This window comes from Glycine max, chromosome 20 (assembly GCF_000004515.6).
Source record: "Glycine max cultivar Williams 82 chromosome 20, Glycine_max_v4.0, whole genome shotgun sequence".
In the NCBI taxonomy this organism is placed as follows: domain Eukaryota; kingdom Viridiplantae; phylum Streptophyta; class Magnoliopsida; order Fabales; family Fabaceae; genus Glycine; species Glycine max.
In genome coordinates, this window is record NC_038256.2 from 27,080,342 (window position 1) to 27,152,430 (window position 72,089).

Sequence of the window (72,089 nt, forward strand, 5' to 3'; positions counted from 1 at the left end):
GTGCTTTGTGGCATTAATTGAGAATTGAGCATACCACGACTTCAAAAACTTATCAAAGTAATTGTAATGCTTTGAAATTGAATTTTAACGTATATTTCCTTTCAAAATATTATTGTCAAAAATGCAAAATGAATTGGTAACTAATGAAGGGAAGAAGAAAATTATATTCAAGATAATATGGATAAATTTACAAGGACAATTGTACAATAAACTTAGCTGAAACAATGGAAACATAAGTAGAGGACTTTTGTTGCAAGAGCGATGCTTTCTAGATGATATCGCTAGTACCACAGGTCAACTACTTTGATTACTCGTCAATAAGCTTCAAAGGAGAATACACTTATATAGATCATTTGCCCCATTCTTCTTCTCAACAATTACACAGTTTGCCCTAACTCGAGATGACAAACACACCATTTACCCCAACAATTTTTTCTATGTCGAGTTTTTGACTTAGTGGATGAAAACAATTTCAATTTAACGAACCTTCTTTATTTTTCTGCTCTAATTTTTCTTAGATCGCCCTTTCGGGTTTTCAATCTAGCAAGCTTTTTTTTTTGCATTCTAATTTTTGCCTAGATTGCCTTTTTGGGTTTCTAATTTAGTGAGCTCTTCCTTATTCTCCTTTTTTTAATTATTTTTGTATGCATAATACTTCCTCATTACATCAAAATTCACCAGACATGAGAGATCTTTTTCATCCATGTTTATGAGAAACAAAGCTCCTCTCGAAAAAGCTTTCTTGACCACATAAGGTCCCTCATAATTTGGTGTCCATTTACCCAATCTATCTTTCTAATTTGACAGAATCTTCTTGAGCATTAAATCTCCATCTTGAAATTCCTCGGGATGTACATTCTTTTCAAATGCTTTCTTTAATCTCTTTTGGTATAACTAAGCATGGCAAATTGCATTTATCCTCTTCTCTTCAATGAAATTTAACTACTCAAAATAAGTTTGAAGCCACTTTGCTTCTTCTAGGTTAGTTTCCATTATCAATTTTAAGGAAGGGATTCCAACCTCAATTGGAAGGACTGCTTCTATCCCATATACCAAGGAGAATGGAGTTGCACCAATTGAAGTTCGAATTGAGGTACAATATCCATGTAATGCGAATAGAAGCATTTTGTGTCAATCTTTATAAGTCACCACCATATTTTGAATTATCCTCTTGATTTTCTTATTTTCTACTTCAACTGCTTCATTCATCTTTAGGCGATATGGAGAAGAATTATGATGCTGGATTTTGAAATCAGTGCATAATTTTGTCGTCATCTTGTTGTTTAAGTTGGTGGCCTTATCAGTGATTAACTTATTTGGCACGCCATAACAACAAATCAACTCCCTTTTGATGAACTTTACTATGACATTCCAAGTTACGCAAGCATGTGACGCTGCTTCAACCCATATAGTGAAATAATCAATTGCAACTAGAATGAAATGATGCCCATTTAATGTTTTTTGTTCAATGGGACCAATAACATCCATCCCTTGCATCGAGAATGGCCAGGGTCAAGCCAAGACATTTAGGGAAATAGGTAGAGCATTGATATTATCAACATATGTTGTACACTTGTGACATTTCCTTACATAACGAAAGCAATTTGTCTTCGTTGTTGACCAATAATAACCAGCCTTTAATATTTTTCTTGCCATGGCATGTCCATTTGTGTGAGTGCCAAATGAGCTCTGATGAACCTTTTTGATAATCTTTTGTGCTCCAGAAACATCTACACATCTAAGCAAAATCATATCGTAATTTTTCTTATACAACACTTCCCCACTCAAAAAGAAACTCAATGTTCTCTTATCATTCTTGGAAACACTTAGTGGATACTCTTGACTCTTAAAATACTTCTTGATATCATAGTACCATGGCTTTCCACCTAAATCTTCCTCTACTATCTGGTAATTTGCAAGTTGATCATGACATTGAATATTTATAGGAGGCATATCTTCATTCTCACTTAATACAAACATGAATGACAAGGTAGCTAATGCATCTAGCAACTGATTGTTTTCTCCAGGGATACAATCAAAAGTGATTTCGTCAAATTATATTGCTTCAATAATCCCTTAATGTATGCCTTGTAAGGAACTTTGCATCTCGAGTTTCACATTCACCCTTTAGTTGGTAAATGACCAAGGTTTATTCCCCATAGACCTCAAGATTTTGTCTTTAGATTCTACAATTGCTTGTAACCTGTCGCAACCTACCCTTCGGCGGGAGGGCGACACTACACTCACGGGTGCATCTTCCAAGGAAGGAAAACGCGCGGAGTCGTCACCAACGTTTATTCGAGGAAAACACCGGAAAAGGTGTGGTCTACGAACTTTAAGTGTGAAAGGTTCGGGAGTTGTATTTATGCACGGGGAAGGTATTAGCACCTCACGCGTCCGTCACAAGGGACGACAGCCTTTAATTAAGTGTGCCAACATGACTTCAATTTATCTTCCCCCTTTTTTACGCTTTTTATGTCTTTCTATATTTATTTTTTTATCTTTTTGTGGTCGACAAGGGTGTTTCCCTTTCTCCTACGTATTCCTCAATTGTGATAAGGAAATCAGACCTACGTAGTTCTTTAAGAACTAAACGTTGGTTAAGTTGTTTTTATCTTTTTTGTAAGATATATTTTGACTGAATGAAAGGTCATTTTAAGGCGTTGGACCATTAAACGATCTTTGGATTCTTTTGAAAGGAGAGAAAACATTAAGGCATTGGACCATTAATGATCTCTTGATTTTTTTTTTTTTGAAAGAGGTGACAAAGCTTATGTGTTGATTTTAGGTCTTTAAAATTCACGTTTAACCAATAAAAGCGGAAAGGACCATTTCAAGGAGTTGGACCTTAAAAATGATTTTTAGGTGATGACAAAAGCTTGGTTTATGAATTGATTTTAGCCTTAATTTCACTTTGGTTATTAGTCAATTCGATTAAGAAAGAAAATCTCAAAGAAAAACGTCCGAATGATTTTTTTGATTATTTTATTCAAAGATATGTTTTTTATTATTATATTATTATTTTGCCTCTTTTTGGTTTTAAACGTGGTTACGGCATGACAGATCGGTCGGATTTTATTCTAACAGAAATTAAAAGATGTTACAACTCAAATGATCGGTGGAAATTTATTTTATTTTTGATTAGGCGAGAAAATGACTTAAATAAATTATTAAAGCACGTCAAAAAAGGGTACGGAAAGCAAATGAAATAAAAATAAAAGCACGCGAAACAAGTGGGGACCACTAAGGGCACATAGAATGAATTGAAAGGTTCGATTTTGGGAACTTACCGGTTGAAGACCAAAGAACGACGAAGAACGAACGAAGAACGATGAAGAACGGTGGAAAACCTTCGCGAAATCGCCCACGGAAATGTCTCGGAAGCGTTACGGAAGCGCCTCGGCTTGGATATTTTTCACGGAAACAATTTTTCTCACTAATTTTAAGTGATTCTCAGATACCAGGAGGGTTGAAGAAATTTTTCTGCCCTCCTCCCCCTATTTATAGGGGAAAAGAGGGAGGTGGTTGCCGCCCAGCTCGCCTAGGCGAGCTCAGCTCACCCAGGCGAGCTGGGTTGCTTCCACCAGAAGGCACCGCCTTCTGTTGGAACATCCTGGAGGGCCCTAGTGGGCCTGATTGCTATTTGCACACCCCTGTTTACTAAATACACCCCCTCTGCCCCTTTTTTTGCTGATTCTTTTTCTGTAACGTTACGGAACTTTACAAATTACATAACGATACTTGTTTTCTTTTTGTAATGTCATGAAACCTTACGGATTACGCAATTGTCCCCCCTTTGGCTTCTGGAATGTTACGGAACTTTACGGATTGCGCATTAACACTTCCTTTCAACTCCCGACATGTCGCCGAACTTCACAGATTGCCTAACGATGGGTGTCAAGTACCTCGAAGTGGTCAAACGAAGGTCGCATCCCACCAAACAGATGGTCCCCGGACGAAATTAGGGTATGACATAACCCTAAGGTGCATGCTTCATACTCTACCACATTACTTGTAGAGTCAAAGCATAACCATTCCATGAACGAAGTATATTGTGTCTATTGGGGAAGGAGAGTATGCTGATGAAATTTTCTCATAACCATAAATGAGATTTCGGATGTTAGCATTTCGTTTCTAAATGACCATTTAGAGGAAACACTGGGTTCAACAAAAATAGAAGAAAATCACTCAAAGTGTATCAATCTCACACGGGTAAGTGTTTCATCCTAATTCCGAACCATAGATATGTCATGACTTGACTTTGCAAATCATTTCCTTCAAATCAAAGATTACATGCGTGATCATGGATCAATAGGACTTTTCCTTGGGAATGGTTTGTTTTTTTTTGGTGGGAAATTTGGCTTTGAGTGTTTTTGACCTTTTCCTTTTTCTGTTTTTGTTTAGCGTGAGGCGAACAAGTCACCGACGCACAGGATTTTGGTTGGCAATCAAAGGGAGAGGAACACTTTAGGTCGTGGTTTCCTTTCCTTTTTTGTTTACTTGGTGACAAATTCTGTATTGTTCAGATACTGTCTGGTCCAAAGACCTTTATGCATATTTCTTCTGTTTTCTTTCGATCCTTGATCGGGAATTTTCTTTATTCTTTTTTTGCTTTCTCCCACTCTTTGATTGGGAATTTTCTCCTTTTCTCCTTTTTTCTTTTTTGTTTTCTTCCCAGAGCAAGGATGGACATTCTCACCCTGGGTCAAGGTTTATGGAAAGTTGGGATTTTGGCTCAAGGCTTGTAGAACGGCTGGACATGATATCTGTCAGGGTGTTGGTTTGGCCAGCGATTTAGGGATAAAGGGGATGTCCCACATTATTTCCATGATACACACGCAACAATGATGATTTGGATATTTTATGCAAAACTGGTCATGCATGCACCCATGTGGACACTCAAGTGTCAAGTTTTTATGGTCATGTGATGCTAGGGCTCATGATTCATTTTCTCTATTTAAGTGAACCCAATGTTTCCAAAACATGTTCTTTTATCAATTTGTGCATTCATCCGAGTCTATTTTGGGTGTTCGGGAAAACTTTCACAACATTCACCCTTCAGGTGTATACACATTTTTTTCAAAAACTGGTTATGATCAGTGAATCTTTTCAAAGAAAAGCTGGAAGTTATCTCTTTTCAAAAGCATGTTGGTTTTTTAGCTAGACAACTTATTATTATTTTTTTTCTTTTTTCTCTCTTTTTCCCTTTTTAAGTTATTATCATTTGTTCAGTTCCTCTCTTTTTTTCTTTTTCTCTCTGAAAAGGTCGTGCGGACGAGGGCGCACACTACCTACTTACGTCTAACCACAAGGTAAACGAACAAACTGCGCGAAATGATAAGTCGCAAAAAAACGGTGACAAAATAATTGGGAGCCATAACGCAAAATTTCTAACATAAACAACAAAAAATAATAACAGCAACGTTAGTAACCATATAGACAATAACAGAAAACAGTAATGTCAATAGCAATATAGACAATAACAGAAAACAGTAATGTCAATAGCAATATAGACAATAACAGAAAACAGTAATGTCAATAACAAAAGTGTGGTGACCTCGGTCACGTGGCTCTACTTCCTCCCAAGAAATTGAGCAAGTCAGTCATTTCTTCATCCATACGAGCCTCCTCTGCCTCACTGGGGGATCCTGCGGGCTCCTCCCCTGCCTGGGCCTCGGGCCAGTCTCCGGGACATGCGACCTCAGCCCCAAACTACTCTGGAGTAGGGCATGCAAAAGGAGCCAAATCCTGCCCCTGCTGACTGAGGCTGAACCGGTAGAGACACTCATGTATCTGCACCTGCCCTCGGTGGTTGGCCTCCTGCTGGCGAACCAAGTGTTATAGATAACGCTCCATGCCTAGTGATCCAGCGGGATCGGCCTGATGAGGTGGTGGCGGTGCGTCTGCGGCCTGATGTGCATCACCCTGCGCCTGCCTAGGCGTGCAGTACTTCTCGATGAAGGCTCGGGTGATCGGTAGTCGGATCACCTTACTGGGGGTGACGAGAACCCCGAATGACTGGCAGAGGCCCGTGATCAACACTGGAAACCCCAGGGCCCTATTAGACTTATCCGGGTCCAGAGGGTGCCTGGTGGGTGGCTTACCTGCAAACAAATATATGGCATCAGCAATCACCTGGGTACATGGATGCTCATTCGTGTCAGGATGGCATACACCAACTGGCACTTAGGTAGAGGGAGATTGGAGTTATGATCGCTAGGCAAGACATTGCTGAGCAGCAGTATCATCCACGTCTGGGTCAAAGTGGTCATGCTGGTGCGCATGATCCGCACTCGCCTCCTCGCAGCGGTCCGGGCGAAATCCTGCCCCGGTGTGCATAACAGCTGGGCAATGGCCTCCTCGTCGAACCCATCTGCCCTGTTCCTCCTCTGGCTGAACTCACACTGCTGGCCTTCTTCCAAAACTAGCGGGTCACCTAGGAACTGGCTGAGGGCATCTGCGTCAAAGGGAATCCACTGACCCCTCACCCATGAACGCATGTCTCGCACTCCCTCCTCTGTGGGCCAAGCATTAGCATAAAACTCCGGGACTATCTCAGGGTCAAACTTAGCCATGGGAGTCACCAGCGACGTCCAATGTCTGCGAGCTATCTCTTCCTGAAAGTCTGTATACTCATCCTCCCTGAGTTGGACGCGCCTCTCTCTGTGGAACGACCATCCTTTGATGGCCTCGAAGCGCTGTTGGTGCGCGGCGCTCCGGAAATGGTGACTATCAAACTCGGGGGTGGTACTGGACCCTTCCGCTGCGGCGTCCTTTCTAGACCTCTACGTGGAAAGCTTTTTCGGAGTCATTTCCTGCGAAGACAAACGTTTGGAATGTCAATTTACATGGAAGTGTCATTTTAAAGGCTGACCAAGTAAAAATGGCATACAACTGCTTCCAACACAAACATCAATTTAAATTTAGGGCAAACTCACATACATACTTTTATGATCATACATGCACGCAAGATGCTCCGTTACCTAAAAACTATACTCATGCACATTCAAAGCATTTTGCTACCCAAATTACATACATGCATTTCTTTGCTAAACTTATACACATGCATACTTGAAGTATTTTTGCTACCCAAAGATCATATACCCGCATGTCTTTGCTAAACTTGTACACATGCATATTCAAAGAATCTTTGCTACCAAAAAACTTACATTTCATGCGTATTCAAGTATCTTGCTACTCAAATTACATTTCAATTCAACAAGGTTTTTGGTGAGGTATCTTTTTGCTATCTATATGCAACATACATATATCTTGTGAGGTATTTTGCCACCTACTCTACATCTATATGTGCATGATGAACAACATTCTCAAACATCTAGGTGTAAGGCAAACATCATGGTGCAGCCCAAAAATCGATTGTTGGCCTAAAGGGAAATCCCTATCACAATGCTTTCATTTTCATGCTTTCTCACACTCAAAACCAAAGGCTTGGATTCCTAGGTCTAAGTCCTTAATTTTGGCACTTATTCTAACCTTTACAAGCTGTCCATATACACACAAGTCAGCCCCACAATCCAAAGTTCACAAAACCATGCCCAAATTCCATTGAGGCATTTCATCGAGCACTTGGTGGGCACACTTTTGGGTACCAACAACAAGGGAATGGGGGCAATGTGGCTTGCCCCATCATCTCAAAACACAACCTAGGCCTAAGGCCATCCCCTACAACCCCTCAATTCAAAGAAACAAAGCATAAATTTGCCCCAAATTGTCTCACGGAATTGGTCAAATTATGTACCATTCAAAGCATTAAAGGCATCAATAGAAAGCTAGAAACCAAAGGGTAGTGCACTTACTTGTATGGAGTGACCAAAAACACTAAGAATGGAAGCAAAAGAACAAAAATGGTGGCCTAGGGGCGAAAATCTGAAAATCCCATGGGTGTTTGCATTTTTTGAATGAGGGAGGGGAGTTTTGGGTGGAGAGAAACTCCCCCTCCCTCGTTTTTATATTTCCAGGTGCAGGGGTCCTCGCCTAGGCGAGCTAACCCTGTATTTTTTTTTTGGGAAGACACAGGTATGCGCTCTCTATGGGTCGATGTTCGCTTACTCGAACCCCCTTAGGGTAGATTAGGCATCTGACATTTACTTTAAAGACACAACAGTAACAATTACTGGGAATTTAAAGGATACTAGGCTGCCTCCCAGCTGCGCTTTTGGCTTGTCCAGAGCTGGGCATGGGACGAAGATCTATCGATCGTGATCCTAGCCTCTACTTGCGTCCGTCCCTAAGTACCTGAAAGCAGGAAACGACATTGCGTAGAAAACTGTGGCCGCGTTACCGTTTACCTTGATTGGTCTCTGCCTTTGGATCCAGCCTGGCATTTGACCATTGCCTAAGAAGATTTTGCTCCTGTCATAAGAAAACAAAATATGCATGTGTATGCGTATGCATGAGTGTTTTCAAATGCAACAATATTTTTAGTGAAAGTTGGTTAGGTTCAGTTTTTATTAAGCGCTTGGGGCATCCCATGGATTGAGCAAAAAGGCTCAGGTTATCAAATTCTGGACATAGTTTGAAACACAAAGTGAGGACCGGAACCTCAATCCCATGTTCTTTTCTTTTAAAAGACTGCGATGAGAAATTACAGAGGACAGGAATCCCTAGGGGAAACCAAGAAGGACAAAAAAAAAGAACATGCAGCAACTTCCTTAATTGCCCCAGATCCTAAGCGTAGTACCGCTTGACAACATCAGAGTTCGCGGGTGAAGGTAGCTCCTCGCCATCCATGTTGGTGAGCACCAGGGCCCCTCCGGAGAAAGCCCTTTTTACAACAAAAGGCCTTTCGTAGTTCGGGGCCCACTTCCCTCTGTTGTCTTTTAGAGCTTGGGAGACTTTCTTCAACACCAAGTCCCCTTCGCTAAACCAGCGCGTACGTACCTTTTTGTCGTAAGCATTCTTCACCCATTTCTGGTACAAACGCCCGTGGCTCATGGCGGCCAAACGCTTGCCTTCTATGAGATTAAGCTGATCGAAATGTGCTTGGGCCCATTCCAATTCCTTTAATCCAGATTCTGCCTAGATTCTTAATGACGGGACTTCCACCTCAAACAATAGCACAACCTCCATTCCATATACCAATGAGAACGGAGTTGCCTCGGTTGACGTGCACACTGAGGTTTGGTAACCGTGTAACATGAATGGGAGCATCTCGTGCCAATCTTTGTATGACACGGTCATCTTCTGGATAATCTTCTTGATATTCTTATTGGCTGCCTCCACGACTCCGTTCATCTTTGGTCGGTAGGGCGTGGAATTGTGATGTTGGATCTTAAACTCCTCGCACATTTCCCCCATCATCTTGTTATTCAAGTTGGTGTCGTTGTCCGTGATAATCTTCCTTGGCAAACCGTATCGGCAGATGATTTCCCTCTCAATGAACCTGACCACCACACTCCTGATGACGCTAGCGTACGACGCGGCTTCGACCCACTTAGTGAAGTAATCAATCGCCACTAGGATGAAACGATGTCCATTTGTAGCTTTGGGCTCTATGGCCCCAATCACATCTATTCCCCACATGGAAAACGGCCACGGCGCGGCCAAGACATTCAGAGGTAGGGGCGGAGCGTTGACATTGTCTACGAATGTCTGGCATTTGTGACATTTCCTCACATGGAGACAACAATCGCTTTCCATGGTGAGCCAATAGTAACCTGCCCTTAAGATCTTTCTAGCCATGGCGTGCCCATTAGCGTGCATACCAAAAGAGCCCTCATGGACCTCCCCCAGCATGTTTTCTGTTTCTTTAGCGTTCACGCAGTGTAGCAGAACCATGTCATGGTTTCTCTTGTATAGTATGCTTCCGCTCACGAAGAAGCCGACCGCCAATCTCCTCAATGTCCTTTTGTCATTGTCGGAAGCCTCCGGTGGGTACTCTTTGCTTTCAACGTATCGCTTGATATCGAAATACCAAGGCTTACCGTCCCGTTCCTCTTCCACCCAACAACAATGTGCGGGTCTGCCACGACACCAGAATTCAATGTACGGTAGGTCCCCGTGCGGTGTTAGCTGGAACATGGACGCTAAAGTGGCAAGCGCATCTGCCATTTGATTTTCCTCTCGGGGAATGTGATGGAAGGAGATCTCATCAAAGAAACCAGCCAATTTCTTAATATAGGCTTGGTAGGGTATCAGCTTGTGGTCTCTAGTTTCCCATTCACCTCTTAGCTGGTGAATTACCAGTGCTAAGTCCCCGTACACCTTGAGTAGCTTGACATTGGAGTCAATTGCTGCCTGGACAGCCAGGGCGCATGCTTCATACTCAGCCATATAGTTGGTGTAGTCGAACCCCAGCCTGGCTGTGAAAGGTATACATTGATTGTCCAGAGAGACCAATGCTGCCCCAACACCATGGCCTAGAACGTTTGACGCTCCATCAAACCACACGATCCACTTGTCCCGGTCCTCGTCTAGCTTTTCCTCAAATAAGGCCATGATGTCCTCATCTGGGAACTCGGGATGCATGGGTTGATAGTCGTTGAGAGGCTGCTGAGCCAAATAATCTGACACGGCGCTTCCTTTTATCGCCTTTTGGGTGATGTAGACTACATCAAACTCGGATAGCAAAACCTGCCACCGGGCGATCCGCCCTGTGAGAGCAGGCTTCTCAAAGATGTACTTAACCAGGTCCATCTTGGATGTCAACTAGGTGGTATGGCTCAGCATGTATTGTCTTAGACGGTGGGACGCCCAGACTAAAACACAACATGTTCTTTCGAGCAAGGAGTAGTTCATTTCACAGGCCGTGAACTTCTTACTCAAGTAGTAGACAGTGCGCTCTCTCTTCCCGAACTCGTCATGCTGCCCCAGCATACACCCCATCGACTCGTCCAAAATCGTCATATACAAGATGAGAGGCCTTCCGGGTACCGGTGGCATAAGCACGGGAGGGTTCATGAGACACTGTTTGATCCTTCCAAACGCCTCTTGACAATCCTCGTTCCAACGGACGGATTGGTTTTTGCATAAGAGTTTGAACAACAACTCACAGATAGCGGTGAGCTGTGATATGAATCTGGCAATGTAGTTCAAACGCCCCAGGAAACCTCAGACCTGCCTCTCGGTACGCGGTTCTGGCATCTCAAGGATGGCTTTCACCTTTTCGGGGTCCACCTCTATCCCTTTCTGGCTTACGATGAAACCTAGCATTTTCCCTGACTTGACCCCGAAGGTGCACTTAGCGGGGTTTAACCTCAATTGATATTTCCTAAGCCTTTCAAAAAACTTCCGCAAGTTGACAAGGTGTTCCTCCTCGGTCTTAGACTTGGCAATTATGTCGTCCACATAGACCTCGATTTCTCGGTGCATCATATCGTGGAACAAAGCCACCATAGTCCGTTGATAAGTTGCCCCGGCATTCTTAAGTCCAAAGGACATCACCTTATAACTGAACGTCCCCCACAAGGTGACGAAGGTAGTCTTTTCCATATCCTCTGGCGCCATTTTTATCTGATTGTAACCGGAGAACCCATCCATGAAGGAAAACAAAGCAAAATTGGTCGTATTATCCATGAGGATATCGATGTGTGGCAGAGAAAAATTGTCCTTAGGACTGGCCCAATTCTGGTCCCGATAATCTATGCACGTTCGTACCTTCCCATCCTTCTTAGGGACCGGTAAAATGTTGGCAACCCATTCTGGGTATCGAGCGACAGCCAAAAAACCAGCGTCAAATTGTTTCTTTACCTCTTTTTTTATTTTCAATGATGTCTCGGGCTTCATCCTCCTCAGCTTTTGTTTTACCGGCGAACACTCAGGATTTAGAGGTAATCTGTGTTGTACGATGTCAGAACTCAAACCGGGCATATCTTGGTATGACCATGCAAAGATGTCTTGGTAGTTTTTTAGCAGGGCCATCAATTCTTCACGGATGGGTATGTAGCCCACTAACTTCTCATAGTAAAACACCAGCAAGGTGTCTACCATCATGGTAATCATTTCCCTTTTGACCATGGGATGGGCCACTTGTGCTGCCAGGTCCCTCCACCGCTGAGCATAATTTTTAAAGGTCTCACTTTCCTTTTTAACCATGTTCTGCAGCTGAGTGCGATCGGGAGCCATATCGGAATTGTACTGATATTGCCTAAGGAAGGCAGTAATCAGATCCTTCCAAGTGCGGATGCGGGAAGCTTCCAGATTAGTGTACCAAATGACCGTGGCTCCAACCAATCTATCTTGGAAAAAGTGCATTAACAACTTTTCATCCCTAGAATGCACCCCCATCTTGCGACAATACATCTTGAGATGGTTCTTCGGACAAGTCGTCCCTTTGTACTTGTCACCCACGGAAACGTTAGGGAAGCGCCTCAGCTTGGATTTTCTTCACGGAACCAATTTTTTTCACTAATTTCAAGTGATTCTCGAATTACCAGGAGGGCTGAACATTTTTCCTCTTCACTTCTCCCCCTATTTATAGGAAAATGGGGGAGAAGCTTGCCACCCAGCTCGCCCAGGCGAGCTAGGTTGCTTCCTCCAGAAGCAACCGCCTTCTGGAGGAAATTTCTGGAAGGCCCAAGTGGGCCTGGTTGCTATTTGCACCCCCATTTTTACTAAATACATCCCTCTTGCTCTTTTTTGGTGATTCTTTTTCCGTAAGGTTATGAAACTTTACGAATTTCGTAACGATGCTTGTTTTCTTTCCATAATGTTACGAAACCTTACGGATTACGTAATCATCCCCTTTTTGCCTTCCGGAATGTTACGGAACTTTACGGATTGCGCACTAACACTTCCTTTTAATTTTCGGCATGTCGCGAAACTTCACGGATGGTGCTACAATGCTTTCTTTTGACTTCTGGCACGTCATGGAACTTCACGAATTGCCTAACGATGGGTGCCAAGTACCTCGAAGTGGTCAAACGAGGGTCATATCCCAACAATGGATGGTCCCCGGACGAAATTAGGGTATGACAGTTGCCCCTCTTTACTTGTCTTTTATTGGAGATAAAAGGGAAGTAAAGATAAGACACTAATTTTGTTCGAGCGAAACACCATTCGGCCAGTGAACCTCCCTACCAGCGGAACCTGCAAAAATTTGAAATTGATCAGTACCGACACATCATCCTGATACTGCCCAATTTTCTCCTCATGGTTGATACAAGACACAGAATGACCATAATTTGTCTCTGCGTTTTGTTGGACACGATCGAGCCTGGGCAGCGAGACACAGAATGACCATAATTTGTCCTTGTGTTCCACCGGACACGACCGCCTCTAGACGGCGAAAAGGTGTGCAGAATGACCATAATTTGTCTCCGCCCACCTCTCAACTTGCTATTTTTGAATGATAAAGGGCACAAAATTTGTCTCTGCGCGTTTATCACCCAACTTGCGAAATCTGAATGACAAAGGGCGCAGAATTTGTCTCTGCGCATTTATCACCCGCCTCGCTGCTCCTGAATGATAAAGGGCGCAGAATCTGTCTCTGCGCATTTACCCACTCAGCTTGTTGTTCCTGAATGATAAAGGGCACAGAATTTGTCTCTACACGTCTACCCACTCAGCTTGTCGTTCCTGAATGATAAAGGGCGCAGAATCCGTATCTACGCGTTTACCCACTCAGCTTGTCATTCCTGAATGATAAAGGGCGCAGAATCCGTATCTATGCATTTACCCACTCAGCTTGTTGTTTCTGAATGATAAAGGGCGCAGAATCTATATCTACGCGTTTACCCACTCAGTTTGTCGTTCCTGGATGATAAAGGGCGTAGAATCTATATCTACGCGTTTACCCACTCAGCTTGTCGTTCCTGAATGATAAAGGGCGCAGAATCTGTATCTACGCGTTTACCCACTCTGCTTGTCGTTCCTGAATGATAAAGGGCGCATAATGCGTATCTACGCGTTTACCCACTCAGCTTGTCGTTCCTGAAGGATAAAGGGCGCAGAATCTGTATCTACGCGTTTACCCACTCAGCTTGTCGTTCCTGAATGATAAAGGGCGCAGAATCTGTATCTACGCGTTTACCCACTCAGCTTGCTATCATGCTTTGAGTCTTAGTGATAGCAAAAGAAAGTTTTTACGGATAACCACTTGGGTATCTCCGCATGTCACGTGAATCCAGTGTCAGTATGATAGAATTTGTCTGCACGGAAGATGACGTAAATCTCCGCGTGTCAAAGGGCTTGTTGGCCGCGATTGACAAAGGATGCAGATGACAATGTTAGTCTCTGCGTGCTATCATGCTTTGAGTCTTAGAGATAGCAAAAGAAAGTTTTTATGGATAACCACTCGGGTATCTCCGCATGTCACGTGACTCTAGTGTCAGTATGACAGAATTTGTCTGCGCGGAAGATGATGTAAATCTCCGCGTGTCAACGGGCTTGTTGGCCGCAATTGACAAAGGGTGCAGAAGACGATGTTAGTCTCTGTGTGCTATCATGCTTTGAGTCTTAGAGATAGTAAAAGAAAGTTTTTACGGATAACCACTTGGGTATCTCCGCATGTCACGTGACTCAAGTGTCAGTATGACAGAATTTGTCTGCGCGGAAGATGACATAAATCTCCGCGTGTCAACGGGCATGTTGGCCGCGATTGACAAAGGGTGCAGAAGACAACGTTAGTCTTGGCGTGCTATCATGCTTTGAGTCTTAGAGATAGCAAAAGAAAGTTTTTACGGATAACCACTCGGGTATCTCCGCATGTCACCTGACTCCAGTGTCTGTATGACAGAATTTGTCTGCACAGAAGATGACGTAAATCTCCGCGTGTAACGGGCTTGTTGGTCGCGATTGACAAAGGGTGTAGAAGATGACGTTAGTCGCTGCGTGCTATCATGCTTTGAGTCTTAGAGATAGTAAAAGAAAGATTTTATAGATAACCACTCGGGTATCTCCGCATGTCACGTGACTCCAGTGTCAGTATGACAGAAATTGTGGGGGCGGCCGACAAAAGCGAGGCTCTTGCTCCTATGTATCCTCAAGGAGGAACTCAGACCTACGTAGTTCTGGCTAACTTGTGAGACTAAAAATAGTCTCGGTGTTTTCTTCACTAAAAGTGCGAACATTCTTTAGTAAAGAGAGAAGACTTCCAACTAATCAGAGCAACATATGCTTTTCGGATGAAAAACAATGTGTCTACCGAGGAAGGGGAGTACGCTGATGAAATCTTTTCATAACCACAGATGAGATTTTGGATGTTAGCATTTCATTTCTAAATGACTATTTAGAGAAACACTGGGTTCAACAAAAATAGAAGAAGATCACTCAAAGTGTATCAATCTCACACAGGTAAGTGTTTCATCCTAAATCCGAACCAGAGGTATGTCATGACTTGATTTTGCAAATCATCTCCTATCAAATCAAAGATTAATTGTGTGATCATGGATCAGTAGGACTTTTTCTTGGGAATGGGGTTTTTCTTGGTGGACAATTTGGCTTTGAGTGTTTTTTGGCCTTTTTCTTTTCTGTTTCTGTTTAGCGCGAGGCGAACAAGTCACTGACGCACGGGATTTTGGTTGGTAATCAAAGGGAGAGGACCACTTTAGGTCGTGGTTTCCTTTCTTTCCATATTTACTTTGGTGATAACTCTGTATTTGTTCAGATGTCGTCTGGTCCAAAGACTTTTCTGTATATTTCTTCTGTTTTGTTTCGATCCTTGATTGGGAATTTTCTTTCCTTTTTTCCTTTTCTCTTCTTTTCTTTTTCTCCTCCCCCTTTTTGTTTTCTTTTGAGGGCAAGGCTTATGGTGAGTTGGGACTTTGGCTCAAGGCTTGTAGAACGGATGGACATGATATATGTCAGGGTGTTGGTCTGGTTTAGGGATAAAAGGGGATGTCCCACATTATTTCCATGACACAATTGCAACGATGATGATTTGGAAATTTTGTGCAAAACTAGTCATGCATGCACCTATGTGGACACTCAAATGTCGAAAAACTTTTTGGTCATGTGATGCTTGGGCTCATAATTCATTTTTCTATTTTAGCCAACCTAGTGTTTCCAAAATATGTTCTTTTATCAATTTGTGCATCCATCCAAATCTCTTTTGGGTTTTCAAAAAACTTTCACAGCATTTACCCTCCAGGCGTACACATTTTTTCAAAAACTGGTTATGATCAGTGAATTCTTTCAAAGAAAAGTTGGAAGTTATCTCTTTTCACAAGCATGTTGTTTTTTAGCTAGACAACTTTTTATTTTATTATCTTCTTTTTTCTTTTTTTTACTTGCTCTCTTTTCCTTTTACTCTTTTTCCTTTTTTAAGTTATTTATCATTTGTTCATTTCCTCTCTCTTCTTCTTTTTTTTCTCTTTTTCTCTCTGAAAAGGTCTTGCGGACGAGGGCGCAGACCACCTACTTACGTCTAACCACAAGGTGAACGAAAAACGCACGCAAATGGTAAGTCGCAAAAATGGTGACGAAATAACTGAGAGCCATAACGCCAAAAATTTCTAACAGAAATGGACAATAACGATAGTAATGTTAGTAACCATATGAACAAAACAGAAAATAGTAATGTCAACAGCAATATGGGCAATAACTGAAAACATTAATAGCAAACTAAACAAAACAAAAACAGATATGTCAAAAAATGCAGTGACCTCGGTCACGTGGCTCCGCTGCCTCCCAAGAAATCGAGCAAATCTGTCATCTCCTCATCCATGCGGGCCTCCTCTCCATCGTCGGGAGCCTCTGCAGGCGCCTCCCCTGCCTGGGCCTCAGGCCATGCGACCTCTGCCCTGAACTGGTCTAGAGTAGGGCATGGAAAAGGAGCGAAACCCTGGCTCTGCAGACTGAGGCTGAGTTGGTAGAGACAGTCATGGGTCTGCACGTGCGCCCTGTGGTTGGCCGCCTGCTGGCGAACCAAATGTCGTAAATATCGCTCCGTGTCAAATAACCCAGCTGGATCAGCCTGATGAGGTGGCGGCGGTGCGTCTGAGGCCTGCGGTGCGCCACCTTGCACCTGTCTAGGCGTGCAATACTTCTCTATGAAGGCCCGGGTGATCGGCGGTCGAATCACCTTACTAGGTGCGATGGGAACCCCAAATGACTGGCAGAGGCCCGTGATCTACGCTGGAAATCCCAGGGCCCTATTAGACTTATCCGGGTCTAAAGGGTGCCTGGTAGGTGGCATACCTGCAAATAAATAAATGGCGTCAACGATCAACTGAGCCACATGGTCGCTCATCCGTGTCAGGATGGCATACACCACCTGACACTTCGGCAGCGGGAGGTCGGAGTTATGATCGCTGGGCAGGATGTTGCTGAGCAGCAACGTCATCCATGTCTGGGTCAAGGTATTCATGTTGGTGCGCATGATCCGCACCCGTCTCCCGACAACGGTCCGGGAAAAATCCTGACCTGGTATGCATAGTAGCTGGGCAATGGCCTCCTCGTCAAATCCATCAGCCCGGTTCCTTCTCTGACTGTACTCGCGCTCCTGGCCCTCCTCCAACACTAGCGGGTATCCCAGGAACTGGCTAAGGGCGTCTGCATCAAAAGGAATCCACTGGCCCCTTACCCATGACCGCATGTCCCGCACGCCCTCCTCCGTAGGCCAAGCATGTGCATAAAACTCGAGAACTATATACGGATCAAACTTGGCCATGGGAGTGACCAGCGACGTCCAACGCCGGCGAGCTATCTCCTCCTGGAAATATGTGTACTCATCATCCCTGAGCTGGACACGTCTCTCTCGGTGGAAGGACCATCCTTTGATGGCCTCGAAACGCTGCTGGTGCTCAACGCTCCTGAAACAATGGCTGTCAAACTCGGGAGCGGCACTAGTCCCTTCGGCTGCGGCGTCCTTCCTAGATCTTTTTGTGGAAAGGTTTCTCGGAGCCATTTCCTGTGAAGACAAACATTCGGAAAGTTAGTTTACAAGAAAATGCTTATTTTAACGCAAAAACGACATGCTAATCTTTCCGATTTAGAACAAACTTGTGCACACATTTCCTTAATGTAAAACATTTATGAACATGCGTATGCGTAAAATATCCTACTATTTACATCAACATACAAGGATATTCAAAATATTCTAGTTACCACACATATATATTTTTTTTGGAAAGAATACATATACACATGCTCAAAATATTGTGTCAAACTTACACATGTTCATATCCTAAGCATTTCGCTACCACAAACTACACATTTGAATTATTTTATTTAACATACAAATTTTTGTTGTTTTATTCACATTATTTATACACATGCACATCGGAGAGCCAATCTCGCGTCACGCACACACTTGCATTCGAAAAGAAACTTTCATGCTATCTATCTATACTTGAGGGGCAATTCCACATCATATATTCATTTGGGAAGCATTCTCATGCCATTTTTGACATGGGTACATTTTTTTGAAAGGATCCTTATGCTACCTATCCACAAATATACATATTTTGAAAGGCATTTTTTGCTATTCATTCACACTTTGCAAGGTATTTTTATGCCATATATTCACATCTTTACATACCGTTGAAAGGTATTTTCGCGCTACCTATATTCACATCTATACATACTGTTGGAAGGTATTTTCCATGCTACCTAGGTGTAAGGTATTCCTCATGGGGCAGCCAAATTTAAATTCTAATAAAAACCTCTCACACATGTCTTAATATTCATGCCCTTTTACATTCAAAAACCAAAATTTAGATTCCTAGGCATAAGTCATGCTTCCTTGCATTGAAATTAAAAGCTTGGGTTCCTAGGCCTAGAGTTGCATTCGGGTACTCATTTTAAATCCTTCCTACTGTCCCTATATATACAAAACAGTCTCACAGTCCCAAGCTTACAAAACCATGCTCATATTTCATTGAGGCATTTCACTGAGCACTTGGTGGGCGCATGTTTAGGTATGAATAGCAAGAGAGTGGGGGCAATGTGGCATACCCCCCTGCTTCAGGATGCACTCTAGGCCTAAGGTCATCCCCTACAACCCCTCAATTCAAACCAATCAAGCATGAAAACAAACCAAAATTGCCCCACAAATTGGAGCACATTCCAACAATTTAGAGCACCAAAAGAGGACCAAAATACACCAATGGAAAGCTAGAAAACTCAAGGATGAGATACTAACTTGTTGGAGTGAGTAGGAGTACCAAAAATAAAAGCAAAATGCAACCAAAGGTGGCTTGGGGGGAAGTTTTTGAGTGCAAAAAATGTTCCGATAACCTGCCATTTGTGGGGCTCTCTCATTTTTTATAGAGTACAAAACCGTGAGTCCCGTAAGCTCTCTCTTTTTGAATGAGGGGGGAAGTTTTTGAGTGCAAAAAATGTTCCCCTCCCTCATTTTTTATATTTTGGTGAAGGGGTTGCTCGCCCAAGCGAGCTAACCTGCCATTTTTTTTAGGGGGACATAAGCATGGCCCTCGGCGTTCGCCTACTCGAATCCACTCAAGGTAGATTAGGCATCCATTATTTATTTTAAACAAACAACAGTAATAATTACTGTGAGTTTAAAAGGATACTAGGCTACCTTGCAGCGGCGTTTTCCACTGGTCCCGAGCTGGGAAGGGATGACGATTTGTCGGTCGTGACCCTAGCCTCTATTTGCGTCCGTTCCTAAGTACCTGAAAGTAGGAAACAACAATGCGTGGCAAATCGTGATCGCGTCGTCGTCTTACCTTGATTGGTTTTTGCTTTTAGCTTTGTCTCAACCTCCGACTGTGGCCTAAGATGATTCTGCCCCTGTTATCACAAAAATATGCATGCGTATGCGTATGCATGAATGTCTTCAAATGCAATAATCTTATTAGTGAAAGCTGGTTTAGGTTCAGTTTTACTTAAGCGCTTGGGGCATCCCATGAACTGAGCGAAAGGGCTCAGGTTATTATGAACTAACACATGGTTTAAAATCAAAGTGAGGACTGAAGCCTCAAACCTTGTTCTCTTCTTTTAAAAGACTCTGACAAGAGATATACAGTAGACGGGAATCCCTGGGGGAAACCAAGAAGACACACAAAAATAAAAGAACATGCGGCAACATCCTTAATTGCCCTAGATTCTAAGCATAGTATCGCTTGACAACATCAGAGTTCACATGTAAAGGTAGCTCCTCGCCATCCATCTTGGTAAGCACCAGGGCTCCTCCGGAAAAAGCCCTTTTCACAACGAAAGGCCCTTCATAGTTCGGGGCCCATTTCCCTCGATTATCTTTAACAACGTGGGACATCTTTTTCAGCACAAGGTCTCCCTCATGGAACTTGCGCAAGCGTACCTTCTTGTCGAACGCATTCTTCATTCTTTGTTGATACAGGCGCCCATGACTCATGGTCGTCAAGCGCTTACCTTCAATAAGGTTGAGTTGGTCATAGCGTGTTTGAGCCCACTCTGATTCTTCTAAACCCGATTCTGCTAGTATTCTTTGGGAAGGGATCTCTACTTCAAATGGGAGTACCGCTTCCATTCCATAAACCAAGGAATACGGCGTTGCCCCAGTAGAAGATCGTACTGAAGTTTGGTACCCATGTAAGGCAAAAGGCAACATCTCGTGCCAATATTTATATGACACTGTCATCTTCTGAATAATTTTCTTAATATTCTTGTTGGCTGCTTCCACGGCTCCGTTCATCTTTGGCCGGTAGGGCGTGGAGTTGTGATGCTGGATTTTGAAATTCGTGCACATTTCCTGCATCATCTTGTTATTCAGATTGGTACCATTGTCGGTAATGATCTTCCTAGGGAGTCCGTACTGACAAATCAGCTCCCTCTTGATGAATCTGACCACTACACTCCTCGTAACATTGGTGTAGGAAGCCGCTTCGACCCACTTGGTGAAATAATCTATCATCACGAGAATGAAGCGATGACCGTTTGAAGCCTTTGGCTCGATGGCCCCGATGACATCTATTCCCCACATGGAAAAAGGCCAAGGGGCGGACATGACATTCAAAGGATGTGGCGGAGCATTGACATTGTCTGCGAACGCTTGACACTTGTGGCATTTCCTTACATGGACGCAACAATCACCTTCCATGGTAAGCCAGTAATAACCTGCTCTCAGGATCTTCCTGGCCATAGCATGCCCATTGGCGTGTGTTCCAAACGAACCCTCGTGGACTTCCTCGATCATATGGTTTGCCTCTTTGGCATCCACGCATCGCAGGAGAGTCATGTCGTGGTTTCTTTTATATAGTATGCTCCCGCTCATGAAGAAACCGGCCGCCAATCTCCTCAATGTCCTTTTATCATTGTCAGAAACCTCCGGTGGGTACTCTTTGCTTTCAACATATCGCTTGATATCCAAATACCAAGGCTTACTGTCCCGTTCCTCTTCCACCTGGCAGCAATGCGCGGGTTTTCCCCGACACCAGAACTCAATGTATGGTAGATCCCCGTGCGGCGTCAGCTGGAACATGGACGCCAAAGTGGCAAGCGCATCAGCCATTTGATTTTCCTCCCGGGGAACATGATGGAAGGAGATTTCATCAAAGGAATTAGCCAGCTCCTTAATATAGGCTTTGTAGGGTATCCGCTTGGGGTCTCTAATTTCCCATTCCCCTCTCAGCTGATGGATCACCAACGCTGAGTCCCCGTACACCTTGAGTAGCTTGACATTGGAGTCAATCGCTGCCTGGACGGCCAGGGCACATGCTTCATACTCAGCCATATTGTTGGTGCAGTCGAACCCCAGCCTGGCTGTGAAAGGTATACATTGATTGTCTGGAGAGACTAATACTGCTCCAATGCCATGGCCTAGAACGTTTGACGCTCCATCAAACCACACGGTCCATTTGTCCCGGTCCTCGTCTAGTTTTTCCTCAAACAAGGCCATGATGTCCTCATCCGGTAATTCGGGATGCATGGGCTGATAGTCGTTGAGAGGCTGCTGAGCCAAATAATCTGCTAAGGCACTTCCTTTTATCGCCTTTTGGGTGACGTAAGCTATACCAAAATCGGATAGTAAGACTTGCCACTGTGCGATCCGTCCCGTAAGAGTTGGCTTTTCAAAGATGTACTTAATCGGGTCAATCTTGGATATCAACCAGGTGGTATGGCTCAGCATGTATTGTCTTAGGTGATGGGACGCCCAGACTAAAGCACAACACGTTCTTTCGAGCAGGGAGTAATTCATTTCACAGGCCGTGAACTTCTTACTTAAGTAGTAGACAGCGCGTTCTTTCTTTTCGGACTCGTCATGTTGCCCCAACATACATCCCATCGACTCGTCCAAAATCGTCAGATACAAGATGAGAGGCCTTCTGGGTACCGGTGGCATAAGCACAGGAGGGTTCATGAGACACTGTTTGATCCTTCCAAACGCCTCTTGACAATCCTCGTTCCAATGGACGGATTGGTTTTTGCCTAAGAGCTAGAACAACAACTCACAGATAGCGGTGAGCTGTGATATGAATCTGGCAATGTAGTTCAAACGCCCCAGGAAACCTCGGACTTGCCTCTCGGTACGGGGTTCCGGCTTCTCAAGGATGGCCTTTACCTTTTCGGGATCTACCTCTATCCCTTTCTGGCTTACAATGAAACCTAGCAATTTCCCTAATTTGACCCCAAAGGTGCACTTAGCGGGGTTCAACCTCAATTGATACTTCCTAAGCCTTTCAAACAACTTTCGCAGGTTGACGAGGTGTTCCTCCTCGGATTTAGATTTGGCAATTATGTCGTCCACATAGACCTCGATCTCTTGGTGCATCATATCATGGAACAAAGCTACCATGGCCCGTTGATAAGTTGCCCCGGTATTCTTGAGTCCAAAGGACATCACCTTATAACAGAACATTCCCCACAGGGTGACGAAGGTAGTCTTTTCCATATCCTCTGGCGCCATCTTTATCTGATTGTTACCGGAGAACCCATCCATGAAGGAAAATAAAGCGAAATTGGTCGTATTATCCACAAGGATATCGATGTGTGGCAAAGGAAAGTTGTCTTTGGGACTGGCCCGATTCAGGTCCCGATAATCCACACACATTCGCACTTTCCCATCCTTCTTAGGGACTGGTACAATGTTGGCAACCCATTCTGGGTACCGAGCGACAGCCAAAACCCCAGTGTCAAATTGTTTCTTTACCTCTTCTTTTATCTTCAAGGATGTCTCGGGCTTCATTCTTCTTAGTTTCTGTTTTACCGGGGGACACTCGGGATTTAGGGGTAATCTGTGTTGTACAATGTCAGAACACAAACCGGGCATATCTTGGTACGACCAAGCAAAGATGTCTTGGTAATCTCTTAGCAGGGCTGTTAATTCTTCGCGGATGGGCGTGGTCATACCCGTGCCTATCTTTACTTCCCTTTTTCCACTGCCAGTTCCCAAGTCTATTAGTTCTGTCTCTTCTTGATGAGGCCCCATTTCTTGGTCCTCTTGGGCGACTATCCTTTCCAACTCTGGGGTAAGTCCCACATCCTCGTTCTCTTCATCTTTTATCTGATTCGTTTCTTGCTCGAAGTCGATGGGCGGGTCCCAGGTATTAGTACCTTCGAGGGACTCGTCGTCGGATCTAGCGTTTTAAACATAAAGAAGTAAACATGCAAATGGATGAGAATGGGTAGAGACGCAGGAATAGATAAAGAAAGATCTTTGTATTATAGATTCAGGAACAAAAGACACAAAGCCTTAACAAAAGGAAACTCTAAAGCCTAGGCCCAACTATAGAGCTTTTAAAGCCATAAAAGGTTTACATTATGCTTGTCGCGTAAATGTCTGGGCGCTCCTCCACTTGCCCATTTCCTAGTCGGAAATCAGGAGGGCATGGTCGTACCAAATCCGACCCACTCGGAGCATCATCTTCACATATTGCAACGACTTGGCCTTCGTCTCCTAGACCCGCACTTATAAAGCTTCTACTTATGTGGCAGGGCGGGCTTCCTTCGTCTTCTTGTCTTAATCGTGAGCCTTGACTTCCGCCTTTCCTTTCCGTGATGCTTTTCCTTATATCTGCTTGTGAGGGTTTGAAGCCTAACCCAAACTTCCCACGATTTCCTTTGGCGCTTATCAGGCTAGTTATGCCGCCATTGTCCTTGCCTAAACCCATTCCGGGTTCGTAACCATTTCCCAACATTACCCGTGCCACCATCACTGCCGTATCTGACAGACAAGGTTGCCCAGAGAAGGAATCCATGGAGGAAATACTTACCACCTCGAAAGACTGGAAAGCGGTTTCTAATCGCTCCTCCGCGGCCTCCACATATGGCATAGAGGATGGGCAACTCACCAAGATGTCTTCCTCGCCCGATATGATAACCAAATGCCCTTCCACTATGAACTTCAATTTCTGATGGAGTGTAGAGGGAACGACTCCCACTGAATGGATCCACGGGCGTTCTAACAGGCAGCTGTAAGGGGGGTTAATATCCATGATTTGAAAGGTAACCTGACATGTGTGATGGCCTATTTGTACCGGGAGGTCGATCTCTCCCCTAACCTCTCGGTGGGTGCCGCCAAAGGAACGAACTACCATGGAACTTGGCTTTAGATGGGAAACATTAAACGGTAATTTCTCCAAAGTGCTTTTGGGCATCACGTTTAAGCTGGAACCATTATCGATGAGCACCTTGGCTACAACGTGGTCCATACACTTGACTGATACGTGCAAAGCCTTGTTATGCCCTCTTCCCTCGGCAGGGATTTCTTCTTCGGCGAAGGCAAGATAGTTGTTGGCAGTGATATTATTGACGAGTCCTCCGAAGCCTTCCACAGAAATATTTTGGGCCACGTGGGCCTCATTCAAAACCTTTACTAGCAGAGCCCGATGAGGCTCCGAGCTCATGAGTAATTCCAACAGCGAGACCCTGGCCAGGGTTTTGTTGAACTGCACAATAACCTTGAACTCGCTCTGCTGAATTATGCAGAGAAACTCGCTGGCTTCCTCTAGCGACACCTCCTTCTTTCCATAACCATCCCTTTTCTCCGGAAGACCTTTCACCAGAATTTCCTCATTCGGAGTGAGGGGCGCTTTATCATCTTGTTCTTCCACTACCTTCGCCTTCCCTTTGACGTTCATGGGCTGAATTGGTAGGTCGGGGGGCACAAATACACGACCGCTGCGAGTCACACCGCTCATCCTCGTGATATTGGTTACCTTGGCCAACAACGAACTGATGTCGGGGCTTTTGCGAAGCTGTGCCCTTGGTGAAATATATCACCAAAGGTTTAGGCCTTCCAAAACTTCTCTCATCCACGGACTGCATACATATATGCTGCTCTTCTCTTCCTTCATCACCGACTTCCAGTTGGCCTTGATCTATCATTCGCTGCAACAATTCCTCCACTGCAAAACATGTTTCCATGCTATGTAGCTCGCTGGGATGCAACAAACAAGAGTCCTCTTTATGCCCACCGTGGGGAATCACACTTCCCTTTTGTAGGGCCTCAAAGATAAACCTCCTAGGGGTTGCCATGTCCTTTAAAGGTTTAGACCTGCGCGGCCTATCTGACTCAATGGCATTAACCCCTCACCCTCCATGATTGGCGAGCGGGTTGGTTTCACATTGGGCCGATCCTCTTGGAACGTCAGCCATCCAACATCTATCAAATGTTGGACCTTGTATTTAAGGGCCAAGCATTTTTCGATGGAATGCCCTGGGGTATTCCCATGGTACTTGCAAGTTGCGTTAGGATCATACCACTTTGGGAACGGGGGTTGGAAGATCTTCCCAGGAGTTATCACGGCCAGTTGGTTGGCGATGAGGGACGGCAAGAGGTCTTCATACGTCATTGGGAGTGGGGTGAATTCTTGAATTGGCCTCGGGGGAAAGTTCCTCATTGCATTGGAATTGCCGGTCGGGTGAGTCATGGTTGGAGTTGGAACTTGGGGGGCCTCCCTCTGGACGGGTGCCTTAGGATGCACGGGTGCTGAGTTAGAGGAGTTCCCGACGTGAGCTGAGAAGCTCGGATGATGTTGTGCGTACTGATGTGTACCATGAGATGTCTGCGGAGGTTTGACCCATATGGGCACCGAAGTGACAGCATAGGCATCTCCCTCCTTCCTTTTTGTCCCAGTTGCTCCGATTCTTTTAGCATTGGCACTTGTGGAGGAAACGTAATCGAACTTCCCTCTTTTCAACCCTACTTCGATTCTTTCTCTGGCAAAAACTAGGTCCGCGAAGCTAGACGACATGTATCCTACCAACTTCTCATAGTAAAACACTAGCAAGGTGTCTACCATCATGGTGATCATCTCCTTTTCGACCATAGGAGGGGCCACTTGTGCTGCCAGGTCTCTCCACCGCTGTGCGTATTCTTTAAAGGTCTCACCTTCCTTCTTGAACATATTCTGTAGCTGAGTGCGATCGGGAGCCATATCGGAATTATACTGATATTGCCTTAGGAAAGCAGTAATCAGGTCCTTCCAAGTACGGATGCGGGAAGCTTCCAGATTAGTGTACCAAACGACCGCGGCCCCGGCCAAGCTATCTTGGAAAAAGTGTATTAATAGCTTCTCATCCCTAGAGTGCGCGCTCATCATACGACAATACATCTTGAGATGGTTCTTGGGACAAGTCGTCTCTTTATACTTGTTGAAGTCCGGCACTTTGAATTTTGGGGGAATAACAACATCTGGTACCAAGCAAAGATCTGTCATGTCCGCGAACGGATAGTCACCAAAGCCTTCAACAGCCCTCAATCTCTCCTTGAGGAGATCGAGTTTCCTTCTTTCTCCGGTCGCCGGGGGTGGTCCTTCTGTGGACAAGATTATTGGTTGTGCTGTGAGGTTGGGTTGAGGCAAAGTGTGGGGTGCCGGTCCCTCGACGGGGATCGGGGGGTAGAACTCGACATCCCCTTGGGCGTACTCTTGATGATCTCCGTGGACCTCGTCGGGCTGTCGAGGAGGCTCCCTTTCAAGGATGGGAGAAGAGATATGACCCACATCGTCTTGCATGACTGGCGGCGTGTAATTAGGCGTCAATCCATAAGGGTAAGCCTCTCGGTTGTATCCCAAATGGGGGTTGCTGTTGTGCCCCAGTGTGTTCCTTCCTCGTCCTACCGTATTTGGGGGAGGATGGTGCACGGTGGCTAGGAGAGTCGGGTCTGCTTTGACAGCCGAACTGACAGCGGCAGCGGTGGCCACGTTCTTCTCCATGAGTTGCCTCATTCCTAGCATGGCCTCCATCATAGAAGCCATTTGTTCTTTCAAAGCCGTAATGTCGGCTTTCATCTGTTCCTGTGTCTCCTCTTGATCACCCATCGTTCTAGATTTGGATCTGGTGCAATAGGGATGCCTTGGGGCGCGTTAGTTATGGTGTTTTTCCTAGAAAAACCAAACGTGAGGAGTAGGTAAAAATTATGAATGCATGTTTAGAGATAAAATGCAGGAGTGATTTGATTCGCACTGACATTTTTGGAGTAGAAACATGGGATAAACTCATTTTATTCAAAAAGGTTATAACTAGTCAAGATCTGAGTTACAATACAAGTTCCCTAGCGGTTCCAAATTATATGGGCCATTAAATCTATCATATGCTGACAATAGTCGAGAAGTCCGTGGATCTCCTCGGGGGCGGAGTAGGTGTCTGCCATTGCTTTGGCCTTGGCTAGCAATCGGGGCAGTTCTTGACTCCCGTTCAAGGTAAGAGCAAATCGATCCATCCACATGGTTGCCTCTTGGTGTAACAAGTCGATCACCCTTCCTCGAGCCTCCTTTTCCACGTACACTTGGGCATACTCATCCGCCACCCTATGCTCGTGGGCCGTGGCTAGACTTAGTTCTTTTAGGTACTTGGTGATGATAGCTAACATGTTGGTCTCTGTCTCGCATAAATGCTGAGTCAAGTTCCTTTTGGACCTTGAGCAAGCTGCTAACTCTTCTTTTAAGACCATGCTATGTGCTCGTGATCAGTCTCTCTCTTCCCTTCGAAGCTTGAGCTCACGGTTGCTGCCCCACAATGCTCCACGGAATTTGTCACGATCGTGCTCTTCTTTGCGAGCCCTCTTGGTTTCTTGTTCAAGGGCTTTTGTGGTAGCTGCATTTTCTTCTCGTAACCCGACACACTCTTTCCGGACCTCTGTAGCGACCAACTTGAATTTTTCTTTGGCAAGGCTCTCTTTTCCTAGTTTGGTTTTCAGAGCTCGGACTTCTTCATCTTCTTCCGGAGCTTCGAAATTCTCTTCGTTGATAATCTTTAACTTGGCGAGCCAATCTAAACCCCGTGTACGAACTTTCAGCCATTCATGATAACCACCAATAATGCCATTACGAATGCCCGTAAGCTCTTTATCTTTCCTTAATGGGTTTTCCCACGCCTTATGGACTCTTTGTATAACCTTGAAATTCTACGCGCCAAAATCTCTCACAAGGAAAGGAGACAGGCTTTCTTCCATCGGTGCTCCCCTCATGGGGTACCCTAACTGTCTTATAGCAAGCGCGGGATTGTAATTAATGCAACCCCTCGCTCCTATCAACGGGATGTTTGGGTAGCTTCCACATGAGGAGAGAACACCCTCATTTCCTTCTTTCCATCGTGGAAACCAATTGATTGTTCTGCCTCCTATCCCAGCCAAGTGTTGGTCCCAATCTACTCTTCTTTTCTCGACACACGAGCGATGGCTTCGGAGCGGACATGGATGCCTTATGTCTTGTTGGAATAAGTGCGAAACCAACCATACACAAAGAGCGGGCAAACAACATACGATCCGTGCACTACTCTTTTTGCACCTTTGGTCAAATGTGTCAAATAAGCCTGCCAAGACAGCTACCGCTGGGCTTTCTTTGCTATGGTGATATACAAGGAAAGCATCAATCACGGCTAGGTCCACCAAACCATCTACGTTTGGAAAGAGGACAACCCCAAAGATTAGCAATGCTAATACATCCATAAACGGGACCCACTCCTCTTGATTCGCCATATCCCTCGCCTTACCTTCTAAGTACTTCCGTGGTAGGCCCACTATGCCGTTTCGAGTTTGTTTTACGCGGTCCAATCCTCTCGCCGAATCCCTGACCACAACTGCAATTTTGCTCAAGGATGGAAGAAAGCCGAAGAAAAGATATGGTTTCCTTCCCCCAAGAGGACATCCTAGAATCTCCTCAAATTCTTCAACAGTCTGTACTAATTGGAAGTCTCCAAATGTGAAGCATCTCAAAGGCTGGTCATAGTATTGGGTGAGTGATGCAATGGCTTATGGGGATATCTCTGCTATGGTCAAATCTAAGATTTTTCTGTACGTCTTGCGGAAGGCTTGCATTTGGAGAGGTTCCATCAACCGCCCCAACTCCTTGATGCTGGTGATATCTAGGCCTTTAATCTTGACTTGATAAAACCTTTTGCCAGTTTGATTTGTCCCCATGTTTACTAAAGTGAAACAAAAATCCGATGCGAATCAAAACTTCGACATCTATCATGGGTGGAATGGATGAATGCATGAAGGAATGCACATGAGACAGATGCAATTTATGAATACGGGAGCTCGGGGAAATTGTCTCCTTTTTAGATACAACATCTTGGGGTAGCACAGTGCCCGATGTATGTATTTAAGAAGGTGACACGAACCCTCCGTTAGTTTCCAAAAGATAGGGGATCAAGACAGAACCCGTGCGTGATGCATATGCAAAGGGCACAACACGGGAGTGTACAGTATGACAATATTCACAAAATATATAAGCGAAAAAGGTACATGCTACTTATGCATGGCAGTGCGAAAAAGGGTTTTTTAGTGATAATCCCCAAGGTGGTCATATCTCTCTTGATGGTCTCTAGAGGTATCATCCTCTTCAAAGAACATATTGCAGTAGTAGGGACTACTAGCAACAATATGTTTTCAAAGAGAAAAACTCTAGATGAGGGTTCACTGAAATCAAGCAAGTCGGAGACCTAGCATGATCACAGATTCACCTCCACTCCTTATGCTCCCATGAAACCTGGTATAGGGCCCTTTTTTCAACTCACCGTGTGTGCGAATAGTGTTGGTGTTTGTGTGCATCAAATAAATAAATATTTACCTCATGCATACATATTAAAACGCACTAAAAGCATCAAAGAGTGTCATACCCTAATTTCGTCCAGAGACTATTGCTTGATGGCATGCAACCTTTGATTGACCGCTTCGAAATACTTGGCACCCTTTGTTGCACAATATGTGAAGTCCCGAGACGCGCCGGAAATCAAAAGGAAGCGCGGTTACACCATCCGTGAAATTCTGTAATGTGACGAAAACCAAAAGGAAGTATTGTTACGCAATCCGTGAGTTTCCGTAACTTTTTCGAAAGCTAAAAAAGAGTAAATGCATGATCCGTAAGGTTCTGTAACCTTACGGAAAGAAAATAAGTGTCGTTACGAAATTCGTAAAGTTTCGTAACGTTACAGAAAAAGAATAACCAAAAAAGGTAAAGGGGTGTATTTAGTAAAAAAGGGGTGTAAATAGCAACCAGGCCCACTTAGGCCTTCCAGATTCTTCCTCCAGATGGCGGTTGCTTCTGGAGGAAGCAACCTGGCTCGCCTGGGCGAACTGGGTGGCAAGCTCCTCCCCTATTTTGCTATAAATAGGGGGAGGAATGAAGAAGGAAGGGATTCAGCCTTCTTGGCACTTCGTATTCTCTTGAAAATTGCTGAGGAAAATTGTTTCCGTGAAGAAAATCCAAGCCGAGGCGCTTCCGTAACGTTTCTGTGGGTAATTACGCGAAGATTTTCAACCGTTCTTCGACATTCATCGTTCGTTCTTCGTTTTTCTTCGGTCTTCAACCGGTAAGTACCCCAAACCGAGCTTTTCAATTCATTCTATGTACCCGTGGTGGTCCCCATTTGTTTCGTGTACTTTTATTCTCGTTTTCATTTACTTTTTGTACCCCCTTTTGACGTGCTTCAGTCATTTGTTTAAGTTATTTCTCGCCTAATCAAAAAATAAAATAAATTTCCACCGATCATTTGATTTGTAATATCCGTTAATTTCTGTTAAAATGAATTCCGACCGTTCGGTCGTGCCGTAACTACGTTGGAAATAAAAAAAAGAGGTAAAATAATAATATAATAATCAAAAAATACCTTTTAGTAAAATAAAGCGGAAAAATCAATCGGACGTTTCTCTTTGGGATTTCTCGTTCTTAATTGAATTGACTAATAACTAAAGTGAAATTAAGGCTAAAATCAACCCGCAAAGTCAAGCTCATCTACAAAAAAGTCACTAAAAAAGGATTTGAAAAGTTCAATATCTCAGTTTTTCTTACCAAGTAAATGGATCATTTTTAAGGTCCAACGCCTTAAAATGACCACCTTCTAAGTAAAAAGAGAACCTCGATTCACCCTTAAAAAAGAACTACGTAGGTCTAATTTCCTCTTCGATGGAGGGTACGTAGGAGCAAGAGCCCCACTTTTGTCGACCTCAAAAATAAAAAATGAAATAAAAGTTAAGATAACACAATTTCACAATTCTAAAAAATAGGTTGTTGTCCTTTGAGACAAACGTGAGAGGTGCTAATACCTTCCTCAAATGTAAATACAACTCCCGAACTTAGAATTTTCGTTTTGACTAGTTTCCTTCAGTTTTTCCGACGTTTTCCACAAATAAACGTTGGTGGCGACTCCGTGCATCTTTCCTCCTTTGGAAAGTGCACCCGTGAGCCTCGCCTTGCTCGCCCGCAAAAGGGCATGTTGCGACAAAGAGTTATATACACAAGAACATAATGAAAAAAAAGGGAAACCAACAAAGGAGGATGTCATGATAAAACATTGCACAAGATTAAATGGCTTAACTCTCAAAAAACAGTCCCCAGTGGAGTCACCAACTGTCGCAACCTACCCTTTGGCGGGAGGGCGACGCGAGACTCGTGGGTGCGTGTTCCAAGAAAGGAATACGCGCGGCGTCGCCACCAACGTTTATTTGAGGAAAACATCGGAAAAACCGGAAAAGACGTGATCTACGAACCTTAAGTGAAAGGTTCGGGAGTTGTATTTACGCACGGGGAAGGTATTAGCACCCCACGCGTCCGTCACAAGAGACGGCAGCCTTTTAATTAAATGTGCAAACATGACTTCAATTTTATGTTCCCTTTTACGTTTTTATTCCTTTTCATATATTTTTTTTTATCTTTTTGCGATCGACGAGGGTGTTTCCCTTGCTCCTGCGTATTCCTTAATTGCGATAAGGAAATCAGACCTACGTAGTTCTTTGTGAACAAAGTGTTTGGTTGAGTTATTTTTATCTTTTTTTGCAAAATATGTTTTTATTGAATGAAAGGTCATTTAAGGCGTTGGACCATTAAACAATCTTTCGATTCCTTCGAAAAGAGAGAAGACATTAAGGCATTGGACCATTAATGGTCTCTTTATTTTTTAAAGAGGTAATAAAGTCACATGTTGATTTTAGGCCTTTAGAAATCTATACTTAACCAATAAAAGCGGAAAAGGCCATTTCAAGGCGTTGGACCTTTGAAAATGGCTTTTTTAGGCGTTGACAAAAGTTTGGTTTATGAATTGATTTTAGCCTTAGTTTCGCTTTGGTTATTAGTCGATTCAATCAAGAAAGAGAAATCTCAAAGAGAAACGTCCGATTGCTTTTTTTGGTTTATTTTACTAAAAGATATTTTTGATTATTATATTATTATTTTACCTCTTTTTGGTTTCCAACGTAGTTACAGCACGACCGAACGGTCAGATTTCATTTTAACAGAAATTAACAGATATCACAATTCAAATGATCGGTGGAAATTCATTTTATTTTTTGATTAGGCAAGAAAATGACTTAAGCAAATGACTAAAGCACGTCAAAAGGAGGTACGGAAAGTAAATGAAATGAAAATAAAAGCACGTGAAAACAAATGAGGACCACTAAGGGTACATAGAATGAATTGAAAAGTTCGATTTCAGGTACTTACCGGTTGAAGACCGAAGAACGATGAAGAACGAACGAAGAACGTTGAAGAACAGTTGAAAATCTTCGCGAAATCACCCACGGAAACGTTACGGAAGCGCCTCGGCTTGGATTTTCTTCATGGAACCAATTTTTTTCACTAATTTCAAGTGATTCTCGAATTACCAGGATGGCTGAATATTTTTCCTCTTCACTTCTCCCCCTATTTATAGGAAAATGGGGGAGAAGCTTGCCACCCAGCTCGCCCAGGTGAGCTAGGTTGCTTCCTCCAGAAGCAACCGCCTTCTGGAGGAATTTTCTGGAAGGTCCAAGTGGGCCTGGTTGCTATTTGCACCCCCATTTTTACTAAATAAACCCCCTTGCTCTTTTTTGGTGATTCTTTTTCCGTAACGTTACGAAACTTTACGAATTTCGTAACGATGCTTGTTTTCTTTCCGTAATGTTACGAAAACTTACGGATTACGTAATCATCCACTTTTTGCCTTCCGGAATGTTACGGAACTTTACGGATTGCGCACTAACACTTCCTTTTAATTTTCGGCATGTCGCGGAACTTCACGGATTGTGCTATAATGCTTTCTTTTGACTTTCGGCACGTCACGGAACTTCACGAATTGCCTAACGATGGGTGCCAAGTACCTTGAAGTGGTCAAACGAGGGTCGCATCCCAACAACGGATGGTCCCCGGACGAAATTAGGGTATGACACACGTTATTCTCCATGAGTTGTCTCATTCCTAACATGGCATCCATCATGGAAGCCATTTTCTCTTTCAAAGCCTACATGTCGGCTTTCATTTGTTCCTGTATCTCCTCTTGGTCACTCATCGTCCTAGATTTGGATCTGGTGCGATAGGGATGCCTTGGGGTGCGTTTAGTTATGGCATTTTTCCTAAAAAACCGAACGTGAGGAGTAGGTAAAGAAAAATGAATGCATGCTAGAGATAAAATGCAGGAGTGATTTGATTCGCACTGATCGCAGGATAAACTCATTTTATTCAGAAAGCTATATCTAGTCAAGATCTGAGTGACAATACAAACTTCCTAGCGGTTTCTAATTATATGGGCCATTAAGTCTATCATATGCTGACAATAGCTGAGAAGTCCGTGGATCTCTTCGGGGGCGGAGTAGGTGTCCGCCATTGCTCTGGCCTTGGCTAGCAATCGGGGAAGTTCTTGACTCTCGTTCAAAGTAAGAGCAAATCGGTCCATCCACATTGTTGCCTCTTGATGTAACGAGTCGATCACCCTTCCTCTAGCCTCCTTTTCCACGTACACTCGGGCATACTCGTCCGCCACTTTGTGCTCGTGGGCCGTGGCTAGATTTAATTCTTCTTGGTACTTGCTGACGGTGGCTAACATGTTGGTCTCTGTCTCGCATAAACGCTGAGACAAGCTTCTCTTGGACCTTGAGCAAGCAGTTAACTCCTCTTTTAAGACCATGTTATGTGCTCGTGATTGGTCTCTCTCTTCCCTTCAAAGCTTGAGCTCATTGTTGCTGTCCCACAAAGCTCCACGAAATTTGTCTTGGCCATGCTCTTCCTTGCAAGCCCTCTTGGTTTCTTGTTCAAGGGCTCTTGCGGTAGCTGCATTTTCTTCTCGTAACTCGGCACACTCTTTCCGGACGTTTGTAGCGACTAACTTGAATTTTTCTTTGGCCAGTCTTGCTTTTCCTAGTTATGTTTTTAGAGCTCGAACTTCTTCATCCTCTTCCGGAGCTTTGAAGTTCTCCTCATTGATAATTTTCAACTTGGAGAGCCAATCTAACCCTCGTGTACGAACTTTCAGCCATTCATGATAACCACCGATGATACCATTATGGATGCCCCTAAGTCCTTTATCTTTCCTTAATCTTGAAACTTTGCGCGCCAAAATCTCTCACAAGGAAAGGAGAGAGGCTCTCTTCCGCCGGTGCTCCCCTCATGGGGTACCCTAACTGTCTTATAGCAAGCGCGGGATAGTAGTTAATACAACCCCTCGTCCCTATCAACGGGATGTTTGGGTAGTCCCCACATGAGAAGAGAACTCCCTCTTTTCCTTCCTTCCATCGTGAAAACCAGTTGATTGTTCTGCCTCCTATCCTAGCCAAGTGTTGGTCCCAATCTACTCTTCTCTTTTCAACACACGAGCAATGGCTTCGGAGCGGACATGGGTGTCTTATGTCTTGTTGGAATAGGTGTGAAACCAACCATACAAAAAGAGCGGGTAAGCAATAGATGATCCGTGCGCTACTCTTCTTGCACCTTCAGTCAAATGTATCAAATAAGTCTGCCAAGATAGCTACTCTTACTCGCTATTTATATATATATATAAGCATAATTTGTGTCTTCGAAAATAAAAAATAAAAGAAGTCACATTACCACTTCTTTAAAATAAAAAACGCTTAATACCCAATTTCGTCGTCAAGTTTAATTAAAGTATTGAATTGGGTTTCCATATTTAAAAAAGAAAAAATCAATTAGGTCCTCAAATTTTAAAATTCACCAATCTAATCCTTTTCATCCAATTGGGATGATGTTAAATTGTAAATTTTGACAGCTTTAATTTATGAATAGTGGATATTTTTAACCAGCACTATATTTTGATTTTTTTTTAAACCAATCCTTTCCCATTGCATGCACCATCAAAATCGCATGTCATCATCCTCCCCTTTGTAAGTCGCCACTCCCCATTTCAAGCACCGACCAGCAACAAGGTTTTCAGTCAGGATAACAACGACCATTGACAAACTAAACAACATCCGCTAGACGCTCAAATTTGAGATCTTAAAGCACAAATATGAGATAGAAAAAACTCAAATCATTGGTCCACTTCCACGACGAGGGCCACAATTTCCAAATCTAAGTAAGGAAACCGCCGTTATGGTTTGCTTCTAGAACCGTGCTTTGTGGGTAATCGAAACATGTTTTGAATCGAGGTTAATGATTTAGAAGGAGATGGTGGTGGTGGTAGTTTTCGGTTATGGTGAATCATGGGTTGGCAGGGCTATAATGGTGGTGTGTCACGATGCTAAGGTGATGGTGGTTTGTGTGCCAATGGGGTTTTTGGTGAGGGTGGTTGGAGGAATGTGTTGAGTTTTGGGTGTCAGATCTAGGTTTATAGGTATTGGTCGTATGGTAAAGGAGTAGTGATGTTGTCATGTTTTTGGTGGTGTGGAGCATTGAAGAGGCAGATTAATGGTGCTTACATGTGGGTTTGGGTAATGCAACAATGTTAGGCGGAGGATAACCAATGTTAATGCAAAAACGAAAAAAAGATGGAGACAAAAACAATTTATTATTGGTTAGTCTAAATTGAATGAAAGGGCAAGCTTGATGCATTTTTAAAAATTTTGGGACCTAATTATAGTTTTTAAAAAAATACGAGGAGCCAATTGAACATTTTAATAAAACTTGAGAATCAAATTAAGTATTAAGTCAATAAAAAATAAGGAAAAGTCATTAAAAATGAAAAGTGAGAATAAAAATGATTTCAATCATTTGTAATACCTACACGATTCCTCACGCACACAACATGCTTAAGGATGGGAATAGGCTAGGCCGAATAAATAAGTCTAGTATGTTTAAAAAATTCAAAGCCTAAACCTTGTTTGCTATCTATCATAGGCTTTATTTTTAGTAGACATGACAATGGGGCGAGTACGGGTATTGTCTCCCCAATCCCTTACCCTGACTCCCCAACATATCTACATACCCGTACCCGATTTTTGGTTATCAAGAAAAACCTGAACCCGAACCCATACCCGATCAACTCGGGTATTACCCGTCAAAGTCAGGACGGATTCGGACGGATACCCACGGGTACGGATTTTCTTGTCATGTCTAATTTTTAGGTCTTGTCTGACCTATTTGAAAGTCTGGCTTGACTTGTTAGCCTATTTAAAGACCTATTTCATATTAAAGCTTTTATATAGATTTAACTTCTTGCTACGTAGGCTAATAAGCTCATTAGACCATTTGTGAAAAAACTCTAGGCAAATTCCATAATCGTTCTAGTGTAAAAATAATACAATTTAACACATATATAAAGGCCAAAGCAATGATTCACCACGAGTGAAATTGAAACATCCAGTTCTCAAGTAATGGAAGATTCATAAAGTACACCTCATGGAAAATTACCAAGAGTCTAACTCTAGAACCTGACATTAAAGAAGTCCACAGTGCTAGGACTATTTGAAAACCTTTTCACTCTAATCCTGCAAGAAAATAAAATGGAAAATTGAAGCATAGCTTACAATAATACTACCGCATGAAAACAGATAAAAGATAATGGTGTGAAATATGAACAGATCAACAGAAGGAAAAGACCAGAGACACTATTTATGGGAGGACATAACAAATACGCTATTTATGGCCATACAGGAGTAGTACTTTTAAGTTCTATCTTGTCTATATAGTTCAAATTTTGTATTATAATGGATATCTATGTTAATTTTCTTACTGTGCTTCATTAAGTTGCACATAAAATAGTGCTAAACTGCTATATATGCAAACATCAAATACACACTTATAAACCTGCTTTCATGCATAATTTTATCATTGAATACCACCTAACTTATTATTATCCATTAGTTAAAATTAAACAATGATTGAGTACATTGAGCAGCAACTGCTTGTATGTTCAAAACAGATTTTGATAAAAGCATAGTTATAACACAATAGATAACTTCTGGAAACAAACAAAATAAAAATGCATGATGGAGGAATAATGATGTCACAAAGATATAGAATAAAAGTTTTGACAGACAAATGTCAATGTTGCCATATACCTGTTCCATTGAAGCAGAATCAGTATTTCTCTGCTCTTGTGTATCATTCGATTTGCCATCAGCTTGACTTCTATCATCATGAATCATGTCCTCATGTTTTTCATCAACATTATCCAACATTATATTATCACTCAAGCTTATTAAATCTGCAGGAAGCTGACCAGACTTCAATGCCTGCAATCATGTACAATTGTACACCAATTAGATGTACCGCATTATTACAGTCCTTTTCATAATAGATAAGATAATTTCATAGGAGTCTCCCATCAGATCCTCCCTCTAGGTCTAACAGCAGGTCATTAGTTATAAATTATCCTATCATATTATTTAATGTAATTTCAATATTCTAAGTTAAGCATGAGTATTACACAAACAAACATTAAAATCCAATAAGCAATTATCTAATTTAGAAAAGCAGGCACCTTTTCAAGCCTAGCAACCTCTTCAAGAGTCTGAGAATTCACAATGGCAGCCTGCATAAAGCACAAACATGTCAACCATAGATAACCAAAATTAGCTGCCTGATGTACCAGCTTCTAAGAGAAGTTAACTCTAGTTTATGAATACAGTCATTTGCTATAATGTAGAATGGAAATGATTTCTTAGCTGAAGATAATATCACTAGAGCATGTAAAGTGATCTATCAGAAAATGGTTTAGCAATAAAAAAAATTATCACATGGGACAATAGGACAGTAGGTATACGCATCTTACAGCATAATTGTAACTTGTAGGACAATGAGTTACACGTTCACGATAAAGCACGGTCAAATGGATAATTTAACAGCTCTTAGAGTTGGGGGCTAGACAATGAGCATTTTTTTTTTTTTTGGAAAGCAGACAATGAGCATTTAATGATTATTTCCTTTCCAAGTAGCTTAGTTAATAGTTAGATGGGTTCAATGTAACTTAGGAAGTTGTGATATTTTAATTGTTCTCTTGAAATTAGAATTAATTATTTGCTATCCACATAATCATTCTGATTATAAATAAAACCAATCTGCTGGGTGGAAGATTAACCCAGAAAGGCATATTCAAAATCGCTTTGCTTCTCTCACTCTCTTCTTAACTTGGTATCAGAGCTCCCAATCTAGGGGGGCTATGCTTCCCACACAAAAAGGGTTATTTAGTAGGTTTGACTGCGCTCTTAAAGCTGTCAGACTTTTCTGGCAACTGTCAGAATTCCAACGACTGTTTGGATTCCAGCAACTTTCCGGTGACTCAATAGAAAAAATGAGAGCCTTTTTTAGCAGCCTTGAAAAACCATCAGGTGCTTGTACATTGGCATATTCAGGTATGCTTCCTCTCATTTGGATTTAATGTCTCAAAAACACTTCTATCCCCTTGGATTTTAGATTTTGGAGCCACTGACCATATGACTCCATTTACATGCCTCTCCACCTATTCTCCCTGTCCTAGCAATAAGAAAATAGTAATTGCTGATGGCACTCTTATAACTGTAGCCAGTATAGGGAACATCCAAATAAATCCCTTCATAACCCTAAAAATTGTTTTGCATGTCCCAAAGTTGTCCACAAATCTTGTCTCTGTTCAGAAGCTTACAAATGGCATATCTTGCATTATTATTTTTTATGACCATTGTTGTGTATTCCAGGACAAGGAATCAGGGAGAACGATTGGACATGCCAGTGAAAGAAATGGCCTTTATCTTCTTGAAGAGTCTTGTGTACCAGTTTTAGAAGAAAACCAATTTCATTCATTCATTCATGTTAGAGTCTCAATTGTCAAAAAAAGACAAAATTCTACTTTTTCATTGTTGACTAGGACATTCCACTTTTGAAATCAATAAAGTTATGTTTCCATCTCTGTTTTCTGGCATAAAAAATGAATGCCTTCAATGTGATGTATGTGAAATTGCAAAACACAAGCGTGTACCATTTCCATCAAGTAATAAAAAGAGTACCTTTCCTTTTTACCTTGTTCATACATCTCCTATTCCAAATGTGTCAATGGCTTGCTGGTTTGTGACTTTTATTGATGACTGTACTCAAGTGACTTGGGTTTTCCTTCTTATACACAAATCTGAAGTAAGCAATGTCTTTCAAAATTTCATCTCATTGATTAAGAATCAATTTGGTGTATCCATAAAGAAACTAAAGTCAGACAATGGGAAGGAATCATTCATGAGCCTTCTTGTGTCCAAACACCACAACAAAATGGCATGGCAGAAAGAAAAAATAGGTACCTATTAAATCAAACTAGGGCATTATTGTTTCAAAAAAATGTTCCAAAAAGTTTTGGAGGGGAGGTTGTTCTCGCAGCTACTTATCTTATCCAATGTTGTTAATGGCGGATGGCGGACAAAAAAAAATATATGGCACTAGGAAGAGGAATTTTGTACAAAAGAAATGGGAATACAATACTTAAAGCTTATACAGATGTTGACTATGCAGGATCAATAACTCATAGGAGATCCACTTTCAGATATTGTACCTTTCTAGGAAGAAACTTGGTAACTTGGAGAAGTAAAAAACAAAATGTTGTAGCGCGATCTAGAGCTGAAGCTAAATTGCGGGCTATGGCACAAGGTATTTGTGAATTGCTTTGGTTAAAAATCATCTTAGAAGACTTGAAGATTAAATGGGATGAACCTATGAAGCTCTACTGTGATAATAAGTCAGCAATCAGCATAGCCCATAATCCTGTACAGCATGATCAAACAAAACACATTGAAGTGGATAGACATTTTATCGAGGAAAAGTTGGATAGTGGTTTGATTTGCATTCCATATGTGCCTTCACAAGGTCAAAAAGCAGGTATTCTCACTAAAGGATTGTGCACTCCAAATTTTGATAGAATAATATGCAAGCTGGGAATGGATAACATCTATTCTCCAGCTTGAGGGGTAGTGTTGGAAAGAGGAACATTTAATGATAATTTCCTTTCCAAGTAGCTTAGTTAATAGTCAGTTGGGTTCAATGTATCTTAGGAAGTTGTGATATTTTAATTGTTCTCTAGAAAACAGAATTAGTTATTTATTGTCCATGTAATCATTCTGATTATAAATAAAATCAATCTGTTGGGTGGAAGACTAACCCAGAAAGGCATATTCAAAATACTTTTGCTTCTCTCACTCTCTTCTTAACATGTAAAGGAAGATTAACTAAATCAATGTATTTTTCTTTCCTAATTAATGAATCACTTAGAAGTAGAACAGACACTGTAGGTCGGGTAACTTGTCTGGACAATGGTATTTAATAGGATTGATAGAAAGGACGTGTCACATATTTGAAGGTAACATGACAAGTCCTGGTTTAGCCCACTTATTTTTCGACTACAAGGTAATGGAATAATCTCTTAGGAATCTTTGGTTATCACTGAGTGTGTCCTACATTAGACTTTGGAATAGCTTCCAATGGTTTGCAGTTAAGTTATGGGTAGAAGCAAGGACACCTCATCTACAATTTTTAGCACGCAACATCAAATGCATAAAATGGAGAATGTATTAATTATAGATCAGAATTGAGCATGAATGCATGACAGGTATGTAACATGTTCAACCCTACAGTAATAAGCCTTAAATAAATTGGCAAGTTCAAGTATCATTGTACCTTAATAGCAATAATTTGCTCAGGTGTAGGAGCAACCACTTTGGGCGTCTGTTGTTCCTCAATCGCCTCAGAAACATTTGGAGTTTCACCAGTTGAAAATGTTTTTGCTGGTGTCCTTTGAATCTCTTCTATAACTTCTTTTGAAGCAAACAAGTTTTTGGCTTCCAACCGTTCCTATTAGTTATTGAATATAACAAACCATCAAAAGAAGGGAATATAATTGAAGGGTATGCGAAATTGGAAACTAAAAAATATACCTAACTACAGATAGAGCCTGTGCTATGCACAGGCAGGTCAGAGAAATTGAGAAAGAAAGACCAAAGAGAGAGTGAAGTAAAAGAGAGAAAAAAAAAAAAAAGTTGGCCATACTACATGGCTGGAGAGATTTTATATTAGACACATAAACCTTGCACCCAATTTGTGGGTAGAATTTGAAGTCATTCAGTATACGAAAGTTTAAGCAAAGCAACAGCTAAAGCAGCCTGGCGAAAAATTAATCCATAATCTATGGGTACATATAGTTATGCAGTAAAATTGCCCCACTTGGCCTTAGCATTCAGTGCCAGCCACTGGTAGTTCTGTTTTTCAAGCATAAAATGCTGATTTGTTTATTGAATGCCGACATTACCAGAACATCCTATCTTTCATACTTCATTTCAAACAACAAACCCAATTAAAGATACGTATGGGCAGGGGGCGGGGGGAATTACCTTATTTTTCACTTTCTTGAAATCTAACACCCGGAGGGATTTCAGGTTGTTAATAACATAAAGCCTGTAATTAGGTTTCTTTGTAATATTGTTGTCCAGCAGACTAAGGAAGTGCAGCTTTGGAAGAGATGCTAAAGGATCAATTTCAACCAAGTTTACAATTCTGTTGTTTGTGAGAACTAGAGTGTGTAAATTTGGCAAGAACTCTGCAATACAAAATGAAAGTAAGGTACTGTGTAGCTTACAACTGGAAGGAAAGAGAGCGCAAACATGAGGATGTGCAGTTCAAAGAAAGTTCAAAGTTCAAATTGTACCTCCGATGTTGGGATTAATTCTAGTAATCCTGTTGTTGTTAATGAGCATTGTGCCCAACCGGTTAAGATATGGTACATTTTCAAGTTTAACAATCTCATTGTCAGATAAGTCTATTGTGTCAAATTGGTCCTGCAGGAAAATCCATTGCAAATTTATGAACACCAGGATGAAGTTTTTTTATAATTGAAGCATATATAAAGAGAGAATCATAATAATATATACTTTCAAATATAAGGGGAAACTGAAAGGAAGGAAGATTAAATTTTGCACCTCAGTAGCACCCAAGTTTTCAATTACAGCTATCTTGTTGCCTCTGAGATCTAACTCACGCTCTTTAATCGTGTTGAAGAAATGAGGGCTTTTCCAAATCAAGTCAGCAGTGAGCCTTACCATGACTTCTACCCACTCAGAGTACAAAAGGAACAGATAGATAGTAGAGACTGCAAGAATTGAACTTATCAAATTACAAAGTGTACTTTGGTTTTACAAAACAAAAACAATTTACTAATTTAATAACCACAGAAAGAATAGCCACTGGTTCTCTAAGAAATGGAAAACAGAAAGAAAGATAGCCCAAAACAACTCTTACAAGGTGATTTTGCTGCTTTCCAGTGAGAGGCGGGAAATGAGGATTCAAACCTGTTGATAAGTCATGGAAAAGGATAACACTGTCAATCATAAAGCACATTCCATAACTTGAGCAGCTTCAAAAGATACATGTCAATCATAAGGCAGCTTCCATAATTTGTTGCCCGAAACGGGAAGTGTGTATGTCAGTCTGTCTGTATGTATGTGTATCAATTTCAAAACTCAACAAGTAAATAACATCAATTTGACTCGAATTTTCATTGCTTAAAACCCTATTCAACCTATGAAATTGGGTATAAATCTAACAAGGAATAAAAATCATAATCTTAGCCATTCAAAATACAGAAAAAAAAAACGGACGATTTTCGTGGTTTCATGGATTGATTGCAGAAATGAGGTGTTGCAGACTCTTACCGATTTGGTTTTAGAAAGTTGAGTGCGGCTTTGAGAAAGAACGGAGAAAACGATAGTAGAGTTCAAATGCTGCTGCAAGTGCGAGCTGCGCGGTGCGTCTTTCACAAGCAGCTAGCTTCGATCGTGGGCTGATCCTGACCCGCTTTATTTAGGGCTGACTAGGATGGGCCTCTCTTGAGGCCCCTCTTTAAATGGGCCTCGCAATTCCAAAATGGAGGCATGTTTCACACCTCTTTGTCTTTTTCTCCATCAGCGTCTTCTTTCTTGCAAGGAGTTGTCGACTATGGTCTGTGGTGTTTGATGGTGGTATTTGCATGGAGCCGTGGTGTGGGGAGGTTAGGGGGAGGTGGGGCAAGATGGTGTTTTGTTTATTTGAGTCTTTTGGAGGTGCAGGAAGCAATTTACTTAAATGGGACTGACTGGATGGGCTGATAAGGAGGGTTGGCCCAACGAGGGTCCAATTAACGGCGGGAATTTCTTTATCCATTTAAACAGTCACAAATTTTCAAAATCAAATTCAAAGCACAGTAATGAATATATTTTCAATTATTATTTATGTAGAAATAATATAATATAAAATCAAAATACAGAAGGATTTATTTAAATCAGCGAGAATAATTTTTTCTGTAAATATTACGTTACACTTTTTGTTAAATTAGTATCGATTATCATTTATTGCTTAAAATAATAAATACTGGGGAAAAATTTTCCCCCAACAAAGTTTGCCTAAAGTTTATGGATTATTTTTATCATTTCACATGTATTTCAACAATCACGAATTTTCAAATTTTTAAAATCAAGGTCAATGAAAAGTAATACATATATTTTCAATTTTTATTTATGTACATTTAATAAATACAAAAATAAATGATAAAAGATATATTTGTATCGATGAATAATTTTGTTTGTAAATACCATGTTACACTTTTTGTTAAATTATTATCTTTCTTGTGTTGCTTAAAATAATATACATTTGAATCATTTTTATAATTTCAAATGTAGAGTCACAAATTTTCAAAATCAAACTAAAGGAAAGTGATGAAGTTATTTTCAATTATCAATTATGTACAATTAATAAAATATAAAAGAAAGATAATAAAGTTTTTTTGTATTAGTGAATAATTTTGTTTATAAATATTACATTACACTTTTTTTAAAATTATTGTCTTCTATATAGTATATGGCCATTACTACGGTGTGACTTAAAAATAAGTCACATCGGTACGACCAATATATTAACCACTCATAATGCAACGTGACATATATTGTCACATCAAACAATTCATTTTAATTTTTACTTTTTGCAATTAAAGTCTAAGGATTTTTTCTGTATTTGCTATTTTTATTTTTTAATTTTATGTTTATTAAAAGACACTTTTATCCCTAAATAATTCTTATCATTCCAGATTCTAAACCTATTCTTTGCTTCCCTTCGTATCAAATTTTCGTTGATCAGAAGAGCCTCCTAATACTTGGCCATTGACCACATTATGTGGCGCTTTGCACCGCTCTTGCACTGCTCCCGCACTGCTTTTGCGTCGTGGCTGCTACTACCTGACCATTGACCACGATTGCAGAAGAGCTCTTGTCTCCGCATTCTCGTGTTGCTTCCTATGTTGTGCCTCCTACCTAGCCACTGACAATGGTTGCAAAAAAGCCATCGTCATTCTTGAATCGAATCCATAATTGTTTGTCATTCTTATAAGCAGTGATGAGCTGGAATTGATTACAACCTCTAGTAATCAATTACAAGCTTATCTTGTAACTAACCAAGCCCTCTGGTATGGTAATCGATTACAAGGAATAGTAATCAATTATCAAACCCTAAAACATAGTTTTTTCTATAAAAACTTACTATTGTTTACTCATAAAACCTACACACTCATTGTAACTATTATCAACAACAATTAAAGATCCAAAATAGACATTGAAAAACAAGCATCATAAACTTCTTAACTACAATCATCAAGCACAATCAAAAATACAAAAACAATCATCAAAACACAAACAAAGACAATCAACGACAATCATTAATCTTCAAACAACAATTAACATGACTATCAAAACACAATCAAAGACAATCATTAAGCCACAATTAATAATAACCATCAGAAACAAACTCAAATATAAAGAAAGAAAATAATCAACCGATTTAACTATTTATCTAAGTCATTGCTATCTAAAAGTCCTAATTCTCTTCTAATAGCAAAGAAGGTTTCTTTGGGGAGAGGTTTTGTAAAGATATCAGCTAACTAATTCTTTGTATCAACGAATTCTAGTACACAATCCCCTTTTTGAACAAGATCTCTCACGAAATGATGTCTAATCTCAATATGCTAGGTTCTTGAGTGCTGAACAGGATTTTTAGATGGGTTTATAGCACTCGTGTTATCACATCTAATGGCAATACGATCAAGAATTATTCCATAGTCAAAAAGTTATTGTTTCATCCAAAGTATCTATGCACAACAACTGCCAGTGGAAATGTATTCTGCCTCGGTAGTGGATAAAGCAACACTATTTTGTTTCTTACTATGCCATGAAACTAGAGCAGATCCAATGAAATGACAGGTTCCACTAGTGCTCTTTCTATCAGTTTTAGAATCGGCAAAATCAGAATCAGAGTGTCCTATTAGATTGCAAGTGGAATTTTTAGGATACCATAATCCTATATTAATAGTGCCTAATAGATATCTCAAGATTCTCTTAACTGCACTAAAATGTGATTCTTTGAGATTTGCTTGAAACCTAGCACACATGCAAACACTAAACATTATACCAAGTCTGCTAGCAGATAAATAAAGAAGAGATCTGATTATACCTTGATATTTCTTAATGTTTATTGACTGACTAGTTTCATCCTTATCCAAGTAGCAAGTAGTACTCATTGGAGTAGCCATATGTTTAGCATTTTCCATCCCAAATCTATGAATCAAGTCTTTGCAATATTTTGATTGATTGATAAATATTCCATTCTTACTTTGCTTGATTTGCAGCCCAAGAAAGAAGTTCAACTAACCCATCATTGACATTTCAAATTCATTTTGTATATCTTGAGAGAATTCTTTGCAGAGAGAATCATTAATGGATCCAAAAATAATATCATCAACATAGATTTGTACTAAGAGTATAACATTTAACTTTCTTTTAATAAAAAGAGTAGTATCAACTTTACCTCTTGAAAAATCCTTTCTAAAAGGAATTTACTCAGACGTTCATACCAAGCCCTAAGGGCTTGTTTTAAGCCATATAAAGTCTTTTTCAGTTTAAAAACATGATTAGGCTTTTTGAGTTTTCAAAAATAGGGGTTGATCTACATATACTTCTTCTTAGATAAAGCCATTCAAAAAGGCACTCTTCACATCCATTTGGTAGAGTTTAAAATCCATTATGGATGCAAAGGCTAATAACATTCTAATGGCTTCTAATCTAGCAACTGGAGCATTCGTTGTTCTTCGGTCTTCAACCGGTAAGTTCCCGAAATCGAACTTTTTAATTCATTCTATGTACCCTTGGTGGTCCCCACTTGTTTTGCGTACTTTTATTTTCATTTCATTTACTTTCCGTACCCCCTTTTGACGTGCTTTAGTCATTTATTTAAGTCATTTTCTCGCCTAATCAAAAAATAAAATAAATTTCCACCGATCATTCGAATTGTAACATTCGTTAATTTCGTTTAAAACGAAATTCAACCGTTCGGTCATGCCGTAACCACGTTGGAAACTAAAAAAGGGTAAAATAATAATATAATAATAAAAAATATCTTTTAGTAAAAATAAAACAAAAAAAAATCAATCGGACGTTTATCTTTGGGATTTTTCTTTCTTAATTGAATTGACCAATAACTAAAGTGAAACTAAGGCTAAAATCAACTCACAAAATCAAGCTTTGTCCGCAAAAATCACTGAAAAAACGTTTTAAGGTCCAACGCCTCAGCTTTTCTTACCAAGTAAAAATGGATCATTTTAAGGTCCAACGCCTTAAATGACCACCTTCCAAGTAAAAAAGGAATCACTTGATTCGCCCCTTTTTGAAAGAACTACATAGGTCTGATTTCCTCTTCGATGGAGGGTACGTAGGAGCAAGAGCCCCGCTTTTGTCGACCTCAAAAATAAAAAAGAAATAAAAGTTTAGATACATAATTTCACACAATTCTAATTTAAGGCTGTTGTCCTTTGGGACAAACGTGAGAGGTGCTAATACCTTCCTCAAACGTAAATACAACTCCCGAATCTGGAATATTCTTCATGACCGGTTTGCTTTGGTTTTTCTAACGTTTTTCTTTCAATAAACGTTAGTGGCGACTCCGCGCATTTTCCTCCTTTGGAAGACACACCCTTGAGCCTTGCCTTGCTCGCCTGCAAAAGGGTAGGTTGCGACAGTTGGCGACTCCACTGGGGATTGTTTTGTGAGTTAGGCCTATTTTAGGAAAGTGTGGAATTATGAAACTTTGTGTGTGCATTTTTTTTTCTTGAACTGTGTAAAAATAATAAATGCTTTCTTTTCCACATTTTTACATTGCATTCTAAGCACCCACGAGTTTGAGTAAAAAAGGGGCCCTATACCCGGGTTCATGGAAATCTAAGGAGTGGAGGTGAATCTATGGTCATGCTAGGTCTCCGACTTGCTTGATAATAGTGAAACCTCGTCTAGAGCTTTCTCTCTTTATAATATGTTGTCGTTGGTATTCCATACCGCCACAATATTATTATCTTGAGTGATTATACCTCTAGAAAACAACCATGTGAGATATGGATCGTTGGGAGTAGTTATTAGAGACCCCTAGATATTATCCTATAGGTCCCCAAATAGGGGCATGGAGCAAGCACGCTCTGTGCCATTTGTTCTCATGCATTCTTATGCGAATAGCACATAAATTATAGTTTTGTTGTATATCTAGTGATATCTTGTCTCTTTAGAGTAACGCGTCACTTTTTAATGCATACGTTGGGGCGCCGCAATGCCTAGAACGTAGTATTAAAAAGATGGATCTTTTTCGGTCTTGTATATGTAAATTACCACTTGCTTTTCTTTTCGTTTCATGCATGTGCATTGCATCATTCATATTAGAGCCTTGATTCACCCCTTTTTAGGTAAATGATGGGGACAAATCAAATTGGAAAAAGATTCTATCAAGTCAAGATTAAGGGCCTAGATGTCACCAGCCTTAAGGAGTTAGGGTAGTTGATGGGTCAGCTCCAGCGACAAGCTTTTCGCAAAACTTACGGTAAAATCTGGGACCTAGCCATGATAGAAGTCTCCACAGAGGCCATTTCCTCCCTCGCCCAGTATTATGATCGACCGTTGAGATGCTTTACCTTTGGGGACTTCCAGCTGTCACCCATGGTGGAAGAATTTGAAGAGATCCTAGGATGTCCTCTAGGGGGAAGGAGACCATACCTCTTCTCAGGGTTCTATCCCTCATTAGCTAGAATTTCAAAGATAGTCCAAATCTCGGGGCAGGAATTAGACCATGGAAAGCAAGTCAAAAATGGGGTGGTTGGAATATCGAGAAAATGTTTGGAGGCAAAAGCAAGAACCTTGGCAGGTAAAGGCGAATGGGCCCCGCTCATAGACATTCTCGCACTGTTGATCTTTGGAGGAGTCCTCTTTCCGAATATGGATGGGTTGGTGGATCTAGCAGCGATCGACGCTTTTCTTGCCTATTGTGACCATAGGGAAAGCCCGGTTGTCGCTATGCTAGCCGACCTATATGACACCTTCGACCGAAGATGTGAGAAGAGCAGTACAAGGATTGTTTGTTGTACTCCAGCTCTTTATGTATGGTTGCTTTCACACCTTTTTTGCCAAGAGGTGAGACATGCTTGCCCGCTAGAAAGCCACCGTTCATGCACAGAGAAAGGAGGGGCAAATTAGGACCAACTCTTAGAAAACAAAGAAAGAGCGTTTGTTAACTGGTTCCCTCGATGGACAGAAGGAAGAACTGGGGTTCTTATTTCGTGCGGAGGGTTTCCGAATGTTCCCTTGATAGGGACAAGGGGTTGCATCAGTTACAATCCTGTTCTTGCTATAAGGCAACTTGGCTACCCTATGAGAAGGGCACCGCTAGAGGAAGAGCTCGTGCCTGTCATTTCACGAGGTTTCAATAAGACCAACGGGGAGACACTTCAAAAGGTCCGCAAGGCATAGTGATCGAGGCCGTACCCGAATCAAATAAACATGAAAATGCAGTAACTAGGAAGTGATTCTAGGTCGTTTCCCAACGAGCAATGATAAACCAAATGTTCATAATATACTTGCAGTAATAGTAATGATTGGGGGGGGGGGGGGAGGGTTTGTTTGTTTTGTGATTTAAAGAACAGAACAAGTAAACTGGAATATGAAACTAATAATATTAAAAACGGGTTGTTTCCTCTGATTCAGAAGCCATTCTCTTGTCCTAGGTTATGGAGAATTCATCCCTAACAGTTAACCACTTAATCCAACCCTATTTCAATTTACTAAGCGAAAATCAACTTAGGGTTGTCAATACGTTATTAGGCAACACATACACCAGTTAGCCCTTCATCCATTAAGCATGAATGAAAGTTAGGCTCAGAGGCAATTAATCGAACACGAAGCATGCACAGATTAATGTTAACGAATTTGGGTTAACTGGTGAAGGGAAAACTGCCAGGAAGCCACATTATAAGTGAAACCTCAGAGAATTGAGCTTCGTCCTCAAAAGGAAACAACACCAGAATATTTAGCCTTCCATAAATTCAAACAGAAAACGTAAAGGAAACTAAAAGCAGAAACATAAATGAAGCAAAAACGTAAATGAATCAGAAACATAAATGAAGGCAGAAGAAGAAACAAGAACGAAATTGTAATTAGAAGCAGAAAATGGAAAATTGCATTACGTCAACAGTAGCATTAGAACCAAAAAACGTAAAAGCCATAAACCATATGCTCTGAATAATAGTCTAACAGAATAGCCTCCCACAAATCCCAAGGCTGCTATTTAAAAAGAGTCACTGGGCCCTATTACAATATTATGGCCCAAAACGAAATAAACACTGAACCACATAAAATAAAATTGCAATCTTCTAATTAAAAATTAACTAAGGTAAGCGTTGATTTATTTGCCCTCTTCAAGTCCACAACCAAAATCCAGATTAAGCCCAATGTTTCATTAATTCCTGAAATTAGATTAAAAACATTAAATTAGCTAAATGAGCCCAAATAATAAAATTGCCTAATTAATTTGACAATTAAGACTAATCAGTAATTAAAATGGTGCAAAAAAGGTTTAAGAAATAGAAGAAAATGATGGCACATCAAAATCCCCCATACTTAGCCTTTTGCACTCCTGGGCAAAATGAAACAAAGAACAAAATCCACGGATATCAAAGAGAGACAAACAAAAACATTCACATATTTCTCAATGAACATCAAGGAATGAAAGTAATGGGTAACATCTAGCATAAGGAGATCCGAAAAGTCAAGACATTCATGAAAATCATCCAAGCAACTCAATCATGGCAAAATAGTTAATCAGCTCAAGAATGAAAAATGATAAAGCCTCACAAGATATACACTCTATCTCTCAAGTGTCTAGGCTACTATTTACCCTCAAAGCACCCATGAAAACAAACACCACATAAACTTGGCAAGATTCTAAAATTGACAATCAACCCATAAACACAAGCACATGAGGATCAAAAGGTCTTTTAAGGTTGTAATGGGGCCAAGGACAAGGTATGGAAAAATATGGAATAAGTGGCTAAATCCCAAAGGAATAGAGGAGCAATGGGGAATAAGTGCATATTAAGAAAAAAATGAAAATAATAAAAAGAACTAAAGATAAAATTTAAACATAAAGAGTAGAACCAAGAGTCTCATCATTCTTTTGCCATTTAAGATTTTATTCACTCAACTTTATTGCTTTTCTTTTTCTTTTTCGATTTTTTTTTGCTCTGTAGCCTTTGAGAAACAACATCTCATTCAGCATGTCCAACATTTAACCAATATACAATGTACATCAAGTATGGCCCAAAATACATCATGAAGCATAGCCAACAAAACATGTTATCCAATGAAACAAAAACCCCCCACGCTTATTCCCAAAACAATTCCAAAGCTCCAAAATTCCTTAAGGATATGGTGATATCATGGTTTTTCACTTAAGGCTTGTAGTGAGCTTCAAAACAAGGAAAGGGAAACAAGGCTCAAAAGGGCTATCAAAGGAATTAATTCAAGATAAGTCCATTTGGCTAGAAGCTTATAAGAACAAAATTGCCTCAATCATTTCCAAATATGCATGTGAATTAGGAAGCATCAACAAGAATCAAGCCAAGGCTATTGTGCAAGCAATCAATGGGGGCAAAACACACCAAATGATTATGATGATGGATGGCTCAAATTCTCACAAAGGTAAACTCATCACTTTCAAATTGAGCTTTCAAAACTATCATGACATGTAGAGGAGAATCAAGGATTTCAAGTCACAAAATGTCAAGAACTTTTATTTTCAAAACAATTACCCATTTCTTGAACATATCCTATAATTCAAAGAAAAACATGCAAAGTCGTACATGCACACAGAATTGACCAACCATGAAGTCCTTCTTAACTATCATGCTATCATGGATCTTCTTGGTCTTTTCTTTGTAGAACTTGGCATTCTCGTAGGCTTCTAGGCGGATTTCATCTAACTCACTCAGTTGCAACTTTCTTTCCTCACCAGCTTGATCCATAGAGAAGTTGCAAGTCTTCACTGCCCAGTATGCTTTGTGCTCAATTTCCATTGGAAGATGACATGCCTTTCCAAAGATAACCCGATAAGGAGACATTCCTATGGGTGCTTTGTAGGCAGTCCGATGTGCCCAAAGAGCATCATCAAGCCTGGTACTCCAATCTTTCCTGCTTGGCTGCACAATCTTCTCTAAAATTCTCTTGATCTCCCTGTTAGAAATTTCTGTCTGTCCATTGGTCTGGGGGTGGTATGGTGTGGATACCCTGTGTACCACCCCGTACTTTTTAAGCAAGGCATGCATTGTTCTGTTGCAAAAATGGGTTCCTTGATCACTAACAATTGCTTTAGGTACTCCAAACCTGCAAAACAGATTAGAACTGACGAAATCTGCAACAACTTTAGCATCATTAGTTCTAGTGGGCTTGGCTTCCACCCATTTTGAAACATAGTCAACTGCAAGGAGAATGTAAACATAACCAAAAGAGACAGGAAAAGGGCCCATGAAATCGATACCCCAGACATCAAACACCTCACAGAATAGCATAGGTTGCTGAGGCATTTGTTGTCGCCATGTAAGTGTATTTCTTGCTCTCTGACACTACTCACAAGTGTTGCAGATCTTCCACACATCTTTAAAGATGGTGGGCCAATAAAAGCCACAATCAAGCACTTTGCAAGCTGTCCTTTGAACACCCAAATGACCTCCCGGTGCGGAAGAATGACAGAACTGCAGGACTGAGTCAGTCTCATGATCTGGAATGCACCGTCTAATTACCTGATCACTGCACAATTTCCACAAGTAGGGGTCATCCCAAATAAAATGCTTAGCATCACTTTTAATTTTATCTTTTTGGGCCTTAGATGCTGAGGGAGGAAAAACAGAAGCAACTAAATAATTGACAATGTTAGCAAACCAGGGAGTAGAAAGAGAGTCAGAAATACTAAATAGTATATACAAATGATCATCCGGGAAATCATCCCGAATAGGTGAATCCGCATCAGATACACGTTCGATCCGACTCAAATGATCAGCAACTAAATTTTGTGCTCCGCTCCTATCACGGATCTCCAAGTCAAACTCTTGGAGCCAGAGCATCCATCGGATCAACCTAGGCTTAGAATCAGCCTTCTTCAACAAGTACTTTAGAGTTGCATGGTCAGTATAAACTATAATGTGGGTACCAAGAAAATAAGATCAAAATTTTTCAAGAGCAAAAGCTATGGCTAGAAGCTCTTTCTCAGTAGTAGTATAATTCGCTTGGGCAGCATCTAAAGTCCTAGAAGAATAATATATCACCCTGGGCAATTTATCAATTTTCTGAGCAAGGACAGCCCCCAATACATAATTTGATGCATCACACATAAGCTCAAAAGGGGCTGTCCAGTCGGGTGCCTGAATGATGGGGGTGGTAGTCAGTGCTCTTTTCAGGCAATCAAAGGCCTCTTTGCATCTGTCATTAAAGTCAAACTCCACCTCCTTTTGCAACAAGTTGGACAGTGGAAGGGCTACTTTGCTAAAATCTCTTATAAAGCGCCTGTAGAATCCTGCATGACCAAGAAAAGATTGCACCTCTCGCACTCAAGAGGGGTAAGGCAATTGTGAAATAACATAAATTTTTGCAGGATCTACTTCAATACCCTTATTGGAAATAATGTGGCCTAAAACTATACCTTGCTCAACCATAAAATGACATTTTTCAAAATTTAGAACAAGATTAGTTTCAATGCATCTATTCAAAACTTTTTCCAAACTATCCAAACAACCATCAAAAGAGGATCCATATACAGTGAAATCATCCATAAACACCTCTATGCAATTTTCTAAGAAATCACTGAAAATACTAATCATGCACCACTGAAAGGTACCAGGGGCATTGCACTGCGCGAAAGGTATCCTCCTATAGGCAAAAGTGTCGAAGGGGCAGGTGAATGTGGTCTTTTCCTGATCCTCGAGAGCAATAGTAATTTGCATATAACCAGAAAAACCATCAAGGAAACAGTAGTGAGATTTACCTGCCAGGCGTTCAAGCATCTGGTCAATGAATGGCAGGGGAAAATGGTCCTTTTTGGTAACCTGGTTCAGCCTCCTATAGTCAATGCAGACTCTCCAACTGTTCTGCACCCGAGTAGGAATCAGCTCCTCTTTCTCATTTTTTATCACTGTGAGGCTGGTCTTCTTCGAGACTACCTGGATGGAACTCACCCATTGGCTGTCGGAGATAGGATAAATGATTCCAGCTTGCAAAAGCTTGGTTATCTCCTTCTTCACTACATCCAGAATCACCGGGTTGAGTCTTCTCTGTGGCTGTCTTACTGGTTTAGCTCCATCCTCTAAATTTATTCGATGCATACATGTGGATGGGCTAATACCAGGAATGTCCGCCAGGGTCCAGCCTATAGCCTTCTTATGCTTCTTGAGAACAGACAACAACTTCTCCTCTTGCTCATCAGCAAGGGAGGTAGATATAATCACTGGAAAACTTTTGCTATCATCCAAGTAAGCGTATTTTAAATTTGATGGCAGATGCTTCAATTCTGGTGTGGCCGGCTGGATAGTGGTAGAAGGAGATGGTTTCTCAGCCTGTACCTCATAAAGAAAGTCAAAGGTATGTGTACTTCCTGAAACATGGTTAGTCCTATCTGACTCTATAAAATCAATCTCAAGAGGTAAAACACCACCACCAGACATGCAATCAATATCAATTTCAGATTCACTCTCAGCATCAAATTCAGACATATGATCAAGTACAATTTCAGACTCAATACATGAAGAGTGAGAGGCATGCAGATTAGAATAAAGATCAGTCATGTATTCATCAACAACATGGTCAATTATTTCAGCACGAAATACAGAAAGATCTTCAGATGGGTATTTCATAGCATCCAGAATATTAAAATGAGCAGTTATATCACAAAACTCCATGGATAGTGTGCCTGCATATACATCTATCTTAGTTCTAGCAGTTTTCATAAAGGGTGTGCCAAGAATGATGGGAACTGATCCTTGAGAAAATCCATCCTCCATATTCAAAATATAAAAATCAACATGGAAAATCAGTTCACCAACTCTAACTAAGACATCTTCTATGAAACCAACAGGATAGGCAACACTTATATTAGCTAAATGAATTACCACATCAGTTGACTGCAAGGGACCTAGAGATAGAGAATTAAAAATAGACAGAGGCATAACACTAACAGAAGCTCCTAAATCTAGCATGGCACTGTCAAACTTACTATTCCCTATAATACAAGGTATGCTGAATGTATCTGGATCTTTACATTTTTCAGGAATTTGGGGGACAGATTTACCAATCAATGCAGAGACATTTCTGCCCATGCTAATTCATTCACTTCCTTTAAGCTTCCGCTTATTAGTGCACAGCTCCTTCAAGAATTTAGCATATCTTGGAATTTGCTTTATTGCATCCAGCAGAGGTATGTTTACCTCTACTTTTCTAAATGTTTCCAAGATCTCTTTCTCTGCCTCTTCCATTTTTTTGTTGGAAACTGCTCTTGGAGGGAATGGAAGAGGAGGGATGTGCTGCTTCTGCAAATCAGAATTACCAGTGGAAGATTCACCTGCACAGAAATTGTTAGGTATATTTTTGTCATCACCTTTTTCTGGAGTAGAGTGAAGTTTGGCAGGTTCAATTGCAGATGAGAAAGGTGCTACGGGTTGAGGTCCTTGACACTGTTTTCCCGACCTCAATGAAATGGCACTGACATTTTTGGGATTTTGGACAGCTTGAGAAGGCAGCTTGTCAAAATTTTGGGACTGTTGTTGATTTAATTGTGTAGTCAATTGTCCCATCTGATTAGTTAAGCTCTGAATGGAGGCTCTGTTCTCTTGTTGAAACTGCATGTTCTGCATAGTCATTTGCCTCACAAGTTCTTCGAGGGAAGGTTGCGGAGGAGCCTCAACTATTTGCTGTTTCTGGGGCTGTTGCTGTTGTTGGATTGGTGGAGGAATGTATGGTCTGCTTGGGCCAGGAACATTTTGGAAGGAAGGAGCAGGCTGTTGTTGTTGTTGTTGAGGGCTAGACCATCTGAGATTAGGGTGATTCCTCCATCCAGGGTTGTATCTGTTGCTGGAGAGGTCATAATTGTTCTACTGTGGTTGATTTTGCTACTGAGGTTGAGGAGGTCTATTGTAAATGTTTGCAGCATAAGCTTCAGGCTGCTCAATTGCTCCAGGTTGCTGCATGGAAGGGCAGAGGTTTGTATGGTGGTCAGCAGAGGAGCATAAACCACAGACTCTTACGACAGGTACATATTTCTGATTCAAGGCCAGCTGGGTTACCAAGTTAACCAATGCATCTAGTTTGCCTTCAAGCTTCTTAGTTTCAGATGATGCAGATGAGTTTGTAGCTACCTCATGCACTCCTCTAATGACTATGGCATCATTTTTGGCACTAAACTGCTGGGAGTTGGAAGCCATCTTCTCAATCAAGTTTCTGGCTTCAGCAGGAGTCATGTCTCCAAGGGCTCCACCACTAGCAGCATCTATCATACTTCTCTCCATATTACTGAGTCCTTCATAAAAATATTGGAGAAGAAGCTGCTCCGAAATCTGATGGTGAGGGCAACTGGCACATAGTTTTTTAAATCTCTCCCAGTATTCATATAGGCTCTCTCCACTGAGTTGTCTAATACCTGAGATATCCTTCCTGATGGCCGTGGTCCTGGAAGCAGGGAAAAGTTTTTCTAAGAATACTCTCTTAAGGTCATCCCAGCTCATGATGGACCTTGGAGCAAGGTAATACAGCCAGTCCTTTGCCACTCCCTATAATGAATGAGGAAAAGCCTTCAGAAATATGTGATCCTCTTGGACATCTGGGGGTTTCATGGTGGAGCAGACAATATGAAATTCTTTCAGATGTTTGTGTGGGTCTTCACCTGCAAGGCCATGAAACTTTGGAAGCAAATGGATCAGTCCAGTTTTAAGAACATATGGGACATCCTCATCAGGGTATTGGATGCACAAGATTTCATAGGTGAAATCAGGTGCAGCCATCTCCCTTAGAGTCCTCTCACGGGGTGGAGGTTGTGCCATGTTCTCGGAATGTTCAAAATTAGAATGCTCAAAATCAGGATGTTCAAAATCACCAATAACAGAATGCACATATTCACCAGTAATGGAATGCTCAGGATGATCAAAAGGTATAAAATGATGCCTAACTAATCTATGAAATGTCCTATCTATCTCAGGATCAAAGGGTTGTAAGTCAGATGGATTGCTACCCTCAAATGATATCCAAATGACTTGAAATTTTGTGAGCAACCTTATAAAATGATGATAAGATAGCACATAAAATTTCAAACAAAAATTCAAAGTCTAACTATGGAAGCTAAAAATGGTAGGTTGAGAAAAATAAGTGAATAAAACTTGAAAAATAAAAAACTTTTGACAGAATCACTTTTTTTGGACGATGGAGACCTCATTCGGCCTATGGCAGGCTGCCACGACATAGGAAATTTTTTTTCTACCCCAAATACATATATAATAATTGCAATTCTGATAACCGGAGCAAAAGTTATGGTCGTTTGAAGTTTTGACAAAAACAAAATTTGCTACTTTTTTGGAACTTCCAAATCTGACCAAACTAAAGGCTCTAGCTATTTTTCCCACAAAATATAGATTAAAAGAAGTCACCATAAAAAAATTCAGCCAAAAATAACAACTCTAGCTACTAAAACAAAAAATCCCAAATAATTCAGCAAGGATGGTCGCTAAAATCCGTCGCTACATGATTTCTACTACTACTCTATTTTGCCACAAGCAAAAGTGGTCGCTAAGTCCGTCGCAAAACACTATTCACAACAAAACACCCAAAATTGAAACAGGGGAAGCGCTTAACAGAAAAACAAAAACAGAACACACACTAAACAAAATACCAGGACACTAAACAACACTAACACACATACTAACACAACACTAACAATTAAACATAAAACACGAAATAATTAAACACTAACACGACACTAGCTACTATGAACCTTTGGACACTGCTCCCCGGCAGCGGCGCCAAATTTGATTGAGGCCGTACCCGAATTAAATAAACATGAAAATGCAGTAACTAGGAAGTGATCCTAGGCCGTTTCCCAACATGTCGGCCTTAAAAGATCAGATGGCTTCTATCACGGAAGCCATGCTAAAAATTCAAAAATCAATAGAAGACAATGCTACGGCGGCCGCTTCCAATACAGCTAGGGAAGCGAAACTGGTGCTACAGCCCGCAATGAACTTGGGCCGAGACAGAAACGTGACGGGTTTCAATCGGAGGTATAGTCCTCAAGCCTACCCTTATGGTTTGCCTCCAGACTTCACTCCCCGTACCGCTCCAGACGATTTGAGCCAAGCCCCTACCTTCGAGGGGCAACTCCCTCCTCATGCCGACTATCCTCTGCAGGAAGATGATGAAGGAGATGCCCATTTAGGCCCTCTACTTCCCCCAAAGGAACCGGCCCCCCATGAGTTGCCCAAACCAAACATAATCCGCCATGCCCCATCTCAATCCCCACCCGTTAAGGAACTCGTTCCCATTTCAAAAGACAAGGGAAAGATTGATCTGCTTGAAGAGAGGTTGAGAGCGGTGGAAGGCCTCGGCAACCATCCTTTCTCGGATTTAGCCGATCTGTATCTGGTACCTGACATCATCATTCCTCCCAAGTTTAAGGTACCAGATTTTGATAAATACAAAGGGACGACGTGTCCAAAGAGTCATCTTCGGATGTATTGCCGAAGGATGGGGGCATATTCCATGGACGAAAAGCTGTTAATGCACTTCTTTCAAGACAGCAGTGGCGTGGTACACAAATCTGGAAGCCTCTCAGGTTTGGTCGTGGAAAGACTTGGCAACTGCTTTCATTAGGTAGTACCAATACAACACAGATATGGCTCCCGATCGGAACCAACATCAGAGCATGAGCAAACGGGAAAATGAGTCCATCAAGGAATATGCTCAAAGGTGGAGAGACCTAGCAGCCCAAGTCATCCCACCTATGACTGAGAGGGAAATGATCACGATTATGGTAGATACGCTGCCTACGTTCTACTACGAGAAGCTGATAGGATATATGCTGGCCAACTTTGCAGACCTCGTCTTCGCCAGAGAAAGAATCGAGTCTGGACTAAGGAAAGGCAAGTTTGAATACGCCTCCAACGCTGGCCCCAACAGCAATAGAAGAGCCCCAGTGGTGGGCACACGGAAAAAGGAAGGGGATACCCACACGGTCACCACCGCCCCAACGTGGATGAAAACGCCCCAAAATGCTCAAAACTCATACCAACACAACCACCCGAACTTTTCGATCCGAGCCGGAAGTTCCCTCCCAACTCAAGTAGAAGGGCCTGCCACAATAGAAAAAACGCTTGCACAACATGCGGCTCCAACCACACCCCGACCAGCTAATAATACGACTCCTGGCGCGAGCTATAACAATACACAACGCCCCCCGAGAGACGAGTTCTCTCCTATTCCCATGGCGTATTCCGAGTTATGGCCCTCATTATTGGAAAACCATTTGGTGGTGGCCATACCCGGAAAAGTCTTCCAGTCACCATACCCCAAGTGGTACAACTCAAATGCCACGTGCGCATACCATAGTGGAGCCCCCGGACACAACATTGATTCTTGCCTGCCATTCAAGTATAAGGTGCAACACCTAATAAATGCCGGTTGGCTATCATTTCAAGAAGAGGGCCCCAACGTTAAGACCAATCCACTAGCCAGTCATGGAGGAGCTAGCGTAAACGCCATCGAAAAGGATAGCCTGTTAGGGTCAAAGAGATTAGAAGATGTGGCTACATCTAGAAGATTCATCTACCAGTCGCTGCAGGCAACATGCATGGTCTCTCGTGGCGGAGACAAAAGCGATGAATGCCTGTTTTATCTTGGGGAATCACACGACATGGAAACCTGCCCCGCGGTGGAAGATTTACTTCAACGGCTCATGGACTGGGGGCAGCTCGAAGTGTCTGAGAGAGATAGGGAAGAACCACAGATTTGCACGTAGTCGACAGAAAGGAAGGCTCCCCCAACCCCCAAAGCCCTAGTAATATGTTTCACTAGGAATATGACCGGTCCCAGGTCCGAGTACCCCCCGACAGTGCCCAAGCCGACGCCATTTTCCTATCAAAGCAATAAGGCCGTCCCATGGAAATATACCCCTCCTGCTTTGGAAGAAGGGGCTGCAACCGAGGTTGACTCCTTGTCAGCCAAGGTGACCAACAATACCGGCCTTAGTGGCGTAACCCGTAGTGGCCGGGTGTTCGCTCCCCCTCACTCGGCGAAAATGCCCTCCAAGGGGAAAGCACCCATGACCCAAGAGTCCGCGGGCGCGGCCACCCCGTCAAAAGAAGTGGATCCCCTGGTAGTAATGGGAGCTGAAAAGAAGGAAGGTCTCCAAGGAAAGGCGGTGACCTTGGAAGAGGCTCATGAGTTCCTTCGTCTCATCCAAAAAAGTGAGTTTAAAGTAGCTGAGCAATTGAATAAAACTCCAGCAAGGATCTCTTTGCTCGAACTGCTCATAAACTCCGAGCCTCATTGTGCACTATTGGTAAAGGTCCTCAACGAAGCTCATGTAGCACACGACATCTCAGTCGAGGGTTTTGAAGGCATTGTTAATCACATAACTACCAATAACTATATCGCATTCGCGGAAGAAGAGATTCCAGTTGAGGGGAGAGGGCACAACAAAGCTCTACACGTGTCTGTCAGATGCATGGACCATGTCGTCGCTAAGGTACTCATCGATAATGGTTCAAGTTTAAATGTGATGCCAAAGACCACCTTGGAGAAACTTCCTTTTAATGCGTCACGTCTAAACCGAGTTCAATGGTAGTATGAGCTTTCGACGGTAGTCGACGGGAGGTGATGGGGGAAATTGACATCTCCATTCAGATAGGCCCCCACACTTGCAATGTGGTTTTCCAAGTGATGGACATAAATCCTGCCTACAGTTGCCTTTTGGGGAGGCCATGGATTCACTCGCTAGGAGTGGTCCCTTCAACGCTTCACCAGAAATTGAAATTCGCGGTTGGTGGACTGTGGGTGATAGTGTCGGGCGAAGAGGATATGTTGGTAAGTCTCCACAAGATCCGTCGAGTTTCGTGCGACCGTGCCATCCCAATTTCCAAGTGGGGAACTGGCACGTGATGAGCCAGTCGAAAGTCTATACCGTTGATTCAATGTAATTGGAGGCTATAGATTCCTTTCTCTTTTGTTTTGTGAAACCTACCTTATTAAATAACAAAGAGATCTTGTTTCATCTGTTCTTGTGATTCCACCCTTTCTCATATCATTTTGCATGTTTTTGTTTTTTGTCTTGAATGGTATAGATGTGAGGATCGATCCTTTGAGGATCCTAATAACGAGGGTTTGATAATCAATTTTGATCGAGAAGTAAGTCAAACAATAAACAAAGAAGAGGAAGAGGACGTCCTTTCACCAGAGTTGGAGAGATTGATCGCTCAAGAAGAACGCAAAATGAAGCCTCACCAATAGGAAACCAAACTGATAGATTTAGAGACTGGGGAGGGAAAGAAAGAAGTGAAAGTAGGAACCGGTATGACCACACCTATCCGCCAAGGTTTGATAACCCTTCTTGAAGAATATCAAGACATCTTCGCATGGTCGTAACAAGACATGCCAGGTTTGGACCTCGATATTGTGCAGCATAAGTTGTCATTGAATCCTGGGTCTTCCCCGGTTAAGCAAAAATTACGAAGAATGAGACCCGAAATGTCTTTGAAAATTAAAGAAGTGAGAAAGTAGTTTGATGCGGGTTTCTTGGCTGTGGCTCGATACTCGGAGTGGGTAGCCAACATTGTCCCGGTCCAAAAAAAGGATGGCAAAGTGCGAATGTGCGTAGACTATCGGGATTTAAACCGGGCCAGTCCTAAAGACAATTTTCCCTTACCACACATTGATATATTGGTAGATAATACAGCTAAATTCGCCCTTTTCTCATTTATGGACGGTTTCTCAGGGTATAACCAGATAAAAATGGCACCCGAAGATGTGGAGAAGACCACTTTCGTCACCCTATGGGGAACATTCTACTACAAAGTGATGGCCTTCGGGTTAAAAAATGTTGGGGCAACCTATCAACGTGCCATGGTAGCTTTATTCCACGACATGATGCATAAAGAGATAGAAGTCTATGTAGATGACATGATTGCCAAATCTTGGACCGAGGACAAACACCTCGTCAATCTGCTTAAGCTGTTTGGAAGGCTACAGAAATACCAACTGAAACTAAACCCCGCCAAGTGCACCTTCGGGGTAAAGTCGGGAAAGTTGTTGGGTTTTATCGTGAGCCAGAAAGGGATAGAGATAGATCCCGAGAAAGTGAAGGCCATTCTTGAAATGCCAGAGCCACGCATGGAGAAGTAGGTTCGAGGTTTCCTGGGCAGGTTAAATTACATCGCGAGATTTGTCTCGCAACTCACCCCTACTTGCGAGCCCATCTTCAAACTATTGCGTAAAAACCAGGCGGTCCTGTGGAATAGCGACTGCCAAGAGGCCTTCGAAAAAATCAAGCAGAGCCTCGCGAATCCCCCGGTGCTCATGCCACTTGTAACAGGAAGACCTCTTTTCCTGTACATGACTGTATTAGACGAGTCTATGGGGTGCGTGTTAGGTCAGAACGATGACTCTAGGAAGAAGGAACAAGCCATTTACTATATAAGCAAGAAGTTTACCGCCTATGAGATGAATTACTCAATGTTGGAAAGGACGTGCTGCGCCTTGGTATGGGTGTCACATCGTCTTAGGCAGTACATGCTCAGTCATACCACTTGGCTTATCTCCAAAATGGATCCCGTGAAATACATCTTTGAGAAACTGGCCCTCACGGGACGGATCGCTAGGTGGCAGGTACTACTATCTGAATTCGATATTGTGTACGTCACCCAAAAGGCGATAAAGGGAAGCGCCTTGGCAGATTATTTGGCCCAACAACCCCTCCAAGATTATCGGCCAATGCACCCTGAGTTCCCGGATGAAGACATCATGGCCCTATTTGAAGAGAAGCGGACGCACGAGGATATAGATGAATGGATTGTTTGTTTCGATGGGGCATCTAATGCTTTGGGCCATGGAGTAGGGGTAGTCCTTGTATCCCCAGATGATCAATGTATCCCTTTCACGGCCAGGCTGGGTTTCGATTGTACCAACAACATGGCCGAATATGAAGCGTGCGCCCTTGGGATTCAAGCTGCCATTGATTTTGACGTAAAACTACTCAAAGTATATGGAGACTCGGCTTTGGTAATACATCAGTTGAGAGGAGAATGGGAAACTAGGGATCAAAAATTGATACTCTAACAAACTTATATCTTGAAGTTAGCCGAATTCTTTGACGACATTTCTTTCCACCACATACCTCGGGAAGAGAACCAAATGGCCGATGCATTGGCCACCTTAGCATCCATGTTTCAACTTACCCCACACGGGGATCTGCCGTACATTGAATTCAGATCTCGGGGCAAGCCGGCACATTGTTGTGCGATAGAGGAAGAGCGAGATGGGAAGCCGTGGTATTTTGACATCAAAAAGTATGTCGAGAACAAAGAATATCCACCAAGGATTTCCGACAATGACAAAAGAACGTTAAGGAGATTGGCTACTGGTTTCTTTGTGAGTGGTACTGTCCTGTACAAACGAAACCATGACATGACCCTCCTGCGATGCGTAGATGCCAAAGAGGCGAACTACATGATTGAGGAAGTCCATGAGGGTTCATTTGGGACACATGCCAATGGGCATGCTATGGCCAGGAAGATCCTTATAGTAGGTTATTATTGGCTCACTATGGAAAGCGATTGCTGCACCCATGTAAGGAAATGCCATAAATGTCAAGCATACGTAGACAATGTCAATGTTTCGCCACATCCTCTGAATGTCATGTCCGCCCCTTGGCCTTTTTCCATGTGGGGGATAGATGTCATAGGGGCCATCGAACCCAAGGCTTCGAACGGTCATCGCTTCATTCTCGTGGCGATAGATTATTTCACCAAATGGGTCGAAGCGGCTTCCTATACCAATGTCACGAGCAGTGTGGTGGTCAGATTCATAAAGAGGGAACTGATTTGTCGATACGGACTCCCTAGGAAAATCATTACTGACAATGGCACCAATCTGAATAACAAAATGATGCAGGAAATGTGCGAGGATTTCAAGATCCAGCATCATAACTCCACCCCCTACCGGCCTAAGATGAACGGGGTTGTGGAGGCTACAAATAAAAATATTAAGAAAATTATTCAAAAGATGACAGTGTCGTACAGAGATTGGCATGAGATGTTGCCTTTTGCCCTGCATGGATATCGAACCTCGGTACGAACTTCTATTGGGGCAACGCTGTACTCCTTGGTTTATGGGATGGAAGCGGTACTCCCATTTGAGGTAGAGGTCCCTTCCCAGAAGATACTAGTGGAATCAGGCCTAGAAGAATCAGAGTGGGCTCAAACACGCTATTTTTCGGATCGGTTCCTTCGCCAAACATGTGTATATATGTATATTATGTTATTGGTGTTTTTGTTGTTTGTGTTTTGTTTTGTTTTGTGTTGTGCAGAAAAAAGGAGGAGAGACGGGAGTCGTCATAGACTAATCACGGAAAGGGCGAAGACGAACGAAATCGGTGTTTTATCTTTGCTTTCCTCTTATCTCCGATAACAGGTAAGTAAAGAGGAGCAACTGTCGTACCCTAATTTCGTCCTGGGACTATTGCTTGATGGCATGCAACCTTTGATTGACCGCTTCAAAGTACTTGGCACCCTTTGTTGCACAATATGTGAAGTCCCGAGACGTGCCGGAAATCAAAAGGAAGCGTTGTTACGCAATCCGTGAAATTCCGTAACGTGACGGAAATCAAAAGAAAGTATTGTTACGCAATCCGTGAGTTTCCGTAACATTTTCGAAAGCTAAAAAAGAGTAATTACATGATCTGTAAGGTTCCGTAACCTTACGGAAAGAAAATAAGTATCGTTACGAAATTCATAAAGTTTCTTAACATTACGGAAAAAGAACCACCAAAAAAGCAAAGGGGTGTATTTAGTAAAATGGGGGGTGCAAATAGTAATTTTCGAATCTGGGCCCTTTTAGAGGTTTCTGGGCAATTTCTTGCTTAAGGTGGAAGCAACCTAGCTCGCCCATTTTGTTAAAAAATGGGCTTCCGGGACACCCGTAATGCTTCCGTAAAATTCCCATAACCCTAAATAAGCACATTTCACTTAATATGGGTGAGAATGAAGAGAAAAAAAGAAGAAAATCAAGTCCTATAGGCTTCCGTAAATTACAAAAGAGGGGGTGAACTTATAAAAATGGGGAGGGGTGCAAATAGCAATTTTGAAATTTTGAAATTGGGCCTTCCAGAGTATTTTCGAAGCTGGATTGCTTCTGGAGGAAGCAACCCAGCTCGCCTGGGTGAGCTGGGCGGCAACCTCCTCCCCCTTTTTCCTATAAATAGGCTGAAGGGGGCTGTTCTGAGGGTCTCGGATCCCCCTGGTGATGTATTTCAGCTGTTTTGGGTGAAAAAAATTGTTTCCATGAAGAAAATCCAAGTCGTGGTGCTTCCGTAACGCTTCCGAGATGTTTCCGTAAGCAAATCCGTGAAGGTTTTCCTCCGTTCTTCTCCGTTATTCATTGTTCTTCATCCATTCTTCGTTCTTCAACGGGTAAGTTTCCAAATCCGAGACTTTTAATTCATTTCTTGTTTCTTGGCTTTCATTTTTTTTTCGTTCAATTTCGTTTTCTTTTCTTTCATTTTTTAACGAGCTTTAACCGATCGTTTAAGCCGTTTTCTCGCCTAATAAAAAATAAAATAAATTTCCACCGATCATTTGAATTGTAATATTCGTTAATTTCTGTTAAAATGAAATCCGACCGTTCGGTCGTGCCGTAACCACGTTGGAAATAAAAAAAGAGGGAAAATAATAATATAATAATAAAAAAAATCCCTTTTAGTAAAATAAAGCGGAAAAATCAATCGGACTTTTCTCTTTGGGATTTCTCTTTCTTAATTGAATTGACTAATAACTAAAGTGAAACTAAGGCTAAAATCAACCCGCAAAGTCAAGCTCGTCCACAAAAAATCACTAAAAAAGGATTTGAAAGTTCAATATCTCAGTTTTTTTTCTTACCAAGTAAATGGGTCATTTTTAAGGTCCAACGCCTTAAAATGATCACCTTCCAAGTAAAAAGAATTGCTTGATTCACCCTTAAAAAAAGAACTACGTAGGTCTGATTTTCTCTTCGATGGAGGGTGCGTAGGAGCAAGAGCCCCGCTTTTGTCGACCTCAAAAAATAAAAAGAAATAAAAGTTAAGGTAACACAATTTCCACAATTCTAAAAAATAGGTTGTTGTCCTTTGAGACAAACGTGAGAGGTGCTAATACCTTCCTCAAACGTAAATACAACTCCCGAACTTAGAATTTTTGTTTTGACCGGTTTCCTTCGATTTTTCTGACGTTTTCCACAAATAAACGTTGGTGGTGACTCCGTGCATCATTCCTCCTTTGGAAAGTGCACCCGTGAGCCTCGCCTCGCTCGCCCGCAAAAAGGCATGTTGCGACAGTTGGCGACTCCACTAGGGACTGTTTTTGTGAGTTAGGCCTATTTTAGGAAATTGTGGAATTGTGAAACTTTGTGTGTGCATTTTGTTTTTGAATTGTGTAAATATAATAAATGCTGTTTTTTCCACATTTTTACACTGCATTCTTAGCACCCACAGGTTTGAGTAAAAAAGGGGCCCTATACCCGGGTTCATGGGAATCTAAGGAGTGGAGGTGAATCTATGATCATGTTAGGTCTCCGACTTGCTTGAGAATAGTGAAACCTCCTCTAGAGCTTTCTTTCTTTATAATGTGTTGTCGCTGGTATTCCATACCGCCACAATATTATTATCTTGAGTGATGATACCTCTAGAAAACAGCCATGTGAGATATGGATCGTTGGGAGTAGTTATTAGAGACCCCTAGATATTATCCTATAGGTCCCTAAAATAGGGGCACGAAGCGAACACGCTGCATGCCTTTTAAACACTTTCATGCATATAACCTAAAAGGTCATGTATGCCTTTGTTGTATGATTATTTGAGGATATTGCCATGCTGTGTAAATCCCCGTGTTGCGCTTTTGCGCATCTGCATCATGCCGTCACACATGCATTGTATGTGGGTCTCGTCTTTTGTCGTGGGAAGTCGGAAGATCCATATCGTCTTCTTAACTGCACACATGGGGCACTGTACCCCCAAATGCGCAAGTAAGGAAAGATGATTTTTCGGGCTCTCGTGTCCGTAAATGCATTCATATCATGCATCGCATAAACATCTCTTCAACATCATAATGAACATATCGTTCCTACATTTGTCCGTTATCGCATTCCAGCCTCACATTTTGCATGAGTCATTGCATCATCATGCATATGCGTTCAACATACTTTTTGTTCTACATGTTTGCTCATACATGATCCTTGTGTTTTCCTCTACAAAAAAAAAAAGGGAAGCATGAAAATTCATGATGCATTCTTAGTTGCATGTGTTAGGTACCATGAGCCAACCATGTTGGGATCATAAACCCATTTCTAAAATAAATAAAAAACACAAACAACAAAACAAAATGATTAAGCATGGTACCTAATGCGTGGTTAACTAAGAAAGGATGTCTCTTCGGGCATCTCAATCTCATAATTACATTTTCCATGCATAGCGTGCGTATTCCCGAGTCTTTCATCCCTATGAAATGTTGTTGAGGTATTGGCGATCAAAATTGCCATTCCTTGGGTTATGGGGTTGAACCAAGCCCGTGCTTTTACGAAAAGGTTCATCGAGTCAAGTTGAAGTATGGAAGTAACCATCTTGCAAAAAATTGGGGCAAAAGATGGATTGTGTTACATCGCTGCTTCGTCTACTGCCAAACACATTTAGGGCTGTCAATGTCCCTGTTACTTCCAGTTTCACCTTGACGAAGATGTCATGGACCATGTTGAAAATCTAAATTGATTCAACCCCATATCCTGTGTGAAAATTCATAATACTTCAACTGTGCATCATTCACATACATCCATGCTTTTCATTGGTTGCATTGGTCATTGCATTCTTTCCTTTAAAAAAAAAAACTGGGGCAAATGAAGAGGGTGAGAATGAGGGAGAAGCCCATGCTGTGATTGCCATTCCTATACAGCCAAGTTTCCCACCAACCCAACAATGTCATTACTCAACCAATAACAAAGCTTCTCCTTACCCACCGCCCAGTTATCCACAAAGGCCATCCCTGAATCAACCACAAAGTGTCTACCACACTTCCAATGACGAACACCACCTTTAGCACAAACCAAAAACACCAACCAAGAAATGAATTTTGCAGCAAGAAAGCTTGTAGAATTCACCCCAATTCCAATGTCTTATGCTGACTTGCTCCCATATCTACTTGATAATTCAATGGTAGCCATAACCCCAACCAAGGTTCATCAACCTCCGTTTCTCCGAGAATACGACTCGAACGCAACGTGTGCTTGTCATGGAGAAGCGTCGGGGCGTTCCATTGAGCATTGTAGGGCCCTGAAGCGTAAGGTGCAAGGTCTAATTGATGCGGGCTGGCTGAAATTTGAGGAGAATCACGTGTAAATCCTGACATTGACAAGAGATGCCACACATGGGGAAATTTTGAAAGCTGTTGTTAGATGTCTCCAATGACTCATCAGGATTTTCAAGTTTGTACCATTATTGTAAACCACAGTTACAATGTTAAATGAAATGGATATCTTTGTCCCTCATCCTCTCACAAACGCATCTTTGCTTATTCAACTTTCACCGGAATGTGGGTGCAAGCCATTGGTCTGTTTGCTCAAGCGACCTGTGCTCCTGAGTTTGGACTTCCAAGACCGTTCAATTAGAGATTACTCGTCTTGCACGTTGGTGGGGGTGCCGTAAAACAACGAGTAAAGTTCAAAACAAATAATTTTCAAATTAAATAAAAAAAGTGTTAAAAAAAAGCATTTTATTGACTGTGTTTTCAAGACGTTCATGTGACCTCATTTTATCATTCCGGAAAGTTTGTCTTTTTAGAGAGAAGTGAGTTATCAAGAATAAGATGTTGGACAAATGGCCTCAGTTACCTTAAGAAAAAGGGGGGTTGAATTAAGATACGAAGACTATTCCCCAATTAAACTTCCACTCTCTCTTTTCGGATTAACAATGCACCCTTAACATGAATTACTCAAAAGACAATTCAAAATAAACTTCTTTAAAGCAAAAGATAAATAGCAATAAATAAAAGAAGTTTAAGGGAAGAGAGGAATGCAAACTTGATTTATACTGGTTCGGCCACTTCCCGTGCCTACGTCCAGTCCTCAAGCAACCCACTTGAGATTTTCCACTCTCCTTGTAAAACTCCTTTTACAAAGTCTAAACCACATAGGGACAACCCTTCCCTTGTGTTCAAGAATCCTCTACAACAAGAGACTCACGGTCTCTTAATCCCTTTTCAGAAATAAGAAGAAGATAAGAAGAGATCTCTCTTAAAAGAGATAGATTGTACAATAAAGATCAATCAAAATTCCTTATTAAATATGCAAGTGGTTGACCAAGGAATCTTTTTGAAAGGATAAGACATTTCAGTTCAGAAAAACTCTTAATCTTTTGAGAGGATAAAACTTTTGGGCAATGAAAACTCTCTTTAAATTTGTGTTTCCAAGCCACATATAAATAGACCTTTGATGGTCATTCATAAACCATTTGAATAGATGTGACTCTTGGAAATTATATTCTGAAAATCCCCTCTAGTAATCAATTACAAGACTTGTGTAATCGATTACAGGTTTTAAAAATTTGAATTAAAACGTTCAATAAACTGCTGGTAATCAATTACCATCCACGTGTAATCAATTACACATTATAAATTTTGGATTCAAATTTCTAGTGACTGTTATAAACATTTTCAACTGCTGGTAATCGATTATCAGAGAGCAAATCTCAATTTGAAATGATAGAATTCTTTGGTCAAACCTTTTGTTTTTTTCAATTTGGAAACTTCTTCCTAAAGATTCTAGAGATCAACTTGATCATATATCTTGATTTTCTTGGATTCTTGTCTTGAATAAAACTTAGAAGCACTTGATCCTTTAGCATCATTAAGACATCAAAACATCTTGCTTCTACATAGGAGTCATTTGACTTAATCCATCAACTGAAAAATCCTTCAACTATTTCTCGTCCTTGGAAAATTCTTTTTGCAAGAATCAACTACATCTTTCATTCTTCCTCAAACGAAGCTAGGGGCAGATTAGAAGTTCTCACCCAATAGGTTCCTTACTACAAGGTCATGACGAAAGACAACGATTGTACCTCAAAGCCTTACACTGGGGCAATGAAAGGCACCATGCAAAAACCTTAAGCGAACCTAGGGGCAGATTAGAAGTTCTCACCCAATAGGTTCCCAGCTACAAGGTCATGGCGAAAGATAACAATTGGTACCTCAAAGCCTTACACTGGGGCAATGAGGGGCATCGTGCATGAGCCTCAAGTGAACATAGGGGCAGATCAAAAGTTCTCACCCGTCGATGTTTTTAAACAAGAAAAAAAGGGGGGGGAGACAAACCCTGGAATTTCAATAGATTGATTAAACGTCAAACAGCTCCATTGCCGTCACTCCAAAATGGTCAAGTGACTAAATCAAACAGAACATACACTCCGAGGGAGTTTCCGGAGAGATTTGCAAAAGATAGGATAAGGTTGCATGAATTATCACCTTTTTCAAAAGGACAGTCAATCTGTATTTTCCAAAAAATTAAATCAAAATCAAAATCACAAAATAGGGAAAGAATGTCATGAACATTGTACAAACTTTCCATTGCATTGCATTGTTTCATATGAGGTCAGCATTACCAAATTTCAAGATAAAGGTTGCATGCGTCTGCATCCCTAAAAATCATGTTAACTGCATAGATTTCCTACATCTCATGCCCAATCTTTTTGGATGACCAGCCCTCTCGATGAGTGGATCTCTTGCTTTCTCATAAAGGTGGACCCTTGGGTACTAGTACCTATCACCTTTAGAGGACTATATGTCCTCGCCATCAGAGGACTGCACATCCTCGCCTGCAGAGGGCTGCATGCCCTCGCCTTTAGAGGGCTACGCGTCCTCATTTTCAGTGTGCTCCATATCCACATCTTAAGAGAATATAAGGTCCTTTGCCCTTAGATGCTTCACCGAGACTTGCGCTCCCGGTTAAGGGGCCAGTAGTTTCCTTTTATCAGTTCCTGGGCCACCCCCTGATATTGGAGGGCGACCAACTGTGCGAGCACATCCAGAGAGGGAGGCTATCATGCATCTACTATGCATACTGGGGCAAGATTTCACCCGTGCCGCTGCAAAAAGACGAGTGCGGATCATGCGCACCAACATGACCACTCTTACATGGATATGGATGACGTTGCTATGCCAATCTCCCCCTGCAGATGTATCAGTTGGTCTGTGCCGTCATGACATAGGTAAGTATGCACATGGCTCAACTGATTTCTGATGTCATCTATTGTTTGCAGGGATCACGCCCACAAGACGCCCAGTGGACCCGAAGAAGTCCAACAGGGCCCTGGGGTTTCCAGCTCTGGTTACGGGCCTCTGTCAGTCCTATAGGGTGCTCGTCCCCCCAGCAAGGTCATGCCATCGTGACATAGGTAAGTATACATATGGTTCAACTAATTTCTGATACCATCTATTGTTTGCAGGAATCGCACCCACAAAGACACCCAGTGGACCTGGAGAAGTCCCAACAGGGCCCTGGGGTTTCCAGCTCTGGTTACGGGCCTCTATAGTCCTACAGGGTGCCCGTTCCCCCCGGCAAGGTCACGTCATCATGACATAGGTAAGTATGCACATCGCTCAACTGATTTCTGATTTCATCTATTGTTTGCAGGGATCGTGCCCGCAAGACACCCAATGGACCCGAAGAAGTCCAACAGGGTCTTGGAGTTGCCAATCTCTAATTACGGGCCTCTGTCAGTTCTACGGAGTGCCTGTCGCCCCCAGCAAGGTCATCAGGCCACCTACTAATCGAGCTTTCATCAAGAAGTATTGCGTCCCCAGGCAGGCGCAGGGCGAAACACCACAGCAGCCTGGGGATGGTCGGTAGCGGGCAACCAACGCACCGCCATCACCTCTAGAGTTCACCTCATCTCATCCACAAAAAGGTTAGAGCGTTGCTTACAACCCATGGCCGACCAAGTCCAAAGCCAAAGGTAAGCAAAGTACTAGGTCCGTGACCGACAAACCATCACGCGTCCAGCTCAAGACGTTAAAGA

At 41.8% G+C, this 72,089-nt stretch overlaps 1 protein-coding gene and 1 non-coding gene across 2 annotated transcripts; one reads left to right on the forward strand and one right to left on the reverse strand.

Annotated features, from left to right (window-relative positions):
- Positions 1 to 36,673: 36,673 nt before the first annotated feature.
- On the reverse strand, positions 36,674 to 43,158 carry LOC100803110 (U2 small nuclear ribonucleoprotein A'-like). Its single transcript, NM_001252897.2, has 9 exons — positions 43,085 to 43,158; positions 42,672 to 42,721; positions 42,353 to 42,522; positions 42,082 to 42,211; positions 41,768 to 41,973; positions 41,058 to 41,231; positions 37,909 to 37,959; positions 37,487 to 37,660; positions 36,674 to 36,913 (listed from the first exon to the last, which is right to left on the reverse strand). Exons 3-9 carry the CDS (start codon positions 42,473 to 42,475, stop codon positions 36,908 to 36,910), a joined length of 864 nt encoding a protein of 287 aa, NP_001239826.1. The 5' UTR covers positions 42,476 to 42,522; positions 42,672 to 42,721; positions 43,085 to 43,158; the 3' UTR covers positions 36,674 to 36,907.
- Positions 43,159 to 56,353: 13,195 nt separating this feature from the next.
- Positions 56,354 to 56,460, forward strand: LOC113000884 (small nucleolar RNA R71). The gene has a single exon (XR_003266204.1). It is a non-coding gene; the product is annotated as a small nucleolar RNA R71 (small nucleolar RNA).
- The last annotated feature ends 15,629 nt before the right edge of the window (positions 56,461 to 72,089 follow it).

Coding starts and splice junctions, on each gene's coding strand:
- LOC100803110 (NM_001252897.2), bottom strand. CDS start 42,475: ATGGTAAGGCTCACTGCTGACTTGATTTGGAAAAGCCCTCATTTCTTC. Junction 37,960..41,057: donor AGCAAATTATTGCTATTAAG/GTACAATGATAC, acceptor TGCTTTATGCAG/GCTGCCATTGTGAATTCTCA. Junction 37,661..37,908: donor AGGTTGCTAGGCTTGAAAAG/GTGCCTGCTTTT, acceptor ACATGATTGCAG/GCATTGAAGTCTGGTCAGCT.